This window comes from Pteronotus mesoamericanus, unplaced genomic scaffold (genome assembly GCF_021234165.1).
Source record: "Pteronotus mesoamericanus isolate MK-2021 breed Mesoamerican mustached bat unplaced genomic scaffold, CSHL_Meso_final contig_20, whole genome shotgun sequence".
NCBI classification, from domain to species: domain Eukaryota; kingdom Metazoa; phylum Chordata; class Mammalia; order Chiroptera; family Mormoopidae; genus Pteronotus; species Pteronotus mesoamericanus.
In genome coordinates, this window is record NW_026555085.1 from 89883975 (window position 1) to 89944922 (window position 60948).

Consider the following 60948-nt stretch of genomic DNA (forward strand, 5'->3'; position numbering starts at 1 on the left):
ATATTTTATTATTTTTGTAACTACTCACCATCTCATTAAAATTTTTCTAGAAAGAAAATAAAAGCAAATGGGACATGAAGAAAACCTTGAATAATCTTGGATGGGATGAAGCGAGAATACAGTAGTTAAAAGGGGACCAGGGTCAAGAGAAGGTTTGGCTTTATTCTTTTTCAGAATAGGAAATGGTTCAGCAAATATGTGGGCTAAGGGGTGAAAAACAATAGAGATTTAGAGATTGTAGGTTACAGTAGTAGTAATAACAGTAGAAACTAACAGTCCTTGAGAGCTTGTGCTAGACATTGTCCCAAGCCCTTCACTTGCCTTAACACATGGCAGGCTCAGAACACTCTAAGGGAAGCTCTATTAACTAGTCCCACTTTTTTTTTTTCAAATGGAAAAACTGAAGCACAAAGAGGTTGAACAACATGCCTATAGTTATACATTTAGAAAGTAGGAACCATATTCCAACCTGACAGGCTCTGCTGCATAGTCAGGATTTTTATCCTCTGTGCAGTCAGCCTCCAGTTATGAGTGGGAGAATGTAACTGAAGCAGCCAGGTCCTGAAGGAGAAAAGACAGGTCTAAGAGACATACCTCTGGGGCTGGAGAAGAGGCAGATACCAGGCAGGGGCGGGGAAGGGTGAATGGGAAGGAAGCAGCTCACCATTTACAGCCGCCATGTTGTTTTTGAATGAGGTGGGAAGTCAGGTTGTTTGCCGAGAGTAAATGGGGTGAGGACTGGGTTGGACTAAAACTATATATGTATCTGGTGAGAGTTGACTGGACTTGAGACCAGCTAAAGGAAGAAGAGATTCACATTCTTCATGGCATACTCTTTCAGAACATACGCCAATTGCATGAAATGCTAGTTACCTCTAGAACTGATAATTAGTTTTTTCTTCTCTTTCTCTTGACCCTGACTGTTTGAACTCAAGTAAATTTAATGTGCTGGTAATGCAATTGCATTGTAAGGACTTTGATACTAGCAACCAGAGCTCGCTCAGCTTTTCTGCCCAGAGCCCTTCTCCAGGAAATTTTATCTTTTGTATGTTTTATCCTCCGTCTGTTCAGTAGAGAAAAATATCTCTACATTCTTTCAAGCCTAGCCTTTCTTCTACATTTCTGCCTTCACAATTAGATTATAAACTTACTCCAGGGAGTAAGTTCTTACCTTGCAAAGAATAAACAAAATACTTAAATACATCTCCATCCTGGCCATCTCAATAATTGAGATTCTACATATATTTCTGGAATAAATTACAACATACAAAAATAGATTTTTATGTGCTTCTAAAAATGTATTTTACACGGATTTAAGACACTTAAAATCTATTTGTAGTTTATTTTTTAACAGCAAGTTCTCATCTTTCCAAAGAATAATCCAACTTGTCCAAATGATCACAAACTCCAAATTTAATGATGTTTTCCTACAGTCTATGAAAAAACACAACTTAGAAAACTATATCTGTTATTCTTTGATTACAAATTGTATCTTCAGGCAAAATCCACCAACATTAGAAATTAGATGAAAAATAATATAGTCAATCAGTTTTTAAATAAGTTAGCATACAATATTTAACAACTTATATTAAAGTCTAATTGGCAGTCGACTTTGTCATACATAATCAAATAATGTATAGGATATTGCCTCAAGTAGGTACTTTATTTCCCCCAAATTCTCTATATACCATGCAATAAATTACAAAATAAATATATTTCAAAAAATAACGATATGACTCAATACAGGAAACCACACTACGCAAAAGTATAGGACACAGGGAAACCAATAACTGTACCATGTGTGTTTAATGAAAAAAAAAATCTGTTCAGGCGTATATTCAGATACAAATAACTTGTAGAACTTTCATCATACAAATTCTACTTTATTGCTATGAACCCTTTAGGTAAACAACACACACACTCAAATGATAGCTAAAGATAATTTTATACCCCTATTTTTTGTCACAAACAATATCTTCCCTGATGCTCTTTAAATCAGTATGTTTCAGCACTGGTTGGTGTGGCTCAGCGGATTGAGTACTGGCCTGTGAACCGAAGGGTGACCAGTTCGATTCTTCGTTGGGGCTTGTTGCCTGGGTTGTGGGCCAGGTCCCCAGCAGGGAGTGTGTGAGAGGCAACCACACATTCATCTTTCTCTCCCTCTCCTTCTCCCTCCCTCCCTCCCCAACTCTCTAAAAATAAATAAGTAAACCTTTTTAAAAAAGAAAAACCAACATGTTTCAAAAGTTTTTGACCACAACCAACAGTAAGGGAAATATTCATGTTGCAACCTAATACAAAGATATATTCATGTAATAAAAGTTTTACATAATATTGACCTTACTACTTCTGGTGCACTCTAACATTTCTTTATCCTTTTTTAAATATTGGTTTCATTCTACCAAATTAAAACTCAAGAATTTAGAGAAATACTGCTTTACTCACATATTAGTTTTAGTAAACTGATCCTAGATCGCTTTTCAGAAATTGGATATGATTTGCCCTAAGACCACATACGATGGAAAAGAGTAGACCACCGTCAAAGTGAAGAGCAAGGAAAGGCAGACAGGGCCGCCCTACTGACAGCTGCCAGGGGCCTCCAAAATTACATGGTGTAGAGGACATAATTCTGAACTTAGAATCGAGTCCGAATTCTACCACGTTGGTCAAGATACTTTGTAGAGATTTAATGTTCTCATCTGTAATGAATAACAGGGGGTGGGGCCTCCATCTCTTGTCCACGACTCCGATCCCCCTGGGTCTGGAACAGTGCTTGGGGAGACCGGATGAATAAACATCTTGTCCATATGGCTGCAAGCAGGATGTCATCCAAATGCATGACTTTGTTTTAAAATTCAGCCTGTTTAATTGAAGACCCAATATGCTGGCGGCTTCATATTACCCCATGATTGAGTGCTTCTTTTTCTTTTTTTTTTTTCCCCCAAGAAAAAAAGCAAGGAGGAGAACTCTGTATTTTTCCTGTCCTACAGTGAGCTCTTATGAAAATAAAGAATATGGGTACTCTTCTCTCTATGTCCAGGATATGTGCAACACTGCCCTTTTAAACCACGAATATGAAATTTCAGCTACTCCTTCTTCATGCATGTAAGCCATTTTACTCTTTCTTGCTTTCATAAACTGAGAGGATTAAAGAGGGCCACAGAAAGAAATTACAAATTGTAATACTCAACTGTTTAGTTTATCATCAATACTGGTAGATCTTTTGATCAATAAGGATGAATTTATTTTTGTTGATGCTCTATTGTACTGGTTTATCCTTGTTATTTATAACTTCACATTGCCAAAATACAGGGGCCAGTACAAGTAAGGCCTGCCTGAGTGTGGTTGGTAGGGTAATAACATGGGCGTAATGATTTATAGTTTTAATGTGAACATTTCACCTAAAATGTCAAATGGTATGCTTGAGTGTGATTGTGATATTGTTGTGTTACAGAATTACATGCTTATAATTTTGTAATAAAAGAGTTTGTAATAAAAAAAGGGTGTTATTTGTACCGGACCCTGGGTATTAGTCAGTCATGTGTTTGTTTGTCATTGACTCTGGAGTGGTTCTTTCAGGTGTTGCATCACGCCAGCTTCTAGGAGGAATTCAAAATGTGCCAGGCCTTGAAATCTCAACTTGATTTATCACAAAGCTGTCTAGTAACTATGCAAAATATTATCTGATTAAGTATAATAAAGAGTACAGTCTTTAAGGGATTTGGACAAAAAGAAAAAGAAACGTATCGCTTAAAATTCTAGACTTCAAGCACAGCAAATATTACAAGACAAATGATCAGCCATTTTCCTCACCCTTAACAGCCTTGTCAGGCCAGTTGCTGATGTTGGTATTCTTGCCGAGGGACCACAGACATGGCCTCGGGATCCTTCACACACCCTCCTCTGGGAAGCCACAGTCCAATATGATGAAACTTGTTTTTCCTCTCTGGGCTTAAGCCTCTTAGGGGATTGGAGAAAAATCTTTGTGTACATTAACTATCACATAAGTCCTGTCCAAGAGCACCCCAAAAGTACACCTTCAACTCTAAAACCCATCAAGGAAGGGGTACTCATTTCTCTATGTGGTGGGTCCAATGGTGATTGTATCTATGAATCCCATAAAGTAAGATACTCTATAATAATGAAGGCTCAATCTGTAACAAATCATGTACATGAAATTATGGAAATTAATATATGTCCATTGTAACAATATAAAAGTTGGAAGTTTACCAGCTCTTCTGAAGTAGCCATGATTAAGTTACACAAATATCCTTCCAAATTTTCTTTACATTTATACAATAAAAAAGAAATATGTGTGCATGTGTTTATGTGTGAACTGCATTCTTTACTGAAGTGTCTCTAGCAAAGTTTAAATTTGTATATGAAATATAGTACTTACATAACAGATGGATGATAATGCAAAATTTAATGCTATTTTCCTTTGTTTTAATGCCATTTTATTTTTCATCTAACACAGCTTAGTGTCAAAATAAAACAAGAGGAAGATGCATTATCCCAGCATTTTTTAATCATGAGTTGTTATCATGAAAGATTCACCCCAGATGTTGTTGAAGCCCAAGAAATAAACCTTTCTACTGAAAATAATCCTAAACATATGGTGGTACTACATATATTGAAAAAGAAATATCTAATTTCTTATTTAATGAGAAATACGAGAAATGAGCTCTGAGAGGTACATCCATAGATATTCATATCCATAGATATTCATGAAAACACACCTGCCCTGAAACAGGTTGTTTAGCAGAGAAGGAAGCTTGCAAATGCTTAGTATAATAGGGCTTTCATTTTACATATAAGGAAGCAGATTCAAAGGTCACAAAGCCAAGAACAGAGGCAGTACCGTAGCCACAACCCACTGTCTCTTGCTTTGCTTGCTATGCAAAACCACACTGCCTTGGCATTCTTCAGCACGAGGAATTGTGTTATACAGATGAGGTTCTATACGGTTTAAAAACAACTGCCTTTGTCCCCCAATCCCACCTCTCAGCACCCTGGTGCCTGTATCCCAGGACCCCCAGCTACCTTCACACTTGCGATTCTTTCTCCCTGGTCCAGGCTAGATTCTGCACAGCCTCTTCCATGGGTGACCCTCCTGCGGGCCCATCTGTTCTCTTCCCGGAACCCTGCTCTTCATATTCATCTTTAGCAAAATCCTGAGGCTTAAAACAGTGAAATTTGAACATACTCATCTCCAGATTGGGAGCCACGGTTGTCAGAGAGATAAATCGTAAGCACAGGTGCGTTGAGGAAAAGCAAAGGTACGTTTCCATTATTCATGGTGATGAGGCCTGGGACAAAGAATCCGATCCCCACAGAGGATTATGTAGGCGATGTCTTGATTTGAGTACTATATTCACAGAGATAGGTTCATGTTCCCAATAAATACATGGCAGCCCTATAATTTGGGCTACAATTTTACCTTTGAAAGCTTGTATAACAGTGGTGCTCTTACTTCTGAAAGCAGGTACACTCTTTTTCACAGTGATATCCTACCAGAAGCCCAAATATAAAACAGATAAAAGTACAATAGGTGAGTTGAAAAAACTACATTTATTTTACTTTTCCTTCATCCCTTCTCCCAGCTTTGGGTGCCCCTGAAGAACCCTAAACTCCACTGAACCAGTTTGAACTATCAATACTTTACGTATTTTGTACATCCATCTTTATTAAATGAATCAACATCTGTACAAAGACAGGGTGACATTTTTACACATTGCCAATTGGTAATAACAGGGCCGTGTTCTGTGTATCGCTTGCTTGCTAAATACTTCACAGGCTTATTTTTCTCAAGCAGTAACAATGTATACATATTGTGGACAGAAAACAAGGGGGTTCTGTGAAAAGTAACGTCACAGGGTGATATGATCATAAATGCCTAATAGGGCAGGTCATGGTGAGTAGTCACACCCCAGGCGCATAACTTCTTCAGTAAAAGGTTACTTCGCTATAAGTAAGCCTTGTCCATTCTTTCTGTGCCTCCAGGTTAAAACGCTTTGAAATAAACCATAACCACCCTCAAGACAGCACTTAACTCTTGTTAAATGTCCTGCAATCTAACCTCTGCCTTGCTTCCTCTCACCTTCAAGTAATCTTCCTTAAATCCCCTCAGTTCCAAATGCACACAAGAAACTGCAGGACTGTAATTCTCCAGAGCATTGGAGTATCTCGCTCCCTGGCATATATTGACATGTTGGCTCAAATAAACTCTTATAAAAATTCTCTACAGGCTTGGACATTTCTTATATCGGCAGTTTCCTGTATGGGATAATATATATGTTAAAAATAATTTTTCTCCTGATCACAGACACCGCCCCCGCCCACCGTGTCCCCGGCCGCAGGCTGTTCTGTCAGTGGTTGGAGGAGCGCAGGCCCCAGCCACAGTTTCATCAGACATGCAGCTCACAAGGTCCCGCAGAACCGTCCCCTTCCCTGCCCTGGCGCTACCTCCCAAGGTACCCTCAGGTCCAACCTTCCAGCTGCTAAACGACACTCTATTCCCTTTGATCCTCCCACAAAAATGCCGCAAAAATTAGCTTCATCAGCTCACGATTTTAGCACCTCCTCCCAAAACCCAGACTAGGTAACTAGGCCCTTGGGGTAAGGGCTGTTGTATGTGTGTGGGTGGGGGGGAGAGTTTGGGGGTTGCAGGGGTGGGGGATAAATGCTCTCCCTTTTCGTACTGACCACACCACTCCCCTCCATTTATATTACTTCTAGGTGCTTCTTTTTTATTCCTTCAGTTCAATGTCTTCAGATTTGTGAACTCCTACAAATGAATGCCCGAAGGAACCTATTATTATTACAGTTGTATCTTTAGCCAGATGTCACCCAAGTTTAGGCTGAGCCAATACTTGATTGTTTCTAGTAAGAGTGATTCCAAATAGCCCTGGTCCCTGTGGCTCAGCTGGTTGCAGTGCCCTCCCTTAGACTGAAAGGTCTCGGGTTCGATTCTAGTTCAGGCACATATCTAGGTTGTAGGTTTGATCCCCTTTCTGGGAGTGTATAAGAAGGCAACCAACTGATGTTTCTCTCTCTTTCTCTCTCTCTCTCTCTCTCTCTCTCTCTCGCTCTCTCTCTCTCCCTCTCTTTCTAAATGCAATGAAAAAATGTACCTGGGTGAGGATTAAAAACAAAAACAAAGTGACTCCAAGTTCACACATCTACACTGAAGCTAAAATTTGTGTTGTTGCCAAAATAGTACTCAAGAGTAAATTGAGTACTTACAATTTCTCCTAAGAGAAAGGACCTCCAATTTGGGAGAGATTATCCCAACTAAATAAATCAAAATCATGAACATCTGACATGTGGTTGAAAAACAATCAAAGGCCGGTGGTGATCTGGGAGTCTGGGACAGGGAAACTTGAAGAGGAGCAATTTATCAGTTAATGTGTCTCTACTGCTGTACAAGAGAGAGCCTGGACTGTCTGCCAGCAAGGACGTCTGTGTTCATTGACAGGTGAAGGGCATATCACAGGCTGGCTTCCCGGGCCTCACGGGACTTTCGCTGACAATCAGTCAACTCTTTTGCTCTGTTTTCTCAAGAAGCAGCCCTCCACCCTTTAGCACGGTAAGTTCCCTTACCGTGATGAAAATGCCTAAACCTACTATCTGAAAACATAAGCGGGCCAACTAGGCCCTTTCATCTTCCAGATGTAAATTAATAATCTGAAAATGGGATGTGCCAGATAGAGTCTGATGAGTTTACTTAGTGTGACTCAGACCCACAGGCCCTTCTAGGGTTCACTCAGCATCTGGGCAGGACTCAGGGACCTTTGTGTCTGCCTAACAAGAGTCCCAATCAAAGTTATTGTCAGAGGCTTCTGCTTCAGTTCCATTTCCTGGGGACCTTGTGTCTTCTTGGTCTCTAATCCCCTTTCCTGATAATAGAAAAAAAAATCATTTATGTTTTCGTTAGGTAGGATAGATAGCAAACCAAGGCAGGGAGGAGGAGGAAGACATTGTCTCCCTCATTAACCCAGCCACCCTGAGCCCAAAGTCCCCAAAGATTTGGGTTCCTATGACTTGAGGGGGGAATGTTACCATAGAATGAGCAGCCAGAGGAGAAACAAAGGCAGGGAGGAGGAGGGATACATGTCCCTCCCACTGACTCAGCACTCCTTGAAATTCTATGTATCTTTTCCACTATCTGGGAAAGAAAGCCTTTGAAACTGTGCTTTCATCTCAAGGCCTGAAAAGGCTCATAGTGCCTAAAGAAACAAGCCCACTAATGTCTTTGGGTATTCACACCCCTTTCCTGGATAGCCAGTACCACCTTTACCTGTCAATCAATATGTAACTTCTTACCCCTCACCCTTCACCCTTCAGCCAACTATATAAGTCCTCAAGACAAAGGACTTGGGGTTTGGCCCTCTTGGCTCTTTGGCCACCCTGCCAGGCTGCCCTGCCAGGCCACCCAGCCTCAGGCCACCTGGTCTCTGGCCAAGCGTGCTGGCCACCCCAGCCTTTGGCTGCCCTTACCCTATGCCTTTCAGCCCTGCACCCACCTCCTTAACTAGGCCCATTCTCTCCTCTGAGAACGGATCACCAATAAATCCTCCTTGCATGCACATAGACTAGCTGATCTGTAATTCTTTACTGCGTTGGCAAGATGAACCAAGCTTCTGGGAGTTTTTCCCATAGCATTTTGACAAGTGCTATTTACACCCTTAATCCTAACTCTAAACCTAACTTTCCCAGATATTTTTTGATATGAGGGTGGAGAAAAAGTAGGTATACAGACATGCTCTCTCTCTCTCTCTCTCTCTCTCAGGAGCATGCCCATACCTTTCCCTTCCTCCTTTTCTTTCCCCCAGGCCATTACCTCTTTTTTCTCTTTCCTAAGCTGCAAGGACTGCTCTACTACATGTAACTTTCCAAATAAACTTTCTCTTGCAATTTGAAAAAAAAGTATGTTTACAGCTGTGAGTATGACAAATAACAAGTTTATTCTTGTATAATTTATTAATTATTACATTATTTTCCATGTGAATGACCACAAGACTACTTTTGCCAAACCTTGTATTTAGCAAAAGTGTTCAACAAGGAGATACTGCCTAGTATCGCCACTCACTAAATCTTGTATGATGCCTGTGAATTTCAAGGAGCCTGACAGAGGCCTCATCCTAGAGGTCTGCCCAGCAAGGGAACCTGATTTAGTCTTTTGGGATACATTGGGGCAATTCCAGGGGATCGGCTTCAAGGTCCCAGATTTTTGTACCTTTCCTCTTTCATCTCTGTCTTTGAGGCCACCCAGGGTTCCTGCATCCCCATATGAACAAGATTTGAAAGGCCATTCTTACCCCAGCAGCAATGGAGTATCCCCTCCCCTCCTCCTGGAAGCTTTCTCAAATCTTTTGAGAGCCTTCTGATTTCTTCCTTCCAGGAAGATGTATTGTACCACACCCATCGAGCATTGAAACCCACTGTCCTTGGCTCAATGTTGATGTTCTACCTTCCAGTACCACTTATAGCACCCAGCACTGTTCTGAGCACATACATTTTTTGAGTGCTTGATAGTGAAGGTTAAAAATACTGAACTGAAAGATATGAAATTGAGGCCGTCTGCCATCCTTAGGGCAAGAGTGACTCAGTAAGGATGTGAAAGGAGAAGGGTGATCTATGAAGGCTAAGGATGATCCAACATAAGAAAAAAAACAAACCAATGTTTGGGATCTCCTTTCAAAAACATTCTTCCTTTACACTTTTTTGTGTCGTTTTATAGTGAAGAGATTCTTGGTCAGACTTTTCCATTGCAAATTTCCAAATGACATTCTAATTAAAATCTGACCCACATCCATGAGCTCTCCGTAAAGCCATGGTCCCCTCCCCTACCTTTCCAGGGACCACACATACATGAAAGGGGGTACGCTAGAAAATACTAATTCTGCACCGGAACCATCAGCTGCAGGTAAAAGCAGTTAAGTTGCTGAGCAATAAAGCTGATTATTTTTCTAATAATATTACAACATATTACTGTTCGTTGGACAGAGGGGTTTCCCCCCTTTAAAGCTCTTCCATGTATGACTTCCTTATGGCTTTCCCACTGTCTCCCCACCCCACCTCCCAAGCAGGAATTGAATCTCATCATGAGCCTCCGAAATAAAAATGTAATTTTCATAGAAATCAATGAGAAGCAGAGAGTCTCTGGGCAGTGCTGAAACAGGGTACAGAGCTTGTTCCCTGACATCTACTGGCTGGGGGAAGGGGCGAAGTGGATAATAAGGCTTGAGATAACTTGCCTTTCATAACAGTGGCAAGGTGATGGTTGTGTCTTCCCTGAAGGAAAACTGTGCTACTGCCCCAGGCAAAGGGGGTCCAAAGGTGTGTATGTTAACCTTCAGAATGTATGGTGACTCATGAGAAGCTGGGGGTTTGTACAGCTCCTGTTTGAGAGACAGGGAGGCGGTCACCCCCACATCACTGAGTCACTCTTGCCCTAAGGATGGCAGCCCAGAGAAAGTAGAATATGGGGAAAGTGGCAAACATAGCTCATCATGGGAGAAGTTGCCTAGTAGGTCACATAGGAAGCCCCAGGGCATTTAAAACTAAGGGCGGACAGCCAGGAGCGGAGCTGCCTAGAGGTTTGGAAAGAGTGGAGTAAGCGGGGAGCTAAGAGGAAGGAGAGCAATGAGGCAGCGCCCTGAGAAGGGAGGAGCAAGCAAGCAAGCAGCTCTGCAGTTTGTAGTCAGCATCCCGCCGTGCGGCCTGGTGTAGTAAGGAAGGGGACATACTGCCATTCTGATCATGCTCTAGCTGACTCCAAAGCCATCAAGGACCTTGCCTTGCAGGACGCTAAGCTGTTGCCTTGCAGATCCAGACTCTATCTGGACTTTTGGAACTTGTGCCTTTCCTGGACTTCACTATGATCCAGTATAACATGGCACATACTTTGCTGGACTATTACATGGAGGCTGATGACAGCATAGCCCAGATCCTGGGGGAGGGCTGCTGTGAGACTGTTTGCACAGCCAGTTTAAGCCCAGATAAAGATATGGGGAACTTTGGGGCTTTTGGCCTATAGACTTTTTGAGGAGGAAGGGAAGTGGTGGGTCTCACGGGAGAACAGGGCTCTGAGCTGAAGCGCTCCCAGCCTCCCCAAGGTTGGAATATTGTAAAACTAAAAACCAACCTCTGTTTCTTCCAGTACCAATTGTTGGGTCATACACCGAGGTGCCATGTGAATGGGCTCCTGTCTGCCCAGTTACAATGCTGTGAGTGGAACAGTTGTTAACAGACTCCCATGAATAGAGTTAAACTCCAGGAGAGTTCACCTCATCCATAACAGAAGAGCAGGTGTGTGCGTGGAACAGGAGAAACGCACAGGACTGAACTGCAGAAGTCCCAGCTCCTCACTTCAGCCTCTCCCAATTCCTAGGGCACCGTGTTAGCTGACAGTCCACCACTGCTCCCACTAGGTCAAGTCAGATAAGAACAGGACCAGAGGCCACTCCTGATTTAGGGTTTATCTGACCAGGCGCTTCCTAAGCTTTTATCTCCCAGGCCCCCTGGAGATAACATCCCCATTTCACAAAGGAGCAGACACAGCTGGTCAAGACGCTTGCCCAAAGTCACCAGGTAGAACGAATTCCAGTTCAGGGCTGTTGAGCCCATACTGTACCTACCACATTATACTGCCTCGCTTTAAATATGTTTGCAATAACTTAGAGAAGAGTCTATATGCAAGCTTAATCAAAATGTGTAAAAGATAATAGGTCCCTGAAGGAGTGGACAGCCATGTTTGATCTCCCCATTTCTGGTTTCCTCTCCTTTCCCAGTGTAAACAATAACGTAAATGGAGCCACCTTAAAGTGGAGCTGGAGTTGCCATGCCAGAAGAACTGTCTTGTGTGTCTTATGTCTCCAACTTTGGAATGTTAAGATGGGGCACAATGACCTTTGGATTGGGCCTAAATAACCTTGTTTCCTGAAGAACTGGTTGCAAAGATAACAAGAAAGCAGTTATTTTGACTACCGAACTGAAGACGACTGGACTGAAAGTTTTTTAAAAAATTGTTTAGAATGAACATCACTGTATTATGTTATTTGCACCATTAAAAATGCCTGCCTTCTAGTGACTTAATTGTTGCCATTCCCTTTCTCATACTCATTGCCTTTGTCTCCTGTTTGGAACATTATTTGGGCTTCTGCCTGAATTAATGATTCCCAAATAGCTGTTCTAATTAATTTCAATACATGGTTGTTGCCTCTCACATTGAAAAGCCTTTTATTTTTAGGTTAGCACCAAATAGTGCTTACTCCTGCCCCTTTCCATCACTGCTCTCATCAAACTCCTTTCTCCTCCCTTTCTCTCTCTTCTGGTTATTCCTTCTTTATTCCTCTTGTGCCCCTCTCCGCTATTAAATAATTTTAAGTTTTCACAAGAAACATGATGAGACCCACCAAAAACAGCACCACTTTCAAAAGTGCATGTAATTAAAAGACTTTATGTACCTGAATATTGTATTTTAAATGGAATTAAATATTTAGTAAGACGGCAGAACATGTAAAATTTTTCTTTTGTTTTTTTCTTGCCAACCCCTTTCTTGAGTTAACTTTAGACATTTTACAAAGATAAGGTGACAGAAAACCTAGTAAATTTTTAAGAGTCATCATGAAACCAAAAGTCATTTCTACTTTAGATTGTCAGCATATGATTACACCAGAATTTTATCAGATTTAAAAATAGGAACATAGATTTGACTTCACATAGAATCCTAAATTCTAAATCCTCAAAGCTTTTACAGAAGGGCGCTGTTTACCCAGCCCCTACGTCACTTTCACCGATGCCCTTTCCCTGAGGCTGATGGAGCTGCTCCTTCCTCTGGGCCACATGGCGCTTCGTTCATTCTATACCCTTATTATCATCATAACTGGGTCATATTGTGGCCTGTGTTCACATCAGTCCCCTCACTAGACAGAGATGGCTAGTGCAAACCCAGCATTTTATTCATCTTTGTATTTCAAGGATGCCTAGTACATCAAGATCCTCAAGGCAGATCTGTTGAACAATGAAACAAAAATTCACATTTAGCCTTGAAATGGCTGGGGTTACGACAATACAGGACACATTGGTGATGACTGGCTCTTGATTTGCGTAAATAAAAATAATCTAAAGCCTTCAGTACTTGAGAAGAGGAAATGTACATGGTGCCTTTTTCAAGCCATCTACAGAGGAGCCGGCGGCAGCCTGCCGCCTTTTCATCCAGACGGTGTTGATCTTCTGAGCTACAATTTACTCCAACGCTGGTATAGATAGGGTTGCGTGAAAACAAATCCTCCTTTCCTTTTCCCTGCCAAGGCTCTTCTTCCACTCCCCTCTCACTCAAACCAAACGTCACCTGCAGAACCAAAGCATGCCGTCTTTTCGCAGCCGTGGAACCAATTTCTGCCTTTTCAACACAAATCCTATACTAGCTGGTCTTTATAAAAAGTTTGTAGGGGTCAGTGTGTACAGGAGAGGAAACTGTGCTTAACACCTGTGTACCAGTCACACTGAGTAGAACCCAGTTCTCCCACCTCCTGATTCTCAAGCAGAAGCGCCCAGCAAAACCCCCAGAGGAAGCTTTTACAAAAATGCAAAGGCCAGGGCTTCGGCCCATCGTCTCTGATTCAGGACCTTTGTGAGGTGGGGGGGTGGGGGGGGCGCCCAGCAGGTGGACTTCGGAAAACTCTGATGTTTCTGGGAGGCACCTCTGGTTAGGCAGCCAAATTAGACAACATAAATCTTGTAACATCGTACGTATTCCCTGAACCCGTTGGAGCTATTTCTTCTTTCATTCAGTGGCCAGTGGGCCTGTTCACACTCAGTGAAGCACCTCCCCTCTCAACACACGTTGAAGCAGCCGCGCTGTCGTTGATACCAAAACAACACAGCTGCGCACCTGCAAAAGCTATCCCGACCACAGCCTGGGGCAGCGTGTCCCGCCGCCACCCAACAAGGGCACCCTGCCCCCATAATCACTCCCTATGCGTCCCCTAGGGTCCTGGGGGAGCCACAGGCCCCGGTCCTTTTCTCCCTTTAGTCTGCGGGGACTTCCCCTGCTGCCACTCGGTCATTTTCTTCCCATCAACTCAGTCTCAGGGGACGGACTACGCTTGAACTTGAGGTTCTCACGTTTGGGGTGGTTCCGAAATTACTTTGCGGTAGACGCAGACATCCCCGCGCCTTCCGCTCCCCAACCTCTGTGCACACAGAACCTGGATCCGGCGAGACACGCCCCCTGGCCGGGGAGCGCGGGGCGGGCGGGCGGCGGCAGCCCCTCCATCCATTGGTCGCCGCGGCCCGCTCCGCTCGGCTCCGCGCAGGAGCGAGGAGCCGCGCAGAAGGGCGAAGCGCACCGGGACGTCATCAAGGCGGCCGCCCGAGGCCCGTGCGCGTGTAGCACGTGGGGCGGCCTCGGCTGGTGGGTGTTCAGCCCCGCGACGGCCCCGCGACGGCCCCTCCCCGTCCCGCGCACCTGCCACCCAGCGACCGCCCGGCCTCGCGCGCTCCGGGCCCCCGCGGCGGCTGCGTCCCACCACGCGCCTCACCTTCTGCGCCTTGGAAAGTTCTCGAGCTGGACCCCGTGGCCGGCAGCGGGGGGGAAGCGGGTCACTCTGGGCGGCCGCCGGGCTGGCACCACGGAAAAGGAGAAGGGGAAGCGGAGGAAGGGGCGGGGAGCCTCGGCAGGGCGATCAGCTGAGACCCCAGCTTGCTCACGGTAGCCGCTCCGAGGGACCCCGGCGCTGACTTTACCCCCGGGAGTTGGCGACTCTGTCTCCAGACGACACCATTGCGGTCACTTGTAGTAGCTGAGTTTGGAACCGTCAGACCACTTGGGTTAAAATCTTGCTCCACTAACTAGAGTGTAATCTTAGGCAACTTGTTTTACCCATGTCTGCAAATTGAGGAAAGAATAGTACCCATCCAGGGCACGTCCAGATTTTGTGAGGTCTGAAACTTAAAATGGGGAGGAGGCGGCCCTCTTGAAAAAACAAAAATTACAAAATTAGATTCAGGGGGAAGGGACTTGCACGAGTGAAGAGGCCTGAGGCTAAAACTCTAGCTCCACAACTCAAGAGCCTCTGTCAACTCTTCTACCCAAGGGTCCGCGAGAGTTAAATGAGGCGAACCTCGTGGAATGCCTAGAGTGGGGCCTGGCAAACCCAACAGGTGTTCTCCATGGGGGTGATGTCCTTGCCACAGGTCAGGTGGACACAGGGCGGGGGGTGGGGGTGGCAATAACACTGATTGTCAGTTACGAGCCAGGTGTTTGAAATACGTGTTGAACTTAATTCATGCACAAACATATGCAAGTTTTACAGCTCAAAAACCAAACGGAGGCGCGGAGAAGTCATGTCACTCGCTCATGGTCACACAGAACCTAATTCATTGCAAGTACCCGGTTTTTCCACAATTCTACCTCACAAATATTATTATGTAAATATATTACTATGACTGGTTGTTTAAGCAAGAAAAGGAAAAAATTCCCCCAAGAGAGATCAAAGTGCATCAGAAATACCTGTATTTCTGAATTTTCACTGCAAAATTTCCCCAGCTCAGTACAACAGCAAGTGGATTGCCCTGGAAACTACACCAGCTGCATGTGAATTACCAGGTTGCAAAATCAATAAATGGCTTTCCTTTACATGTGTTCAGGTTACACGTTTGCTGGCTCTGCCAGCCCTATGTGTTTACTTTTTCTATAGATTATTAATACTACTGCAATTTAGATTAATGGGCTTATAATTTGTCCTCAACAGGCTGATAAACTAAGACAAACATAATGAAAGGAGAGCTCCTTGTGTAAGGTACTGCACATACTTTTCTGATTGAATCGCCGCATCTCTGCTGTAGTTAACTGATGAAAACTCAGAAAGTATATGTATAATATGCCTTTTTCTTTTTTTTTTTTTACAACTTACACATATTTTAGTTACTTGATTGAAAGCCTTATGGTACATACAGTGCTTTACATAGTTGATCTCAACTTTGTTCACACTGACTTCAGTAGGTTGTATTTGGGTTTCGAACCTCAGCACTCTGCTCAAGTGTTGCTATGGCCATTGGTTTGCCATTTGCTATTGCCATTTCTTTCAGGATTAAGGTGGGTACCTTCATTTAAAATCTTATTTTAATTCCTCCTCTTGCAATTCTTTCTTAGGTTTTTTTTTTTAGCTTTGCATAATTATACATACAATAGAACCAACATCCTAAAGTCACCAAGGTAAATCCTTCTATTCCACAACATTACGTGATCTTCTAATTCTACCTCCCTCTTCCCAGCCTCGCCAGGCTCCAGGGCCACCCTCAAAACTATGTTAAGATATTTAAATTCACACATATGACAAGGATTTAAACCCAGTTTTGCTTGGACCCTAAACCTTGACACTCTTCTACACCTTGGAGAGAAGAGAAGAAACTAGCAAAATTACGCAGTCATTCATGGCTTGCAAAGTGGGGGAAAAGAGGATACCAAATTCTAGTTGTATTTTTCTGTAGCAGGAGAACTAAACATGAAGCTCAGACCCACAGCTTGGTTCTCTAGAGTAAGGAGTGTGCCTAGCATAATGCCAGGCACACAACGGTGTATTTGTTGAATGAATGAATTAATTCGTAAAAGAATTAGTTAAATGTTACCTGGTAGTATGTATTAAGTCACAAATTTCAATAGATGTAATCCTTGTAAAATGACAACATAGCAAAGAGGGTTTTTCCCCCTTTATTTTTTCTCACTGTATCCACTTGGGTCACTATTGGCCATTAACATGGGCAAATCAAATGTTAAAAGGGAGCAAAAGGAAGAAGGAAAGAACATAGAATAACAAAAGGTCCATAGGCCAGACAGGGAGGGGAGGGGAGAATGAGAAGGAACATCCTTTCCCTTGCCTGGTTCTCAGAAAGAAAATATTTTATATATTAAAAAAAGAAAGTCTAAAGCACGTTAAATCCTCTAACTAAAGTGTGAAATTGAGCCATGGTTTTATTCTTATTGTATTTGTGTGAAAACAACAATATTTCATTAAGACAGAAAATAAAACCTGCATCTAAGCACTGTGTGCCCCCCTCCCTGGGGCTTTGGATGGGGTAGTGGGTGGGAGGGGCTCGCGTTTAGATAAAGAGGTAAGTTCACTCCCTCTGCCTCAGGCAGAGAAGCATTCATGCAGGAAGTGAACTTTCAAAGACTCTCACAAACAAATTCAATAAAGGAAGTGAGGTGGGGCAGCATACATGCAATTGTCAAGGAATAGGTGATTTTTCAGATATTCCAAGTCGGGGGATGAAATGGTGGCTCTGACAAAGGGAACCGTTGCTAGCATTGCAAGGTTTACCCAGGCAAGTGGCCTCCAGCCCCCGTGCCCTGGAGCACTTCTAAGCAGAGGGACTGAGACCATTTGGTCTAGCTATTGCAGGCTGGACAAAACAAAGGAACAGGAAAAAGGAACTCCAGGGCCTTTATTAAATGACCTGCAGAAGATGTGGGGCTCTTGAGCCTCGAGTTTAAAGCAAAATTTAAGGAAATGGGTGAAGGGGGTGGAGAGGTAAAAACAAACAAACGCATATATCTGTTATGTGAATAAATACGGTGGCTGAACTGCAATTAGAATCATCTCTTATACAAAAATACAGAATTGACTTTACTCATTTAATTTTATTCAATAAATATTTAGTATTTGCAACCCAGCATTTTTATCATAATGTATACACTAGAGCATGAATGAATAAAATTAAATGTATTGAGACAAAATAATAACTTCTGTTTTGCATTTTTTCCCATTGCGCATGAGGTCAGCTTTGATGCCTCACAATGGAAATATCATAATATTTTCAATTATTTTTCTTGTGTTTTCAATAGGTTAGTAACAAATCACTTGCTTATTGTATAATTCTCTAACAATGCCAAAAACTAAATGTATTACTGAAAGTGAAAGAAAGAAAATAGATTACAAAGGATCCTTGTCTCTACTTACCAATTTCAAGAGAGAGAGTCATAGCACAATAAACCTTGAAGTATCATAACTTTTTTATTATGCCAGAATTATCAAAAAACTCTTAAAGTTATATCAAAATATAAATCACAAAAAAATGATGGAAATTTAAGGGAAAGTTGAGAAATCCTCTACTTATTGGAGGAGGTCAACGAGAGGATGTGACTGCTTGCTGGTTGATTCGTGAGCTGGGCTGGGGCAATTCCAGGCTCTTCCAGCCGCCTCTGTCCTTAGAATATATACTCTGACCACTGTTCCCATAGTGGGAGCTGTTTTCCAAAACATAGCCTTGAGAAAGGTGTTGTAGAGACCATCTGGACTGTGTACATGATTGAACCCAGTGAAGGAGTCTATGTAAACTTTGAAGATTCTGGTGGACAGGTGCCCAAAAGAAGGCTCTTGCTACCTTTAAAGCTACCACCTACCAATCTAGAGAGATCTGCCTCCTTCTTCAATATCTCCCTGATCTCTGTGAGCATGAGGGCCAGTTTTGGATCACACAGGCCAGCTCCTGAGGTTGCGAGGGAACAATTAGCAAGCCAGCCAGGAGACTGGAGAAATGGGCCTTGGGAAAGATTGATCCCCGCATGGGGAGATCCTGAATTGACCATCTACCTCTACGTGGGAAGTGGCCTATATGTCAGATGACACATGAGTACCAGGATCCTCTGAAAACGCTGGCTGCTTTAATGAATTTGCTTGAGAAACTATGCATAATGCACTGTGGCAAAGAAGAGAAAGAAATGGCTGCTGCAGTGGGCTGGTCTACTGTAGGCAGTTCTAGCCACTGAGGCCCAACCAGAGGTTGAAGCTCAGGTGAGAATGTTGGAAGAAGAGCTATGGTTAGAGATGGACATCCAGTTGTCCCCTACTCTGCCAGCTTCAGGTAGCCAAGGTAGAAGAGAAGAATAGTATGTTGGAGACTTTAGCATGTCTTTTTGCAAAAGTAGGAGGGCTCACGCTGCCACAGATTGTGGTTCAAGTCTTTTGGCAAAGCCTGGCTCAGACGCAAAGAGGTAAAATTCTGGGAAAGTGAGGAGAGTGGAGGGGAGGACGTTGTGGTAATGGACATTGAAATGGGCAGAGTGCCCCATGTCCTCTGACTCCAAATATGAAAGAAAATGTTAAATAGTAATTACCCTAGACTTCTGATAATAGAGAAATACACCCCAGCATTCCTAGGAGAAAAACTTACATTCGTTTCTGTTCCTTGAAATTGTAGACCTCACCATGTCTTCAAAATGTAAACAATGCCCATGATTGCCCGAGACTGAAAAGTGAAGTGTGGGGGGCACTTCTAAAAATACAGAGTGAAGTAGAACTCCCTTGCCCAAAACCTAGTGAACAGCCTCAGTGAGATTTCTGGTGAAGGGCAAATACAAACTTAAATTTTTTCCACAAGTTAGTAAAAAGCTTTATCCATGAAAGCGGATAACCTTAACTTGTTCTGTCTGCCAGTGACACATTTGGACTGAACTGTTTTTAAATGGGTGAGTTTCATATTGTACGTGATTCATGGCTAAAGTTTTGGAATGAAAGCTATGGTACCTGTCTATCTCTGTGTTTCTGTGTGTCTATGGATACAGGGTATGTATATGTGTTTTTCTAGTTCTGGAGGGTATTGCCAGAAGCAGTTTGTAAAAGAGCTCTATCTATTTAATTGGCTTAAAGAAAAATAAGCTCTAATATGAATAATGTACTTACGTGAAACTGAAAGTTAATTTTCTTTCATCTGCCAAATGGAAAAAATTTTCTTGAACTATGTCTGTTTTTGATGGGATTGTGAAAAGTTTTTCTTTTTCTTTTAAGTAATCTGCCTAGAAGACAAGGATTCTGTGTTTTATCAAAGTGATTTCCTGGGCTTCATGTTGTCTTTATCAGGTCTTTGATGACTTAAGAAATTGAGTCCTCTTTATTAAAAGAGCTAAGTTTTACCCACAAATATGTAACATTCTGTGTTTTTCTTTGAAGTCTTTAACTGTCACTTTGTTTAACTGGATAAATATTGTTTTACAATAACCTATGCTCTTACTCAATCGAATGTTTTAATTCTGGGTATTTTAGACCAACTTAACCAAAAATCAAATCCTGAATATTCTTTGTGACTTTGGACTAACAGGGATTTTCCAGAGGGACCCTGAAACATCTCAAAAGATGTGTTCTCTCTTCTTATGAAAGGGAGATATTAAACTAATTTAACTAGGTTTATTTGATATGTTAAATTATGTGGGAAGCATTGTCAAGTAAGGAGTGATGCTAATTATTTTAGGGCATATTTATATGAAATTCTTAAAAATTTGGTATGTTCTGGTATAATGTTATAAGTTGCAATTTTAAAATGTATGCCAATAAACTTTTTTGTCAATTTTATGACAATGAACTCTCATTAGATCTCTAGTTATGGTCATTTTTAAGTCTACTGTCATTTACAGTTATTGTTTTACTCTGATGTCTTTGCAAAAGTGTGCCTGCAAAAGTGCTTCATCATCAAGATAGTTCATGGAAAAGACTCTGACAAGTATACGTTTCTGACACCTAAGATCAATTTGCCTTCTTGTGGCAGGGACAACAATAATCCTTTAAGTGCTCCCTGAAGGCTACCTGCGCAGTGCCATAGTATGTCACAGGATGGCAGCCCAAGATTTCTCCCTGTTCTCCTTACATTGGTGATAAAATGTTAACATGTGAAGACTTGCTTCCGTTGCAGGATGCTCTGTGTTTTTGCTGGGACATCTTTATGAGAGAGGATGGGTGATGAACCCCTAGGAAATTCAAGGTCCAGGCACCACTATAAGGTTTTGGGGGGTCAGTTGGTCAGAACACCATTATTCATCATGGAGTGATGTGCCCTGGGGCCACAAGCCCCCAGAGCCACTCACAGTGCAGACCCTTTGGTAAGCAGCTGACAGCACCAGCCATCACTCAGCAGCTGATGCTATCTCTTAGCAGATGATAATGCAGAATGGAATTTGGTGTATGAAAGGTAGGTGGTGTAGGGGGGTATCAGTGTTGAGTGTACAACTACGCAGACTGTTCATCACTAAGATACCATATTTGCAAGTGGTGGACAGCTGGATGTGCTGGTCAAAGTTGGTTTTAAGGGTTGTCCTACCTAAGTATGTAACTAATGAGAGCTGTTTTCTCAATCTGGGATTGGAGGATGGATTTGCTTTATTTTATTTTATGTATGTCTGATAGATCAAGCTTGTCATTTATGTTTTACAAACCTCCTTACTATTTTTTAAATTTTATGTTGAGGGGAAGGGAGGGAGAAAGAGAGGGAGAGAAACATCAATGTGAGAAACATCGATTGATTGCCTCTCACATGCACCCCAACCAGGCAGGCAACCCAAGCACATGCCCTGACAAGGAATCAAACAGGTGACCTTTCATTTTGCAGAACAATGCCCAACCAACTGAGCCACACTGGTCAGGGCAAACCTCCTTACTATTTTCATCTGCTTAACCCAGGAGTAATTTAAAGAGATTCTGTTGACATGTCCTACTGTGGTAGTGTCAGTTTGTAAACTGACCTCTACACACAAAGGACAAAGAGAGACTAAAGAAAGATGCAGACCTCTCCAGACTGGTAGGCAGCAGCTTTAATAAGCAAGAGAACTTATCTGTGAGACTTGTCTTGGGTGACTAGGATGTAAATAGATCTTCACACCTGCCATCAGAATCTTAAAAGTTTACAAAGAGTCCTTTACTGGGTTCCATCATGCACACAGTCCAGGTGGTCTCTATAACACCTTACTCTCTCAAGGCTATGTCCCTTAAAAATGGCTTCCAGTATAGGGTTGGTGGGGAGGGTGTACAGTCCACAGATGAGGAAGGGTGAGAAGCTTCTTATTGTCTGCATCCAGCTTGGGGTCAACCAGCGGTCATGTCTAAATGACCTCTGCCAACACTCCACCCTCTGTGTCTGGCTCTTAACAATCTTACACAACTCCCTTTGTCCCGGTGTGCCCTGAGTGATCAGCAAGGGGTTTCACTAGCATGGAAGTGTCTCATTTGGCAGCTACGTGGCTGCATTGGAGGTAGGTACTACAACATACAGGCACATGCATGAAAAAAAAGATTAAGATAATGATTCCCCAAACAATTTTTCCACCAAAAGCCCCATGAGCTGAATCACTGGTTTATTAAGTCCCCCAGGCAGGGGGTGAGATCACCCAGAGTGTTCACTTGTGCCCTCGTGTGATTTAGAAAATGACACATTGGCAGACCCGTTAGGTATGAACACACAACGGTCTGTTTGGGTAATGGCACAGGTCCCTCCTTGCAGGGCAGTAACAATGTCCAAGGTCATCCTACTTTGGAAGACAGCTTTTCTCTTCAGAGACATTTCAGTGTTCAGTGAAGACAGGCTTTGGTGGCCATCATCTAAGCCTTGTTGAGGGAAATTAGTAAGGGCTTCTATCTGTGCTATAATGTTCTCCTGGCCAATGGAGAGGACAAAGATAATGGCAAATGATTGTACTAGCAAAAAAAAACAGAAACTGCCCACCTGGTCTTGGCCTTGAGGAAAGGGAGATCAGTAGCGTTAGGATCTTGACCCGGTTGTACATCACACACATGCTTGCTGCGGGAGGCTGCACTGTCAGGCACGAGGAGATGGACTGAGGACGTGATATGCCAGACCAGGACCCCCACCTTTTCCCTCCTTCAGTGGTGCATGTTTCATTCCAGGCATAGTTCCAGCAGGTCTGGCTTGCAGCAGGACAATGGGATCCCATTAGAGATTGTGTAGTTCTCTGTCACCCAGGGGTGCAAAGTAACTGACCTGTTGTAGTGGGACATTCCGCTGCAAATTCCACTAAATAACTTGTTTCCCAGGCTTGATGGGGATTGGTGTTCTCAGCAGCATAGCATGAGATGATCCATGGTAAGAGTTGGGGCAATGGCTGTTTCCATGCCTTGATGGTGCTCAGTGTCTCCGCAGGGGTCCCTAGTCTGGCATGTGGGGCAACAGACTCCTCTGGGTGATCATTCAAATGTATTAATGCCTGGGGTAGTACTTTAGTCTCTCCAGCTAAGGTGGTTTCACCTGTTAGTAAACTGCTGCTTTAATATTTCATTTTTTCTTTCTACCAACCCTGTCCATCAGTGAATGAACAGATAGATGAAGAAGATGTGGTATATATTACAATGGGCTCAGCCATAAAATCATGCCATTTTCAACTACATGGATGGACCTCGAAGGTATTATGCTAAGTGAAATAAATCAGGTGGAAAAAGACAAACACTGTATGATTTCACTTGTATGTGAAATATGAAAAGAAACATAACAAATGAACAAACAAAATGAAAACTAGCTCATAGATGCAAACAACAAATTGGCAGTTACCAGAGGGGAAACAGGGAGAGGGTGAAATGGGCAAAGGGGGTCAATTATATGGTGATGATGAAAACTAGAATTTGGGTGGTGAGCACACTATAGTGTATACAGATGTCAAATTGTAATGTTGCACACCTGAAAATAAAATAAAATAAAAATTACAAAATTCAAACCCATTAAATGTCGTTGAATTTTACACTTTAAAATGGTTAATTGCATGTTGTGTGAATTTCATGGACACAAGAAAAATAGAAAAAAATTCAAAGCATAAAAAAACCCCACCCATTTTAAAAGAAACAAATACAGCCACACATCATTTGTGTATATATTTCTTGAGAATAAGGGCTGGGCTTTGAAGTTTGTAGATGTATAGAAGCAATTATTTTTAAATAACAGGAGGGATTTAGTTTATGTATGTGCAGATATGCTATTCATAATAGTGTATGTAGAGAATCTTGTGTTTCATAGATTCATAACCAGAACTTAGTGAGAAGAAATGTCTTTGCCAAGTATATATAGATATTATTGTGTTTCACAGATATGGCATTTTTTACAAATCAAAGGTAAGACTCTTCACCAACACAAAGATTGTGACTCATTGAAGGCTCAGGTGATGACTAGCATTTATTAGCAATATTTTTAAATTAAGGCATTTACATTGTTTTTTAAAACATAATGCTACTGCACACTAAATACAGTACAGTATATACATAACTTTTAGACATATTGGGAAACCAAAAAATTTGTGTGACTTGGTTTATCGCAATATTCACGTTACTGTGTTCATCTGAAACTAAACCCACAGTATCTCTGAGATATGCCTGTATATTTTGTGAAATACATATCAAGTCTCTAGACTTGATAATTTGTTAATATCATGAAAATTTCATAAAGGATATGACACAGTTAAAATTACTGACATTTATTGGATACCTACAATGTGCTATCGATTTGTACTCTCTGTGTAATAAATCATTTAAACTTTGTAGCAACCTTATAAATAGGTTCTAAAATTATTCCCTCTCAGTGAATGAGGGATCAGAGGCAGAAGAAACCAATTAGGTTACTTTTCCAAGGTTTTTCTTCCAGCCAATAAGTGAGAGAGACAAGATTTAAATCTAGGCAGCTTAACCCCCTGATCCCTTAGAGGCCTGATGCTGAGCCTTAGATCCTTGGTCTCCATTGCCCGGCAAAGCCTGTATTAACGTGGTCTAAGCCGGGGGTGAGGCGGAAGTCACTAATTAGTTCTCAGCGCGTACAGGCCGGTATGCACTTCCCTCATGGCTCCCGGGGACTTCTCCAGTTTCAGAGGGGCTTCGGGGAACCCCCATCCAAGTAAAGCAGTGTGGGATGGATCTGAGAATACTGCTGAAGAGCAGTGGAAAGCCCCAGCCATTGAGAGATTTAAGGCTCTAGCAATTTCCCTTCGTCAGCGGTGGAAAAATGGCACCGGGTGTTAACCTCGGTTCAGCAACCTCAGTTCTTGAGCTCAGGCTAAGAGAAGAATTCAGAGCCAAGACTCAAATTATATAAGAGAAAGTTTATTTAGAAAGTCGCAGAGGTAGAAGAAATGGGCTCAGAAAACAAGTTATAGCAAAAGAAGGGCGCTTGGGGTTTAGGAGAGAGAGATACATGCTCATGCTGGGGGCAAGGCGGTGAGTGGGTAAGGGAGGAAGAGAGACAGAGAGAGACAGAGACAGAGAGAGACAGAGAGACAGAGGGAGAGACAGAGAGACAGAGACAGAGAGAGAGAGACAGAGAGAGAGAGAAATATCTCTGGGGAAGAAGGGGGCAGGGAGAGGAACGGGGATGCTCCACAGAGCGAGCAGCGCTGGGTCCTTCATCCTAAGGGCTTCTATCTGAGGTCTCAGGAGAGAATTCAACAGAATGCTCATCAGCGCTCCTGGTGAGTCTCCTCAGGGTCGCAGTCTCCACTGCTTGGTTGGCAGCTGATCCTGAGGTCAGGCATGGCTTTGCTGCACCTGGTTTTGCAGTTTTCCAGGGCCTGGAGTTGGAACACAGCTGAGGCCTAGATGTCATCGCCGGAGGTTAATGCTGAAGGAAGTGGTTGTGCAGGGGCCTGTCGTTTTGCCGGGCGCTGGACACCCGGGACTCTCCGCCCTGGGGACCCTCTGCACCTGGCCTGTCGTTTCTACTCTGCTCATGCCTATCTCACTACCTACTACACCTTCCCGTCTCTTCTGACAGAACTAGCCACGGTTTGTTTACAGAGACTGCAGCAGATCAAGACAGAAGTGGCGGCATGGGCCTTTGCAGCACAGCAGGCCTGGCCTGTTTAGGCCACAGCGCCCACGTCCACCGTGCCTTCCTAGAACACTCAGGGGTGTGGACTTCGCACGCTGAAGATCAGTTCTGAGGGAACAGACTTTCATGAGAAGTTGCTTGTCATACATGCCTTTCTAGAATCCAAAGGCGTATTATAGTTGCAGTTGGTTTGGTTGGGCTTTGTTTTGTTTTATTGCAAAAACCCGTTTATGTATCTGACAGTCTGCTGCACAGGCTAAAAAACTGCTGTTAAAACTATTTGTATTAGTTTCCCAGGGCTGCTGTCATAGTACCACAAACTGGGTGACTTACACAATAAAAATTTATTTTTAATTTTTGGAGGAAACTCCATAATGTTTTCATAGTGGCTGCACCAATTTTTATTCCCACCAACAGCGTGCAAGCGTTCCCTTTTCTCCACATCCATGGCCAACGCTTGTTATTTCTTGTCATTTCTTGCCCGTTCAATCTTCTAATAACTATCTCCTCCTTCTCTCAATGGGTCCAGTGCCTTGCCTACTGTGGGGATAGGTACCTCTGGGGACACTGAACCCACTTGGAATCCAGGGGGGAACACATGCCTAAAGCTAAATTAGTCAATTTATTATTAGCCCTGGCCAGAATGATGGATTCAGGAAAAGTCTGGAATTTGAAGCTGAAAGTGTTTAGCCCCTAGAACTCTTGGTAAACTTCAGAAAATGGAGGCAACACTGAGGAATTAGATATAAAAAAAATCAAGAAGGAGAAAAACAAAGTTGTGGTCCGCTGTTTTGAGTCCTGGATCATCAAGCACTGAGACAGAAGTACTTGGACTGGTCAGTGACATGAACCAGACAGAGCAGATCTCAATATCCCCACCCTGTTTTTTTCTAGTTGAAATAATCCAGGCTTAGGGCAGGGAAGACAACCCGCCCTGGGCGTAAAGACACATTCAACAAGTATTTGTGGCATGCCTACATGTGCCAGCACTGTGCTAAAAAAAAAAAAAAAAAAAAAAAAAAAAAAAAAAAAGTAGAATAGTCTCTCTCTCTAAGTTTCTCTCAAGTAGGAAGGGAAAATTCCCCCCGGCCTTGCCCAAGTCAGTATGGCATTCTACCTGGACACTTTGTCCCCCCTGAGCAGGATAAATGCAGATTTCATGTAAGTGTCGGTGTCAGGAGGAATTTCTGTAAGTACACTATATAACAGGTACAGTTCGGACGTTTATTAACCACATATTCATGGTAAACTCTATCCTTTCGAAAACCATAATTTCTCATTATGAAAAATTAAGCTGTGACACCAATTCAGAGCATAAATTCAACATTATCTCTTGACACAGCAGTGCTGTTTCAAGGAAGCTGTTTCTAAAGATACCCACATGGAAATTAGAGGGTAGTTTGAATTAAATCCTTTTAAGGTTTATGTGCCATGCACTACTGATATTCAAGGTTCAGTGGAAATCTGAAACAGAAAATATTCAGCAGATTAGGCTGAAGAACAAAGAAAAATGTGCCATTCTGGGTACAGCACTTGGTGTACAAATAAATGCCATATTCACTTCAGTGCTTAACATGGCAGAGATAAGCCAACTGGTGTTGATTATTAACGTGCTGGGCATATAAAATTGCATTTTAGCATTCTCACAAATGGTCTAACACCAAAAGATTTGAGCAGTTCGGAGCTGTTCAGAAGAAATTATACTACTGAAAGCTCATAAAAATCAGTAGTATTCTGTGCATACTTGGAAAAAAATGAGCTAGTTACTATTAATGCTAATTGGAATTTTAAAAATCAAAGGCTAAGTGGAAACGCAATTTCAGTAGAAATGTATACATGTATTATATTATTCTGTGAAACTTAAAAATGGACATGCACACAGAGTGAGAGTCAATTTTTACCTTGGTAATTGCCTATTCTTGTGTCTGAGGCAAAAGTACGCTTTTATATAAATTAGAAATAATACATTAGAATGGAAAGGGACGTTAAATATCTATAAAAGTCCTCAGATGTAGGGCAAACTCCTCATTTATAGAGCTGAATACCTACAAATATAACTTCCATGAAGACATGGGGCAACCCTATTAGGTCAAAGAACAAGTTTGAGATAATGTTACAGGCTATTAATGTCAAAGAGACTTTCTGTATGGCGATACCTATATCTATACCTATTTTTGAATTTGCAATTGACCCTTGAACAACACAGTTTTGAACTGAGTGGGTCCCTTTTTACATGGGTTTTTTTTTCAATAAATACTGTAAAGGTATTTCCTCTTGTTTTCTTAATAACATTTTATTTTTACTAGCTTAATTTATTGTTAAGAATAAAGTATATAATATACATGTAACATACAAAATGTGTATAAATTGATTATGTTGTCAGTAAGGCTTCCAGTCAACATAGGCTATTAGTACTTAAGTTTTGGGGGAGTCCAAAGTTATAGTTGGATTTTCCACTGTATGGGGTTCAGTGCCCCTAACCCCTATGTTGTTCAAGGGACAACTGTTTATCTATTATCTATCTAGAAATAAATATATTCTAAAAAGTAAAACAATCCTTTCAGAAATGCAGAAACAACCACCACTACCCTCAAACTTTGGCTATCAAGAGTGACTTTAGGTACAATACTGCCCTTTCATGCTGTGTATGATGCTGTTGGAAAGGCACTCCCTTTTGATGGCTTTCAGGTAACAGCATCCAGACACCTGTCTTCCCACCAGAAACATTTTTAAGAGTCCTGGCCTGGGTAGGGTTGCAGTTTGCACCTCATTATAGAATTTGAGCCAAGTTACTGGCTAAAGTAGTGAATAAGCTCATAACTATGGTCTCATTTAAAAGAAACTTTTGCCCAATAAATGAATCACCCTTACACTTTTTTTCAGAGATTTGATACAGAAGCATGAATAGCCAGCTCAAATATAATTAGTACACCTAACATACTCAAGTGCTCCTAATGCAAATAAATAATCCCTACTACTTTCTTCTAATGTACCTGCCCATAAGAATATAGAAATATTATTTAGTATTTGATTCCATTAATAACACATTTTATAGGAATAAATGTCAAACTATGTAATCCTTCATACAAATATGTCTTATATTCTACCTTAAGAATTTGTGTCTCTATGACACAAACTTTGGATTATGCAAAGTTTAATTAGCACTACATGTCTTAATATGTGAATTCTAAAGTTGTTGTATGGGCTTCACCACACTGTTAAGTTTCTTATCACAGAAGAGCAAACGTCAAAAGGAGATAAATAGGAAGGGAGAAAAAATAAAAGCCAGAGAAAATACAGGATAGAGAAAAAAATTGAATACTAAATCAGCTTACAACCAGGAGTATAAATATATTGACTTTTACAATTCAGAACCCATTATAGAACCAATTATAGGACTGTTAAAATTAATGGAAAACAAGGTGCACATTTTGTCCTGTGCTACCGCATTGTATTCATCATCCCCAAATTAGGTCCTTACTGAGATGTATTTATCTCAGGTTTCATCTTCTATATTGATAATTATTTTCTTCTTCATATGGGAGATAACCTTGTTTTTAGTTAATCTTGTTCTTCCTCAAGAAATGAAACAATCCCATGTGACCCTATAAAAATGAAATTGTGAAATTGCTTATTCAATCACAAATATGTTCTGACTTACCTAGCTTGAAACTTGTATTTTTGGGGAACTTGTCAAGTTATTTAGGTATCTGATATTTTTCACATTGCTTATTAATAGGACAAGGGATAGGAACAAGTGTGCATTTCTTGGAGGTTAAAAAATCTATTGTGCATATTGCACTTGATAGATTAAAATCACTTCACAGTGAGGTTTTTAACACATCACAAAACGTCAGAGTTCTATTTTGATCCTAAGGGTGGAGAGATCCATAATCAATCTAGGTCCAACATTTGCTATGCCCATGTCAACTTTACTCAATCCTCATTGCTTCTTGTGTATTTGTTTGTTCATTTGTTCATTCATTCACCTACTCATCATTCAACAAATACAGTTATTGGGTGTCCACTATTATGAAATCTGGATCTCCCTTGGTATATATATTTTCCTTATTAATTGTGATCTTAGTTTTTTAATAATTTTAATATTTCTTTAGTGCTTTACATGATTCAATAATAAGGTTGTTGGACAACAAATATTTTTAAACCATCTATAGTGTATTGAATACTAAGCTACATGATGGACAACATCAGCTTAAATCATTGTCCCTGCTTAATAACACTTTATCATCTAAAGTTGGAGTTAACCTAGCACAAAGACACAAGTAATGAGATGTTCAAGCCCTAAATTTCATGGGAAAATATACATTTTGCTTTCTTTTAAATTAATTTTTAGAAAAATTGCTTCTAGTCATGTAATTTTTTAAAGATGGGATGGAGTAAGTAAGGATCTTCCTAATTTGGGAAAATGATTTTAAAAATAGGAAAGGGGGAAGCAAATTTGACAAAATATAAACAGTTGTTAATTTGAAGTGGAATACCTCGTTACACTTTGTACCTTTCTAACTTTTTAATTGGACATTTTTCCCTAAAAAGGGATATTTTTATAAATAAAAACAACAGATATTTGATCCTCATAGCAAAATTGATGGAGGCAGGGCTGTAATGCCCTCATTGTAAAGGTCAGAATTCTAAACAGATAGAGCTGGACCCAATCTAGAGACAAGTCTGCTAGTTGAGAGCTTGAACAAAAGAGAGAGGCTGAGGTAGCCCCCCTAAACTCTTCTATGGTATGTACCACAACCCCCCAAAATTACTTTATTTCCACCCATTTTTAATGGTATGAGACATTTCTGATTTGAAGGCCAGTGCATTGTTAGGAGGCACGGAAGTGTAAAGGACATGATTATTTTTAAAAAGATTTTATTTATTTATTTTTAGAGAGAGGGGAAGGGAGGGAAAAAGAGGAGAGAAACTTCAATCTGTGGGAAGAAACACATTGATTGGGTGCCTTCTGCATGCACCTCTACTAGGGACCCACAACCCCAGGATGTGCCCTGACTACGAATCGAACCCAAGACATTTTAGCTTATAGGACAACACTCCAACCAACTGAGCCATACCAGCCAGGGCAAGGATGGGATTTTTTAAAGCTGCTGGATAGAGTGGTAAGAGGGAAAGCTGAGGGGCAGTATTAACAACTGAGAACACAGGATAGGAAGTGAGGGAAGTGGAGATGCAAGGCTTCTGAGGTAGCACAGACTCTTTGTGTAGTGTGAGAGATGAGATGGAGTCTTCCATTTCTTGAGTTCCCTCCAGCACCATTCGCCATTTCCCAGTTTGCACTGCTTCTGACTGAATGGGCAGGTTTGTGTGATGCGTGTATTGCAGGTAAGGAAAATGAAGGACATGAGGAGCCTGGGAAGGCTTTGGGATGTGAGGTAAGAAGTCAGTTACGTTAAGAACACGTTGTCATCTCTCTGAAGCAGGCCAGCTGTTAGCTGCCAGATCATTCACTACTATCACTCCAGACACTAATACAATTAATGAACAAAAATGTCCAAATCCCTCAATAACGTTTTATTTTTTTCAGGCCCTTGCCCTGAAAAAGAATGAACCTCAGATAACTTCATAACTAATTTGCACAATATAACTGTCTCTTTTCTTTCTATGATCTTTTAAGTTGCTAGTCTTGGAGAATTGAAAAGAATCAGAACTGAGAACAAAGAACTCTCTACTCACAAAGGTATTCATTTTCAGCGGAGAGCATTACAACCTAAGGAGGAAAGGAAAATTATCTGTGGTTATGGGTTCCACCTACACACTGCCGTCAAATTCATTTTCCTGAAGCCCAGGGTTGAATACATCATTTCTCTATTCAAATTTCTTTCGTTGCCAAAAGCAGTATCCCCACTGCCTCCCCCCCCAAAAAAAAAAATTTCTCAAAATTATCTTGGTAAGTATTTCTTGAGAAAAGGAACTCCAAGATCAAATAAGTTTAGGAAATGAGTTAAGCAAAATTTCTTGCTGCAGAACTTTAAAAAGCTAATCTGAAGCATGAATTTCCAAGGTGTGGGACATTTCTGAACCTTTTAAAATCAAGATATTCCCTTACCTTTATCCACACTGACCCCACCTCCCCCCAACCAATACCCATCTGGAACTTTTCATGGAATTGGAGTTCTGTGGGACAGTTTTGGAAACCCTGACCCACCCTGTGACGATCCCAGATGCTGGAATCAGATGTAAGTCCCTGCATTAGTAGTTGTGAGCTGACAAAACACAAACAAAAATATCCCTTAATTTTCCTATGTCTGTTTGCTAAGCAGCAGAATGAGATAATAACCTTCCCAGAATTGTGAAGACTGAGATAACAATCTTAGGCTTTAGACCTTAACTTGCATTTCCAGCTTTATGAAGAAATCGGGAGAGATAGAATGGAAGACACCATAAACAAGGAGTTATTAAAGTGATGGAAAGATTTTAAGTAGGAATGAGTGGTTTGAATTCTCCTGCCTTTGCTAGGGCAGCTGATAACATCCTCAAAGGCTCATAATGCCTTGCCCTTATCTTTACATATATAAATCCTACTTATCACTCTTGGCCCTACTCAAAAGACTGTTTCTCAACAACATCCTCACCCACACCCTCACTGGCAGTTCGCAGTAATCTCTTGGTAAAACCTCTATAGCCTTTTTTCTTTAGCACTTACCACTCCCTGCTGCAGACCAGTTATTTACAGGCTGCTGTCTTCATTTCCTTAACTAGCACCCTTTTAGGGTACGGTCCACATCTTAACCTATGCTCATCACGTTATAGTTCACAAAGTGGCTTTCTAATTACAACATCACCATAAGTAAATATAGAGTTGATTTTCTCCCAAGTTAGCAGAAATCTACAAGTTTCAAGCTCTTTCCAAAAGTAATTTCTATCAGAGTATCATCTGCTGCCCTCCTGTGTTTGATACAAATATAATTTTAACCAGAACAAAAGAGAGTAACTGGCTCCATTAAATTTATTTGGACTACACTTTATTTTCAGATCCTTGAATAGATTTTTTTCCTTACAAATTATTACTCTTCCCATTAAAATTATCTTTATTCAAAATATTTCAAGTTACATTTTTACTTAGTTATATAAGAACTTTTCATGTTGCTCTCTCTCATAGTTCTTCAGTTTAATTTACTACATTTTTAACATTTCTTTTTTTTATCTAAAACAGTAACAGATTTCAAATTATTCTAATACAGTTTTTAGATATTAGACCTGTTTGGGGAACAGTATATTTAAGACTTTGTACTTTCAGTGTGTTTAAGACTTTGTACTTTGGAACAAAGAAGACCTGATTCAAACCCTCGCTTAGTCATATAGTAATTGTGACCTTGACCAAATTACTTTTCTGAACCTTTATCATCAGTAAAACAAAGATAATACCTCCCAAATATCACATGAAACAGTACACCATAAACGCTATCAATATTGGCTAGTATTACTATTTAGGAAGCATGTTTTGAAATATACCTTTTTTTTGGTATTACTGATTTTGGTGAAGTTGAAGACTGCAAGATAATTAATTAGCATAGGATATTATGATACCTTTCGATGTTCAATACTCAACAATTACTAAACACTTGCAATGTGTCAGGCACCAGTCTAAATACTTGAAACACATCAGGTAACCAAACAGACCCAAATCCTTGCCCTTGTGAAACCTAGCAATGTAAATCCTAGCCAGTTCATGAAGATCTCTCTAAATTACTAACTTCCTTTTAAATTCTTACCATTCTTATTGTCCATGTTACTCTTTTGATCCTTTCTATAAGCTAACCCATACCCTATATCGAGTTCCTTCCTCTCTCTCTCCAGTGAAGGTGGTCATCTCTCTTGGTCTCCTGCTACAGCCTCTAACTCAGGACAGGGGCTCCCTCTCGTGCCACGTTGTATACCTTTAACACGTTTTATAAGGATGGGGTTTTACAGTTTGACTCTCTCCTACTCTTTAAAGGGGGGAGCATTAGTGTTGATAATTTTATTTAATCACTGACAATTACAATCTATTCTCTTTTATATTACCTCTCTATTCTCAGCATAGCAATCAGAGGGATCCTCTGAAATAGTTCAGCTGTTTCTCTTGAAATGGTGTCCCATTTCATTCATGTTTTTGAGAAAATGTCTGTCAAATACTCAAGTGTGAATAACCATACAGGGGTGGGAAAAATTAGGTTTACAGTTGTTCATATATAAAAAGACTTGCAGGCTATGACTATTACAATAGGTTTATTAACTCTAAAGAATGTCAGAATGTCACAAGGTAAACCTACTTTTGCATACCCCTGCTTACCCCTGTAGTCTATTTACTATTAGTCTATCCTATATATTTTTTCCCCCAAGTAAAAATGGGGGAAAGAAATTTCAGGAAATTCATGAAGTCAATGCTATTTTCATAATTCTAAGATTTTGCCAGTTTCACTGCATTAAAATTTGTACAGATGGCACTAAAGCAACTGCAAGTAAAACTACTAGCATGAATCAAGGCAGCAGCAATAAACTACTAGTATTCATTGTATTCTCTACTGCCACAAACGTCTTAATAAAACAAAGAAAACCCAAGTATCAACTGTTTCACTTAAAAATGTTCTTGATGAAGCAGTAATAGTATTGATTTTATGACATCTTTTTCAGGTTTTCATGGGAAAAAATTGGTAGTACGTATAAAGCGTTTTTGCTGCCACTGAAGTACAGCAATTTTCTCAAAGGAAAGCACTATTTGAGTTGCAAACTTAACTGGCTTTTTCTCAAGAATACCATTTTCACTTTTAAGAATGACAAACTATAATTATTCAGAATTATTTAACAGACATTTTCTTAAAAACAAACTAAGAGGGCCTGTCACTTCAAGGAAAACGACAGATAGTATTTGCTACCAGTGATCAAATTTAGGCTATCACGCAAAAACTTAAAATTGTGAAAAATTTACACTCTCACTCGGAGTTTTTCAGCTTTCCAATACTATTGGGTTGGCCAAAAAGTCTGTATGTTTTTTTCCGTAAAATAAAAGACACATTTTTCATTTTCATCAGTAACTTTATTGATTTGGATGTTTTGAGTATGTCAGCTATCTCCTGCATGGTGGAACACTGTTCCTGATTTGATTGCTATCAACTTCAACTGGCCTCCCTGACCATGGACCATTGTCCAGCGAGAAATCTCCAGTACAAAAGTTCACAAACCACTTCTGACATTCGATCAGTCACAGCACCTCCTCTATACACTGCACAAGTCTTTTTTGTATTTCAGTTGCCTTTTTACCTTTCTTGAAATAAAAAGCATAATACGCCAAAAATATTGCATATTTTCTTTCATCTTCAATATTAAAATGGCTCACAAAAATTCGTCAATTTTGGTAAGTTTTTAAAAAATGCACTGATGCCAGCTGTCACAATACAATCTAACAAAATTGTTTCCTATGAAGTTAAAGACAACAAAATGCAACTAGAGCCATCTTACGGAAAAACCAAACGAACTTTTTGACCAACCCTGTATTAGACTATTCTGATGAGCTCAATAATGATATTAATAAATGTGACTTGACTGTATAATGACGCATGTCAACATTTGGAAAGCCCATATAACTCAGTGAGCCAATACTTTCCAAAGGACTGACGCGTGATGTTGCAAAATCACATATGGGGAAAAGATTCATTCAGAGTTTAAGATGGATAATAAACTTTAATGAAATAAACAATGAAAAGTTCAAATTCCATGTTGTAATAAACTTTTAAGAAAATAGTACTTGTTGGGTTTTGCTGGAGTATCAAAGAATATCTACAATTATTTGAAAAAAGGTTATTAAAATATTTCTCCCTTACTACGTATTCATGTGAAGATTTTTTCATACCTCAACAATACTTCATATCCCAATAGTTTGAAGGCAGCAGCAGACAGGAGAATCCTACTGTCTTCTACTAAGGTAGACGTTGAAGATATCTACAAAATTTTTTTTTTAAACAAAAAGTTATTTTAAATAGAAACTTTTGTTAGCATGTGATGGCTTTATTACTGTTAAATTACTAATTTTTAAAAAAATTATTTATTTTCGAGAGAGGGGAAGGGAAGGGAGAGAGGGAGGGAAACATCAATGTGTGATTGCCTCTCATGCACTCCCTACTGGGGCACCTGGCCTGCAACTCAGGCATGTGCCCAGATTGGGAATAGAACCAGTGACCTTTTGGTTTGCAGGATGGCACTCAATCCACTGAGCCACACCACCTGGGAGCAAACGACTAAATATTTTTAAATTTTTTGTTTTACCTTCTAATTTGAATACCAACAGCTATAAACCTCATAAACAAAGGCTCCGTGAAATCTGCAAGAATTTGTAAGATTGTAATGGAATCCCAAGGCCTAAGTGAGAACCACTGATCTAAAGCTTGACAGATCTTTTCACTTAATCATCTTCCAGTGGCTCTCAATCTCCCTCAGGGTGACAAGCCAGAGCTGACCCATTACTTGTCCCTCTACTCTTTCCCTTGCTTACTCCCTCCTGCCATACTAGCCTTTTTGCTGTTGCTCCACCAAACCAGACACAATCCCAGCATTAGGACCATTGTACTGGCAGTTCCCTTTGGTAAGCAATTTCCCCAGTTTTCAGTATGGCTGTCTCCCTCACTTCCTGTCATTGCTCAAACCTCACCAACTCATTAGCCTAAGAGCACCCTGTTTAAAATTGCAATCCCACCTACTCCCATTCTCTACATACCATCTAACATTTGCTATGTCTAGCAGAGGTGTCCAATCCACGGCCCACAGGCCACACGTGGCCCGGAATGGCTATGAACGCAACCCAACACAAAATTGTAAATTTACTTAAAAAGTGTGGTTTTTTTTTTTGCTCATCAGTTATCGATAGTGTGTGTGTATTTAATGTGTGGCTCAGACACCAAAAGGTTGGACAACCCTGGTACAGTTTGTGGGGCCCCCCTCTTCCCCCACCAGTAGAAGACGCCCCCACCAAATGTGAAAATATATCCACTACAGTTGGGTTCAATAAATACTTGTTGAATGTGGAATTAATGAAAAAATTCTTTTGATACCTTGTCATCTCTCATGACGTACCCACAAAGTCCAGAGAAAAAAAGGATTCAATTTCTGAGAGGGGAGGGCAATGACTGAAAAGATTTTTTTTTTTTTTAATGGGAGAAAAAGAAGGTGGGATATAATTACCTCAAACCTCAATACTGATGGCATTATGGACCTGAAATTGGCTCTCGGGAGAAGTTAGGGTTCGAGAATTTTTTAAAGTGCAGGGTGGCCTTAAGTGTCTGGAAAAGAATGCTGCCCACCCCCCACCCCGGTTTCCTGCTCCGACTCCCAAAGAAACCGCAGTCCCCAGAACCTTCCCTGGACCCCTCCGCGTGAACACAAGTAGCCCACACAAAGAGACTGAATGTTGTCTAAACTTTATGGAAAAAAAATCAACGACAATCAGCCAAAATGAGCCTCCACATCGCGTCTCACTCCAGTGCAGTCTCTCCTAACGCTCGCTGGCTCTAGTATGTCCATGGTCACGGTTCTCAGGCGTCCTGACTGTCTCCCCAACGCTGTGTTCCGAAGGGTCCACATGAAGGCGGGTCAGGAGAGATGGCCGGAGTAAGCAAGCACCTTCTGTACAGGGAAAGGAGGAGAAGAAACCGTGGAGAATCGGTCCACCTGGGGCAGGGACACGCGCCCTTCCGTACAGCGCAGACAAGGCGGGACCTCAGTTCTCCTCAGGCTTGTCGGCTGGCGGTCCGCAAGGCTGCAACATCTTCTCCATCAGGTTGAAGCGGACTCGAGCTTTGCTCTCATTCTCCGCAATGGCGAAGTAGTTGAGAAGGTCGAAATGGCCCATGTAGGAGCAGTAGGAGTCGCGGTGCTGGTTCACCAGCCATTCCCACTTGGTGGTGTCGGCGTGGCCGGTGCCGATGTATTTGGACTGCAGGTGCTCCAGCTGGCTGTGGATGGTGTAGCGGTCCGTCATCTCGCCGCTTTCTTTGTAGCTCTCGGGTCACAGGCCGCGGACGAGAAAGAGCTCCTCTAGAATTTCACGCCGGAGAAGCACCGGTACACAGAAGCTCCGGACCGGTGCAGTCGCTGGCGAATGGCGTCACCGCGACGAAGCTGCGTGTCCTCGCGGTTCTAGGACTCAGAGACGGAAGCCGGATGTGTTTTCTGTCACGTAATTGGAGTTGCCTAGACGACGCCATAATTTGGCCGCCCCCTAACAAGAGCCCCGCCCTCTTTTGGAGAGCGTTGCATGATGGTCCATTTAATGGCCCCTTTTCTAACACGGAGCGTTGCATGCTGGGACTTGTGGTATGCAAAGTCTCCTGCAGGAGGCCCTTTCAGACCTGCCGCTTTTTAAGACGCCTTAAGCGCCTAATGGAGGGGCGTTCAGGAGGGAGGTAGTGTCCGTAAGCGGTTTGGGGCTGACAGGATATGGGAAACTCAAGTAGAACAAAAGGCAACTTGGGAAATGAACTGGGTATAATTTTGATTTCGGGGCTAATGTGGTTGCACGGTAGCCTTCACAACTAGAGGTACATCATCCTAAGTTAGGAGACGCGAGTTCTGGTCCTTACTAGTCGTGTGCAGTGAAAGTTAATGTCAGAGTTTGCAGGGCCACCGTTTCCTGCCCTTTGACCGTAACATAGTACCAGTTCCAGCACGTTCCGGCTTCCACTTCAAGCCCCTCCTTACTCTCGAGCTTGTAATAGTGATATCCTCCCTCCAACCCGTCACCCCACCGCAGCATCCCACCCGCCCCAGCCTATACTCCTCAACGTTCCGTGCTGCTCGCTTCTCCAGTTCTCTGTACAAGCTGTTCCCTCCGCTTGGAACGCTTTTGTACCCTTGGCAGACTTCTTCTCCCTTTGAGTCAGCTCAAAAGCATCTCCTTGAAATTGGCTTTGGCTGTTCCAAACAGATGTAAATTCTTCTTCCGCTTTGCAACTTGTATGTTGTTTCGTCTCTTCGTTATTACAATTTTCTTTACCCCCCCCTTTTTTTTTTGGTTTAACAACTTCGTCATGCTAATACAAACTTCTTGAGAAAGTATACTTTTTTTGTTATCTTTTATCGTATGCTTCTTTTGTGATATCCTCATAGCCTGGCACAGATTGTATGCTCAAAAAACATTTGATGAATGGATAAACAACTGTATGACCGCCAAACAGAAAGAACTCTTTACTGGGAGAAAGATAACTTTAAAAGAGTTTTATTCTGATGCATAGTTGTAGGTTGTAGATTATACTGCATTGAATAGTGGAAATGTTCTAAGTGTAGATTTCAGGTGCTCTCACCACACTTGGAGATGTTAATTACCTTGACTGTAGTAGTCATTTCATTATGTCGCACACCTTGAATATAAAGTTTTTATTTTTAAAAGGTTAAAAAAACAAATATTCCTTATGAGATTAAATACTTGTATCAAATATTTTTTAAAAAGTTTTATTCTTCGGATTAAACCTTGTTCTAACAAATGATTTCATTCCTAAAATCTAGAGACTATCATAAAGCATACGTGTGGATTCACCATCCAGATATATCAACCTTGCCATCTTGCCATTTTTTCCCCAAATCTGTTATTTTTTTTATTTAAAGAAATAAAATTATGGAGATAAACTTGAAGTTCTCTGTGTTCCTCTCCTTTATCTATTCACTTCAGGATACTATCTTGAATTTAAGGTTAATCATTCCTGAGCCTATTTTATTGATTGCTGATAGTTTGTGCATCCATAAATAATAGTGTTAGTGTTATGCATGTTTTAAAGCTTTATATAAATGACACCCCGTATACATTGTAATGAAAATTGCTTCCTTCCCCATTGTATCCATGCTGATGTATGTAATTTTAGTTCATTTTTACCACTGTGTAGTATGCTACTGAATTAACATACATACCATCACATGCTCATTTTCTCAATAATGGACATTTTATTTCATACTTTTATTGTAAGAAACAATGCTGCAAGAAATGTTCTGGTATATATATTCTTATACATTGAAGAAATTTCTTGGAAAATATGTAAAGGAATGAAGTTGAGGTAGAGGAATATCTTCAAGCTTTGCTTGATATTGCCAAATTGATCTCCAAATCAATTATAGCAATTTGGCTCTCCCACCAGCAAATGAGAATTCATTTTGATACATATCCCTCCCAAAACTTGGTGGCCTCAGACATTTAAAAATTTTCTCAAATTAGATGGGTGGAATGGAATTCCATTGTGCCTTTTATTTGCACATCTCTTTTTATTAGAGAGGCCGAGTATCTTTTTCATGTGTTTATTGGCCTATTATATTTCTCCTCTGTGAATTACATATATCTTGCCCATTTTCTTATTGGGAATTTGGGTGTTTGTTTTTTTTTTAACTAATTTTTTTAGAAGATATTTATATATTCAGGGTCCTAGTCTCATCAGTTTTATGCAATGGAAATCTTTGATATATTCATTTAATTTATTATCATTATTTTTAAATCTTATATTTCCTTAGGAAACAGCACTATTGAGTGTCTATTACATCCCATGGAGAATTTCAATCTTAGGTCACAACATTAAGAGCTCCTGTGACTTAAGTTCCCACAGGCCCTTTTTGAAATGACCTGTGTGAAAATATTTTTCCAGCCTGTGACTCAGCTTTACCCTTTTTTATGTAATCATTTCTTGTACAGAAGTTAAATTTGAAGTAGTCAAATGCATCATACTTCCTTTATGTTTTGTGCTTCTTGCATTTAGTTTAAAAAATGAAGTCAAGCAAAACTTTTCTACGCTTGGGCCATAAAAGATTTTTTTCATTATCATCTAAAAGTTTTAGAATTTTGATTTTTTATATTTATTGTTTCAATCCACTGGACGTTTTTGATTTGTTTTGCTCTAGAGCAGTGATTTTCAACTGGTATGTCTCAAGAATTTTTAAAACATGTAGTACCTGACTATTCAGTCAGGGGCACTGACCTCTTTTCCCTTAGATTGTCAAATAAAAAAATGAAAATAGCCAATACAACAACCATGCGGTGTGACTGAATCAAAATTATACCTATTTTTTTCGTCAGATCAGCAATAAAATGTTTTTCGGTGTGCCTTAGAATTTTGGTAATTAGTTTTTGTGTGCCAGAAGATGAAAAGGGATGAAAATCACTGCTCTAGGGATCTAATTTTTTAATACTTTCCTATATGGTTAACTAGATCCCAGTGATAACCAATCATTCATTAAACAGTCCATCCTTTTTGTACTCATCTTTAGTGCTTCCACCGTATGTGGATAAGCCTGTTTCTGGGTATTCTGTTCCATTAGTTCCTTAGTCTGTGCCCAGAGTAGTAGCACAAGACATCTTGATATCTGACAGAGTAAAAGCCTACACAATTTCCTTCTTTCATAAATATTTTAACATTTTTGAACCTTTGTTCTTCTACATGAATTTAGAATTGTCAGTAAAATCCTTATGGAAGTTGTGATTGACTCGTTAAACAAACCCATGGAAATTAATATTATTTCTGTATCATTAACAATGATTCTAAGGATATGTGAGAGTTCCTCAAATTCAAAGACCTGTAGAGATAGTTGGAAAATACATTCACATGTATTAATTAAGACCCAAGGTATACTAGTTTGCTAGGGCTCCCAAACAAACCACCGCAGACTGGGTGAATTCAACAAAAGAATTACCTTTCTCCCAATTAGGGGGGCTAAAAGTCCAAAGTCAAGGTGATGACAGGGTTGAGCGCATTTTGAGATCTCTCCTAGGCTTGCTAATGGCCACTTCCTCTCGTGTCATCACTTGGTTTTCCCTCTGTGTGTGTCTGTGTCCTAATCTCTTCCTATAAAGACACCGTCACATTGGGTTAGGGTTCGCCCATATGACCTTGTTTTGCCTTAATTACCTCTCTATAGGTTCTAGCCCCAAATGTAGTCACATTCTGAGTTACTAGGGGTTGGGACTTCAACACATGAATTTTGAGGTGACACAATTTAGCTGTGGAATATATAAAAGAGCTTGTTTTTTAAAATAAATTTTAAATTTAATTGATTAGCTGAGTGAAAATAGGTATGTGAACAGATTTTGTTGAAACAGGCAATTTCAATATTTACAAGGAAAAATGAAATATATTACATTAATAAGTGTGATTTAAAATGTTTAAGAGTTAAAATCTGGAGTGGAATTAAATTGTATTTAAAGGCCCCTTGAAAGTGATTGTCAAAATTTCCTAGATTTATCGTTAAGGATTTTTAGCTGAATTTAAAAGTTTAAGGAGAAATGCAGTTTTTAAAAATTTTATAACTTTAATAAATTGAACATTAATTTTTAAAACCTAAGTAAATCTTTGACAGTAGCTTCTGCATTGCCCCAAATGATCCTCAAAGGTGCGCATGTGCACACACATAAATCCTGCTTCAATTTAAATTATAATTACATTGAATTTAAAGACTTATTTGGGGAGAACTGTCATTTTAACTATATTGAGTTTTCTTACCTATGTACATAGTACATATTTCCATTTACTTATGTCTATTTTTTTTACTTTAAATAAAGCTTGTATAATTTTCATATAGGTCTTTCACACCTTCTGTTAGATTTATTCCTGGATATCTATATATACAGGGTAGGGCAAAAGTAGGTTTACAGTTGTGAGTATGTAAAACAGTTTATTCTTGTATTATTATTTATTAATTATTGTATTATTTTCCATATAAACAACTGTAAACCTACTTTTGCCCCACCCTGTATACTTAAAGATAGTCCTTATGAGTTTTAAATTATGACCTAGTAAGAAATACCACAATTTCTTTACACTTATTGTCAATACAGAAACTTGGTCTGGAACCAGTGAACTTGTTGCCGAGACATGCCAGGACAGCTGTTACTATTTCATGCTCCAAGATATAACCTCAAGTTAATCCTGTCTATTAGGTTCCCTCTATGTAACTATCAAATGTTGTCGTACAATTTGGCATTTGAGTAATAAAAAATATGCAAGAAAAGTTTCCATGGGAAAAAAGATATAGAACTTAAGATTTATAATAAAAAGTATGTTTTAGACAGAAAATTATATATTGGCTAGTCTATTTTTTTAATAGGCTAGAAATGCAAGGCAACATTTTCTCTTTTTTATCTTTCTTGTTCTTGTGCCGATGGCTTCAACTTTTTTAAAAAGTCACTTAATATTTGAACAGTAAAGGCATTATTCAAAACATAAAAGTATATAAAGGAATGCAGTTTCCAACATCTGCTCATTTCCCACGCCATTGCTATGTGTCTCTTGTGTATCCTAACAGAGATTTTTTTTAATGGATGAATAAGCAATTACAAATATATATGATATTTTAGCCCTTCTAAAATTCAGATTGAAGCAAAATGCTCAGTATAATTATGTACTTGGTTTTTTGTTTTTTATTCTTTGACATATAATGGAGGTTATCCCATATGAGTACATAAAGAGCTTCCTCATTTTTTTGTCCTCTTTTACAGCTGTATAATATTCCATTGCATGGGTGTAGCATTCTCTAAATATAACCACTCTTCTATTAATTTTGAAATGCCTACAGTAGTTATGTTTAAATTATATTATAATTGCATAAAAGTATGAACTTCAAATTGAAATGAACTAATGTTACATTTCCTCTGATGAAATATTATCTTAGATGACACTTTTGTCTGTAAGCAAACTTTAAAATATTAGAAGGATTTTTCATAGTAGAGGTACTGACTGATACCATGTTTCACACTAGAGGTCGCCAAAACAGTATTTAACACCAATAAATAAACAAGTGGTTGAAACTATTTTATAATTAGGTACCTTGAGTTTCTTATTAATCATAAGCAGGAAGGGTACCTTGTAACTGAAATGCTGAAGAAATAGTTTGGTTTGCTGTAGTTTGAAAGCAAGTAAGACATCGATAATTTAAGAGAAAAGCAAACAATCTTTCCCTTTCCATTACAAAGTTTATATTTTGGGGTTTTATATTTAGTTGAATTAATCAGTAATGTGGCATTTAAGTGATATTAAATTTGGGAAATTTTATAAAAAGAAGTTTGCTAGGCATGCCTTATTTTTCTATAGTTAAAAATATCTCAGCTTAGCTTCTCTCTTTCCATCTATTATCGGTTTCATATGTCTGAGAAGATCCAGAATGCTCAGTTTTTGGGTTTTGCCCCTAATTTGGCATATACTTCAAAAGAACGAAGGGTTCTGTACCTTTTATAATCTCTTCTGAGGCAAATATGAATGCCATGGGCATGGTATCTATAACTCCTCATTTGAGATTGTATAGGCTGGTCCCTCTCTGTTCCTTCAAGATAACATCAAACCACGAACTGGTGCAATTTTTTAAATAAGTATTTCTCAGGAGAAAATTCACAAAGGAACTTTGAAGTATTATATACATGTTCCATTTGTTACAGTGATATGAAATCTTGCAGCACTAAGAGATTAATGATTGCCATATAATAGGAACTAAATATTTATTGAATAAATAAATCCATGCACATTCATAATAGCATCTTGGGTGATAGCAAAGGATTGAAAACAACTTTAGTGCTCACAATAAAAGAATAATTACATAAACTGTGGTGTAATCTGGATATATATGGCATATCTCATCTGAATGTACGTAAGTTCCATTGAAATATGTCACTTTTTGTTCATTATATTAGCATACTGACTTACCCATCAATAGCCTCAATAAATACTTGTTGAATTAGAATATCGTTCTCACATTGGATTAGGCAGGGAGATATTCAAAATCTTAAAGCACCCCCCAGTAGCTAAAGCTAGCCACTTCAAAGTCACGACCATCTTTTACCCTAAGCCTAAGAAATGTGGCTCACCTCAGCAATCACAAATTAGAAATGAAATTTAAAAACAAGAAGAGAAATGGATGGGAAAGGCCTTCTATGCAGAATTTCAGGGATCCGATTAGCCACGTGGCTTATTATAGCCTACCGGGAGTAGACAATAATAAGGCAAGCCTGCAGGAAAGCATCTGACTTACGGCTTTCCTTTGATTTGAATTTATAAATTCAAGTGTAAGATTTGTCTAGTACCTAGGGGACATTTAACGCCTCTCGGTTTTAAATCCACCCAGGTGAGTCGTTTTGTCTTTACTTTTTAGAACCATGATGTGTATAGGAGACAGGTGAGGACAGTCTTTATCAGAGTATGGTTTCTTTCACTTTTCACAAGTTACACTTTCATAAAACAGAACTATGTTTCAAATGCGATGTGTTTTGGGGATTTTTATTCATTCGTATTAGATCTCCTTCATATGTCACCTATGAGTATTTCCTAACTTAAAGGTCCCCGAAGGATCTGTTTTGATACGCTGTGTACAGTGGCCTCAAAAGCAAATGACACAGAAGCGAACCTAGTATTTTTAATGCTGTTATTTGTTTATGGTAGTTTCAGGCCAGAGAGGAATTTGGAGGCGGAACAGACTGGCACACATGGCTGTGGCAAAGGACCAATGGTGCCATGTCCCACCTGCTCTTTTCACATTTTCTTCAGCCTGCGTAAACCACGGTGCAAATGCAGTTTCAAGTCTCCCCACTTCCATGGGATCACCTGCCTCTGAGTCTCTCTTATAAAGAAATTCTAGCATGACAGCTACTGAGGACTGCTTAATAATAAGTTAACTGCTTTAGATGTTTGCGGAACTGGTATGTTCTGTAGAACTGTGAAAATATTTCTAGTTCGAGTCTCATCCAGGGGGCCCTCAAGATAGCAAAATGCTGTTGACATACCCTTTCATCTCTACTTTTGTGTCCCTTAATCTCCTAGGATTATCTTTCTATTTGGCTTAATAGCTTTAGTTACAGCAGTCAGAAGAGCACTTTTTCTGTCCCGGTTTTCGTGCAGTTTTTCCCTGAGTCCAAGATGAGAGTGAGCCGTGCCCTGGGCCCCATTTAGAGGGTCCAGCTATGTCTCCCCACTGGCTGTGCATTCCTAGGAGCTGAAAAGGTCGTGGGTCAAGTGGACATACCCACCCATGCTCCTGCTCCTCGGCTCAAACACAGACGGACTAAGCTTTGCAAACAAGCCCACTTCCAGGGCCTGTGCGGGCTGTGTCCTAGGGTCTGTCCTCCCAAAGGCTGACCTTGCAGTTAATTGCACACCCCTGGGCCTGTGGTGTGCCCAAGGAATGGCTATTGGCTGTTGTTGACCTTGTGAACTCAGACAGGCAGGCTGAGAAATTCCATTGGAAGGATTTGGGCTTGGAGGACACTCTTAACTTAGAAATGAAATTTTTAGAAGGGCTCAGGTGTCTACCTGCAATTCAGAAAAGGTTACCCTGTTCTTAAACGTCCCCTCCTCCCAGGTCCCCTTCTAGTCTCAAATTTCTTACTGGTAAATAATCTTAAAGTAATAGGCTATATATACTTAGTAACAATAACTTGTTCTGGGTAGTAATCTCAGTTTTCCAGAAATGGAACTTCTGATCACCTTTGAGGTTAAAGCTGCTTTATTTAAAGGGCGAGTGCCTTTTCAATCAGAGGAAGATTTTAAACTAAATATGAAGATGATACATTAAATCATACCATTAGTATTAATACTCTTATTTGAGGTTTAGGAATAATCTATTTATGTATGTAATTTAAAGTGTTTGTAATACTTAAAGACTTTGGCATTTTAGACTATCTGACAGATTAATGTTGTGATTCTATTTATTTAAAATGTGTAATTGACTTATAATTTTAAATTAAGAGAATGTGAGCAAGTGTGTAAGTGGTATTATAATATTTAAAAGAAATGGACTTACCAAATTTGTAAGTTAAAGTTAGATTTACAAGAGCCTTTGAAATGCGTTGGAAGATTTGTCTTACCAGGAGCATGTGCTTGCTTGGTCAGGCATTTAAAATGCTTAAAGTTGAACATATTAAAGCCACTGATGCAGTTTAAAATACGTAAGGGAGGTTGCTGGATACAAAATCAATATAAAGAAAAAGGAATGGTGTTCCTATACTCCAGCAACAAGAAAATAAAATGGCCCCCACACAGGCAGACACTTGATACGTGTCAGAGGCACGCTGTCGGGAGGGGCAAGAAAGACCACCTTTTCAACAAGCGGAGCCAGGACAGCTGTGTGAAAAAAATGAAGTTGGATTTCTCATTCACACTGTACACAACAGTGAGTTCCAGATGGCTATGACATCTAATATGGGACAAATTATGAAGTTACTCAGGAATAAACATAGGAGAATATCTTGTGATTTTGCGATAGAGAAGGGTTTCTTAAATGAGACACAAAATGCACTAACCAAAAAGTAAAGATGAGGAGGGCTGAGGAAGCCTCCCACCAGCAGGTGACACTCTGAGGGCTGGGGAGGGCGGCTGGCCAGTTCCAGGGTCATTTTGAGTCCAGGAGAAGCTATTCTTCAAATAGGCCCAATTGGATGGCATCGGCTATTTTTGCACCCACTGAAGTTCTTTAAACATACCTGAAAGGATCACCTCCCCAGGGGGCGAGGAAGTGGTTTCTCTAACAAATCAATGGCATCTGCACCCACCTGGTGGGAACACCAGTGATGTTTTTGCGTCCCCAGTCACCGCCATTTCACCCTCGGGGCACCCTAGCAAATGCAAGGGTCCTGCAGGAGATGACCCAAACGCGGGCCGAGCGCTGCGTGGGGCGGAGGAAACCTGCCTGGGCCCAGGAGCCGGCGCGCTTCCAAGACTACAGCTTTGAGCTCTCACAGCGACGTCCCCAACCTGCGGGGAGCCAAGTCCCACATCTACTTACACGCAGAATGGCTACTGCTTCCCTGGGTCCAGGCAAGACACTTTAGAGGCAGCGTGTTGAACACGGGGCGGGGAGAGGGGTTGTCGCACTCCTGAAGCTGGCTGTGCGGAGGCTGCGCTGCCCAGAGGACCTCAAGGGGGCAACTACTGTGGGGCTCCTAGTGGCATCTTCCATGTCCTTGTTGCATCAGTGACCTTTTGCTAATTGGGTATCTAGAAATAACTAAAATGGTAGCAGAGTTTAAAGCCACTGAGAGAAAAGAAACAACGCGATAGGGGAATGGGGGTACAGCACAGGAGGTCTCTGGATACCCACCCACTTCGGATCCTAATGCCAGTTACTATTCATGAGTTTTGCTCTCTTTACAGTCTGGTTTTGCTTGCAGATTGTTCCTTTTCTTTTGTCTCATCAACCTTAAGTCTCACCAATGATGTGGACAGTTGGCTTTACAAGCTGCAGTTCTTACCATTAGTCCACTGACTTCTGCAAGACTACAATTTATCCAGATCTACCCAGGTAATGGGGTTTTTAAGACACTCCACATGTCTTACTTTGTCCCTGTTAATGGTGGGAAGAAGACATGCTCCAGAACCATGGGATCATGGTTTAAATTCTTTAATGATATCTTAAAAACTATGTTAAAAAGCCAATTTCATAGAGATGACTATTGACTCTGGTTTGTTTCTGACACCTTTACAGAAAAAAGTCAATCACTTAAACACACCAAAGACGGAAAAAAAAATTAGTTTGCTCAGGCCACTTTTTCTAGAGCTTCAAAGAACCTCGGAACCATATTCAGAAACAATTTGCAGAAGGAACATGGAGATCTTATACCAGAAGATTAAGAAGCTTGGCAGCTAAGTCTCAACTGGCCAATTCCATGATATACGCCGGCAAAGACAATGGGCTGGCAAGAGTCGCATTGCTTTACCCTGTCAGGCAAGGGTTTCTCCCCTTCTATAAAGCACCCCCGCCTCAGTTCCCATGCCTCACTCATGTTGGACCCACTGTTAGCAGAGGAGAGGGTTTGGGTGGTGCAGCGACTGCCTTGAGTGCCTACGGGCGTTATGCCAGGTGCTGGGAATCTCTTCTGCATCATGAACATTTAGAAAAGAAACAAATCGTGTTTAGACAGTCGCCCATTGCCTAGCTGCTTAAGAGCCTACAGGTCCCACCTGCCAATCTGCACTCCTTACCCAGCACAGAGAGACCTGCCAAAGTCGGATTTCCCCCTGTCAATTGCCCTGATGACTTCAAACACTCATTCCATGTAACTCTATCAAGGACTTCTTGTCTACATCCTTTAAATGGTTTGCAGTTCAAAAGTCCTCGTAAGAAAATTGTTTGGAATTCAGAGCATTTTTCCCCCTTTAAAAAAATGTCATAAATCCTGGTTAGCTTTTTAAGCCTAAACACACTAACTTGTTTAACTTATAATGAAACGTTCTAATGGTAGAAATGAGCTGTCATTTATAACTATGGTTTGTTTTTGTTTTTTTCTGAATACATAAGGAAATGATTGTGAATCCCAAACTGGATTGCCAAGAAGAACCCCAACATTGCGGTGCTGGCCCTTGTGGCGTCTCTCCCTCCCCCATGGCCTCAGTCAGCCAGATGAACCGAAAACCCTCTAGTTCTACTTTCTGGGGAGAAAAAGGGGAAATGGGGAAGGGGAATGCAGAGATGGGATCAGAGGCCTTATGGAATGAGGGACGCGTGAACTATAGAAAGAGTCCTGAGCAACAGTGACAGAGCTTCCTGGCTTACTTTCTCCCATCCTTTTCCTTCCCATCCATGAGGCTGTAGGCATGGTTTGCTGTCAGCCTGGTCACGGGGAGAAGTTTCTGCACATGTGAGCCCCATGGGGGCGGATATCTGCTTGGAAAATGTCTATTTAGAAGATTCAAAAACTCTTCCTTTTTTCAACCTCTAAGATGCATTGAGAAGTTTCCCCCTGTCGATTGCCCTGCTGACTTGAAACACTCATTCCATGTAACTCTATCAAGTACCTCTTGTCTACATCCTTTAAATGGTTTGCAGTTCAAAAGCTTAGGTATACTTTACCTAAGCTTTAAATTTTTAAAAAAGTATATTTGGTGCCAAGTTTTTTCTAGCGTTGTATCAAAAACAAAATAACAAACCTGTATGGACATCACAATGTTATTTTGATAGGACTTAAGACTTTTTTTTTTACAAGGCAGAGTTGGATATAACATCTGAATTAAGCTTAGCAATCAGGTACTGAAAAAGTAAAGGTTGCTACATTAATTACCTTAAACACTTCTGTTCATCAAAAAATACCATTCAAAGAGCCACAGACTGGGAGAAGATATTTGCAGCCCATGTGATGAAATCATAATAACAACAAACTTGTTTCCAAATATATAAAAGCTGTTTAAATTTGATAAGAAAACAGGCAGAAAACCCAATAGAAAAATACATAAATGGTTTGATTCTGCATTTCACAATAGAGGAAATCCAGATGGCTAGTAAACATTGAAAATATTATTGACATAATTAGTAAACAGAGAAATGCTAATTAAAATAATGAGATGCCACTGCATGTGCACCATATTAGCAAAGTTAAGAGTTTTATGCTCCATGTTGGTGAGGAGTTCTACTATTTGGTAGGCATGTATTATAAATTGTACAGCCACTGTGGAAGACAGTGGGGATTCTCTAAGTTGAAGAGAGTCAGGCCCTGTGTCCAAGCAGTTCCACGTGTGGGTACATCCTTTTGAGAAGTGGTTCTCAAAGCAGGGTCCCTGGATCAACAGTGTTGGCATCACCTGAGAACATTTTCAAAATGCAAATGTGATGCCTGTTACTGAAATTACACCCATGTTGATTTGGGTGGTAAAGTTCTATCGCATGGCTTCTGCTGTTCTGAGACCTTATCATCTCCGCGGTCATTAGGAACCCTAGTTCTGTAACAGCATCTCTTATCATCAGCTCTGGCCTATGGAGGAGAACCACCACTGAGCTTCTTAGTGAAACTGGTGCCCCTCCACATCCCCCACCAGTAATTTTCTTATTTCTTGATGCATAGAGTCCTCTCTGCTCTTCCATGATCACAGTTAGCTGAAAAGTTTTCCAGTCTTATACAGTAGACCCTCATCAGCATACCCGCTTGTCTTGGCCTTTCAATCCCTTCCTTCACAGTCTGTCTGACAGCTCTGGCATCTCTACTTGATTTCATATGGACCACCGTTTTCCGAATCTTCAAAAGATAATCCCATTATGTATTAGAACCATCTCTGGGGGCCCATGTGAGGGTATTGAATCCTGTGTCTGGGGAGAGTGCCTCCATGTTGCTTAATTTTCCCTTAATGAGTGTTACATTCTGCCCCCACCTTGACCCAGCACCCCCTGATTCACTTCAAGACCTCCTCCTCTGGCTCCCGGCAGCACACATTAGTAAGATTCTGCAGTCGCTTTGGTGTGTAAGCCCTCCCCTTCTGTAGCAGCTCCGATGCGGTCATAATGCAATCTGGCCCCAGTTACCAGTGTGGTGAACAGGAAGGCAGATGGGTACAGATCCTCAGGGAGTGCAAGCATTGTCTTGTTAGGTGCCCGTCTCGCTTGAGGCATTTGCAAAATCTTCAAGAGGTGACTTCCATCTTCCAGCAAAGCACAGAGGCTCACTTCTATAGATCCAGAGAGTTCAGGAGAGTCTGGGGACTCAAGGCACTCAGTGTCTCCCTTCGGGAATCTCCATCCAGAGTCTTAGGGTCCTATTTCTTTCTGATGAGGTCCCTGAGTCTGGGACAGGGGACTTGCCCAGGTTATGCATTCAGCCTTCTCTGAGCTTTTGCTCCTCTGACAGTTAAATGCTATGCTCTATCTCCTGGCTGCAGGGGATGAAGATCTTTCTAAATGCTGCCAAAGAGGGTCCTCTGGCTCTCACACTTGGCTCTAAATTGCTGATTAATATCTTAGACCCTGTTATTTTCTCTCTTCAGTGTGTCAGTGGCACCTAGCCACAGGCTCCCAATTCCAGAGTTTGCAGTTACTGTTTCTGTTTCCTCCAGGATTCTCGAACTGCAGAGACAGTGCACTAGCTAGTGCATCTCTTTCCTTTTATAGGCCACCACATTCACTACAGGTGAAAGTCAGCAATTTCATCTGAATAGCACGCCAGGGGCGACCAGTACTCAACCTACAACTAGTGATGGGGTTCTTGTTGCTCTCTGATCAGCAAGTGAATCAACTTGAGAACCTCATTCTGGAGTTTTCTTAGGATTAATCCCAGGGCCTGTCTCAGGTTGAGATTCCTACTAGCAGAGCTTGAGACCAGGACTCTTGTGCAAGTGACTTATTGAAAGAGTGCTCTCAGGAGAAGGGCAGTGAGGAAAGAGGGACAGGGCAGGGGAAAGGGCTAAGCAAGGACGTGGCCTCGGCTGGGGATGCACTTCGGCCTGATCCTGTGGGAGCTCTGGAGCACCAATGGTACCTGACTGATTCCATGAGTCACTGCCCCAGTGTGTTTTTTTTTTTTGTCTTTTCTTTTGTTTTCTCCTGCCCTAGAAAGTTAGCTGATGTTCCTTGTATTAAGAAATGACTCGGTATTGGATACAGAGTTAGAACTAAAAATATTAGCCGTATAGTTTACTTGCAATCCACCCATGCCTGCCCTAAGCCTTCTTTTGGCTGCGGTGATGTGTGATCCTGAGCTCTGATTGATGTCCTAATTCTTCCCATGCAGCCAGGGTTAATACAAAGTGCATGCAATAGTTTTAATCAGATCAGAAGCAAGAACTGTGGACACAAAAAGAGGTCAGAGAGGACACAGAAGAGAGATAGACAGAGGGACAAGTAAAATTACAAACAGGTTAATCTGAAAGCCTAGTTTTTAGAAAGAGGTGTCCTTTGAAGTCCAATGTGGGATTGATTTTAAACAACTTATTAATCTTAACTGAGAATTTATTGTTTCTTTCAAACTCTGTAGCCATATTTTTCCTGGCTGACCCTTACAAAGAGCTAATAAAATTGGCCAACATCGACAAAAGATTATTTTAACACACAGTTTGACCTGAAACTATTTTCATTTCTACCTTCAGTCACAAGAAAATTAGCAGCAAGTGAATTTTCTTTTATTATTTCTTTTTAAAAATGTTTCCCAAAATGTTTTTAAAAAGAGAGAGGAAGGAAGAGAGAAACATCAGTTTGCTGTTCCACTTCTTTGTACATTCATTGGTTGCTTCTTGTAGGTGTCCCGACCTGGCGCTCCAAGCTGCACCGTTGGTGGATCAGGACCATGCTCACCCAACTGAGCTGCCCGGCCAGGGCCTCTTTTGTTAGTTATTTCTGAGGCATGAGAGCTAAAAAAGAAAGTAACACAAGTGACACATGAAGTGACCTAGCAAGTGTTTGACTGAGATAAGTTACAATACTTCTGCTAAAAAATTTAAAACTGTCACTTCCTTGTTAGAGCTGAACCTAGTTCTTACAAGTTGTTCTTCCTGATGCAAATCCATAGTAAGCTTTGAATATTAACACAACTCACTCAAAACAATTCCAAATGAATACATATAGAATTGGAGAATATTAAGTAATGAATAATATGAGATTGTTGATAAAGCATTTAACCCAATTTAAATGAGTGCCTTATCCAAAGAGAGCTGACTTGAAGTTTTTCTCTTTCCTTTGGTAAATTCAGTGCTTACATACCAATTCTATTTAATAAATATGTCTTAGCAGTTGTTAGGTAAAAGTTCAAGACTAGGGGCTCCCAGGACTATAAAGATGAATAGTATGTAGTGAATATCGTGTAATTTGCAGTATAATCATGGTCATAAAGAAAATCTACAATTTATTAAAATGTAGGGCAATATTAAAAAATGACTATTCAAAGAATGGGTAGGTTATTTTTAATAGAAGTGATGACGCTTCCTAAAAGGCATGTCACTGGGGATAGACTTGGAAGTCTGTGCCGTGTTTCAGAAGTTGGTCGTGGCCCTTTAGGAAGGTCATCCGGGTGGAAGGTGTGTTTCGAGAGAAGTCAGGGAGAACTGAAAGCGCATGGTGGACTCAGCAAATGGCCAGCTGAGAGGAATAAGGAAGGAGAGGAAAGAAGAGGGCGACCAAGGTGAAATGGTGTTATGGAGAAAATTCATCTCATGGTAAGTAAAAGGGTGTGAACTTAATCTGTATGTAATACTGACTCACTGATGATTATGGGACAAGGGAATAATTTAATTAAAACTGTGCTTTGAATTGATGACTAGTGACAGCGACCTAGGAGAATTTGAAAGTGGAGACAGACTAGTTAGGCTGTGAAGATAATCGAGGTGAAAGATGAGGTGAAATTTTGGCGAGGCTTCGGATGTTAAGCCCTCGGGAGAAGGACAGCTTGTTGTCTTCCAGTGCCCATTTCCCCTTCTTCCTTTGAGTAAAGACTAATCCCCCGCTTCCTTGCAGCTGGATGGAGCCATGTTAAGGTTTGGCCAACAGATGTAAGTGGGAACAGCCTGTGCAACTTCTGTGAATGGTATTATAAAAAGAGGTTTCTCCTGTCTGTGGTTGGGATGTGGTGCTATAGACTGAAAGTTTCCCCTGTCCCCAAATTCACATATTAAATCCTAATTCTTCTTTTTGGTGAAATATTTGTTCATGTCTTTTTCTTGTTTTATAACTGGATTGTTTACAATTGAGCTTGAGAGCTCTTTTTATGTTTGAAATATAAGGCCTTTTGCAGATACGTGGCTTGCAGATCTTGCATTCTTTTTGCAAGGAAAAATGTTTTTAATTTTGGTAACTTATTCATTTCTTCTTTTTTTAAGTCATGATTTTGGTGCCGTATCTAAGAACCTCTTGCCCAGCCTTGTTCCACAGAACACAGAAAGGAAAAATAAACAAGAAGAAGGCACATCATACTCCACCCATTGAAAGCTAATGATAGAGAGAAAAATCTTAAAAGGAGTTAAGGAAAAAAAAAATATTAAACACAGACTTTAAAGTACTGAAAAGGAAGTTACAAAAGGAATGATTAACATTTTAATTTTCATATACCTACCTACGCATGCACACGCACGCACACACTCAAGACTTGACCTTACACAGTTGGATTGTTAGTTCAGTAAACTCTGTAGGGCTGATGCTGGAGCTGGAAGTCAGAGGACAGGCTGGCAGGAGAGGAAGATGGAGAGTGAGAACAGGCTGGGGCTCACAAGGGCAGGCTGGGTCCCTTCAGATCTTGAAAACATGAGTGTCCTGCAGAATCTGAGGCCTCTCTTGAAGGAGCTAGTGGTTCAAGATCCAGGAAAAGGGGACTCTGGGGCACAGGGGGCACTTGGAGGTGTGACTGTGTGCCACACCAACAAGGTCATCCCGCGGATCAACAACAATATGCGTGGATGACAGAAGTTTTCTCCAAACCTCACACAAGACTATCTCCTGTGGAGTATCCCTAATTAGAGAAGTTCTGGGAAAGAGAATTGAGCCTCGCCACCACATATGGCATTTCAATTTATTTTAGCAAAATTTTAACAAAGTGGACATGGTGATGAAGATGCCTGAAAATCATCTGGAAGAAACAGCTTGCGTAATTGGTAGATTGAGATCTAATTTCTCGTGGGGTCCACACTGCAGAGGAGTTTCATAAACTTTGCTTAATGGAGGGAGAATACATCCGAGTGGGCCCAAGCAGAAAATAAGTCCCTTTTGGCTAGGGTTTTGATGAGGATCTATTAAAGTAACATGGCAAGGGCAGGGTGAAGAGGACGAGGAGGGAGACTGAGGCATCCAGGAGGGGCAGCGGCAGGAAGCCTTTCCTGCCCACACCCACGGGAGCTGCGGTGGTGAGGGGGCGTCAGCTGCGGGAGCTCTGCCTCACCTGCAGGGACTCTGGAAGGAATATCCTGACCCAGCCTCATCCTGCCAAAGCCTCCTGGGGCTCAGAGAAGCAGAAAGAATGGCTACAAACGGATCTGGGAGGACACATGATGAATAACTAATGATATCTCATTCAGCCACACTTCCTAACATTTTACCAAAGAGCCTGAAATAGTTAAGATGATAAATAATCTGGCATAGGGTTTACATTTTTGTGAAGTTTGCTCTTTTCCACTGGTGTTGAAACCTATCACTGTCTTGACAAATGCCATTAATTGTCATTCTTCCTCAAATGGAACACTGCCCTATAAATTACTTTCAAATAAAAAGTGATGTCAGCTCTCAATAAAAGTGACTTATGGAAATTTGCCATGTTCTCACTCTGATACTCATAATGTTTCTGCACGTAGTCAGCTTCCTGAAGGTTCTGAGCCACAGTGACTCATGGTCAGGCACTGAGATGCAGCCCAACTATTCCAAAGGTGAAAGTGTTTAATGGGCTAATGTGCCAGCCAAGAAAGCCAGCAGCTCAGCAGAGTCAAGGCGCCCAATGCGCTTAGTTCCAAAAACTGGTGGAGTTAAACTCATAAAGTCAATGCCATAACAAAATACCCACATTTTGCCGCGTGTAATGCTCACTTTTTTGCCCAAATTTTTGAGGGGAAAATAAGGGTACACATTATACATGGGTAGTACTAATTCCGTATCTATAGAAATGTTTTAAATTATTTTATTTACGCATGCTTATGCATTAAAAGTGTAACTCTAGAAAGCAATAATGAGATCCATATACAAAATAACACCCTGGTATACGATAATTAGTTTTGTTTCTAAATATAAATAAATAAATGAATTAAAAATTAAAATGAAAGATTTTTTTTCCTGAAAGTTTGGACCAAAAACATGGGTGTGTGTTACACACGGCAAAACACAGTACCTCTCAAGTGCAGTCTTACCTTAAGTGTAAGTTTAAAAAGTCAAGCATAAATCTATGGCTATTTCTTTGGACTATATTTGGGAGTCACCCTCCCTCACTCCCTTCCTTCCTTCTTTCTTTTTACTTTCAAGCACTTTCATGTACAATGTCTTATTTAATCCTGAATAGAGGTGTTATCCCCATAACACAGAGAATGAAACTGGGGCCTTATAATGCAGATGATGAAAATGAGGAATTTCAAATAGCTTGCCCACTCTCTCCAGCTAGAAAAGGTACAATCCATACATTAAAAGCAGATAACCTACTTCCAAACACTTCCCACTTTAATACAATACTTTGTAATATTTAAAAAAAATATTTACCAGCTTGCTGACTCTATAACCTATACTTTTTGTGACCCATCATCCTAAAAAATAAGTCTTCCGACTTCACGCCTCTGAATGCCCTGCCTTGCTAGAGGGATGTAATGTGTTCACATAGCCTCATAGAAAAGCCTTTTTTATTTTTAAAACTTCTTTGTAAACTCATCAGCTCCATTGTGATTAAAAATGCAAATGAGAGTAGTGACCTTTAAAAGCCACTCTTTAAGTCAAGAGATAATAAATTGGTTATAGGGACAGAAGTCACCAAAAGCACCTGAAACATACGTAACCAGCTCCTGCAGGAACTTGAAAGAGGAACCCTGCCAAAAGTCTGCTTGTGTATTTAATCTTCTTTAACTAGCTGTGGAGAATGCAGGGTGGAGTATAAGTTTTTCTCAGACACATATTTTCAAGAAATCCCACTCTCACCGGGCACTTCCCATCCATTCACAATGATAATAATAGTAATAGTACTAATTGAGTTCTGACTCCTTGCTAAGCAATGCTTCTCAGATCTTTACATAATAAGCTCACTTAATCCTCATATGGACCCTATGTGGTAGGGGCAGATAAGAATGACATATTTTACAGATAATGAAGTAAGCAAAGGAAGGAGAAGTGACTTGGCCCAGGTCACCCAGCCAGGACCGCCAGAGCCAGGTTCTGAGCCCGGCAGTCTGACTCGTAACCCTTGCTTCTTACTGCCCCTTGGCCAGGGTCTTCATCGGTTCCCACTTAGAGGTACTCCGTTCACCTGTTGCCTGCTTCCAGAGCAGGAACCATCAGTACCAGTAGGGCGCCCAGTACTATCAACCCTCAGCCAGCCTTTGACTGATGGATAGAATTGAATGATTGTTAGAACGAATAAAGGAAGGAAGGATGACTTTGCTGATGTTTTAGTGGCAGGCTGAAGGAATGAACAAATGGCTGCTTAAAGAACTGGGGACCACTAGCGTGGGCTGAAGTGGAGGCGAGAGGATGACAATCTCAGGACTGTGCTTTAGGGAAATTAAAATGGCAGTAATGCAGGAAATTTGGAGCAGGGGCCGCTGGCCTAGAGTCCCTGGAGGAGTGTTGGGAGCCCGTGAATCCCCGAAATGAACAGATTTTTGTCTATATTTGTGTATGTGCATGCCACATATACAACTCTCCATTCCAGTGTGACTATCCACAACTCTCAACGATTCTCAAAAATTGTGACACCTTCCCCCCAGACAAGACTGCTTCAAGGAAAGAGTCCCAATAGAGGCCACCATTCCATATGTTGAAATATTTTAAAATTATAAATGAAGTTAAACTGTTTAATAAAATGCCCTCCATTCTATCTGGCAAATATAGCCTAACAATAACAAAACTAAAAAATATGTGACTAAAGGTTGGCAAAATAATAAAAAATGACGAAATTTAATTTTATTGAGCATGTTTTGGGTATTGATGAATCATCAATGTTTTGATGAATAAGAAACTGTAGACATTATAGCACTTTTGTTCCATGTAATTTGTTTTTCTTGCCTTCATTTCAACAAAATATCATGTTATAAGATTTCATATAATTTTGTTCTGTTGGCAGCAATTGTCTAAATGATTTTACAAATGAATAGTAATGATATTCAAATTTCACTTTGAATTTATTTTTTTAAAAATGTAAATTAATGTAACTGTAAAAGACCTCAAAATAGTAAGCAATATGTTAAAATTATCTACTAAAATGGAAAAGTAATTAAAATAACAATGAGATACCACTATGCACCTTCTGGAATGGCTAAAATCTGAAACATGACACCTCCAGATGCTGGTGAGGATGTGGAGCAAAGGAGCTCTGGTTCATTGCTGGTGGGAACACAAATTAGTGAAGCCACTTTGGAAAACAGCTCGGCATTTTCTTACAAAACGAAACATATTCTTATCACATGATACTGCAATCATACCTTTCAACAGGTGAATAGATAAACTGAGTATATCCATCTGATGGAATATTATTCAACAACAAAATAATGAACTGTCAAGCCATAAGAACGTATGAAGGAGCTTTAAACGCATACTACTAAGGGAGAGAAGCCAATCTGAAAAGTCTACATAGTATACAATTTTAACTGTATGACATTTTGGAAAAAGCAAAACTATAGAGACAATAAAAGGATCGCCCGTGCTCTAAGGGAGAAAGTGGGATAAATGGGCGAGCACATGAATTTTTTAAAGCAGTGAAACTTATTCAGTTTGATACTGTATTAGTGGATACATTGGTCAAAACACACTTGAGAATGTACAACAGAGAGTTAATCCTAATATAAATCTATTAGGTGCATAAATTTTAAGAATGTTTTCTCTCCTTCCCCAATCTATCCCTTTATCATTATGAAGTGACTTTATTCCTACTAATATTTCTGCTCTGAAATGTGTTTGTCTGACATTAACAGAGCTAGCCTTGTTTTCTTTTAATTTGTGTTAGCATGCTGTATCTTTCCATCTTTTTCCTTTTACCTATTTGTGTCTTTATATTCAACAAGTGACTTTTTTTAAGGCAGCATTTAGCTGTGTTTTGCTTTTTTATCTTGTCAGCCCATTTCTGGTTTTCATTGGGGGTGATTAGACCACTTATATTTAATATGATTATTTCGTGTGAGGTAGAAATCTAACATCTTCCCATTTGTTTTGTTTCATTGGTTCTTTGTTTTCTTTTTCTTCTTTCTTTGGGATCACTTGAGTATTTTAATTCATTTTTTTCCTCCTGGCATGTTACAATATAATTCTTTGTTGTGTCATTTTATTTGCTTTTGGGTTTATAGTATGTCTCCTTAACTTATCACAGTTTACTTTCAAGGGATATTATATCCTTCATTTGTAAGTATAAGAAACTTATAATAATATACTTCTATTTCTGTCCTCCCAGACATTGTGCTATTATTGTCATATGTCTTACACTGACATATTTTATAAACCCCTCACTGTATCGTTATTATTTTTGTTTAAACAGGTAAGTAGCATTTAAAGGCATTTAATTAAACACTCTTGTGTATATTCATGTAGTTACCATTTCCATTCTTAATTTTTTTGTGTAGGGATTTCCATGTTTCTTTCTAGTATCTTCCCCTTTTTCCTGAGGACTTCCTTTTACATGTCTCATAGCGTGAGTCTGTTGATAATGAATTCTTTCAGTTTCTGTACGTCTGAGAAAGTATAGGTTGATAGCTATATATAGGTTGATAGTGTTTTTCCTTCAATATTTTTTCTTTTAGTCCTCCACCATTTCTCTGGTGCATTATTTCTTACGTGAAGTTTGCTGCCATCCCTATCTCTTTAAAATCACTTAATACTCAAATAATATATCTTTTTTCCTCTAGCTTCTTTTAAGATGTTCTCTTTATCACTGGTGTTGAGTAACTGTCTATAACGTGGTTTGGTGTACTTCCTGTTTCTCATGATTGAGTTCCTTAAGCTTCTTGGACCTATGGGGTATATATATTAAATATCAGAAAACAGTCATTTGAACTGATATTGAATTTCATTAATGCATTGGTAATTACTTTTTAAAATTTCTTTCTGTACTTTATTCTGGGTAGTTTTATTGCTCTGTCTTCAGCCTCAATAATCTTTCCTTCTGCAATGTGTGATTTGCCATTAATTTCAGTAGTTTATTTTTAATCTCAGACATTGCATCTTTTATCTACAAAAGTTTGTTTAGGCCTTTTAAATATTTTTGTCTCAACTTCTGGACCATATGTAATACAGTTATAATAACTGTTTTAATATTCTTGCCTGCTAATCCTAACACTTTCCTATCCATTCTGATTGATTGATTTTCTCCACATTATAAATTGAATTTTCCTACTCTTTTACATACCTGGTAATTCTTGAGTGGATGTCATAGATTCTATCTTGTTGGGTGCTGGATAATTTTGATTTCCCATAAACATTCTCGAACTTTGTGCTGCTAAATTACTTGGAAACAGCTTTTATCTTACTGAGACACAATTTTTCTGACCGCATTACTAGGGGAATTATGAAGTTTTCCAGCCTGGCCAATGGGAATAAACACTATTTATGGCCCCCTGTGAGGAACTGTTACTTCTGTTCTTTTTATGTGGTTTTTCCCACAGCCTCAGCTAGTTTCCTTACACACATGCACTGATAAATTCTCTATTAAATACTGGAGGGGACCCTATACCAACCTTCTGGGGTATCTTTCTATTCATCCCTCTTTCTCTCCAGTACTCTGTCCTATGAATTTTAGTCACCTTGCTCTCCCTGGACTTTAGCTTCATGTCCTCAACTCAAGGAATCTTCCTGGTTTCTCCTTCTTTGTGCCATGTGCTGGAAACTCTCTCAAAGCAGTGATCTGGGGTAGGCAGTGCTCCCCTTGTATGTTTTCCACCTGTGCCTCCATAGTTATGACTAAATTCATATTTGAGAGATGTATCATGATATTCCAATTCATTAGCACTAAATATGATCATAAATGTTCAAGAAAGACTTTTTTCTAAATTAAACTTA

At 40.3% G+C, this 60948-nt stretch overlaps 1 protein-coding gene and 1 non-coding gene across 2 annotated transcripts; both read right to left on the bottom strand.

Moving 5' to 3' along the window:
- Positions 1–37005: 37005 nt before the first annotated feature.
- SF3B5 (splicing factor 3b subunit 5) lies at positions 37006–37731 on the bottom strand. The gene has a single exon (XM_054568967.1). The coding sequence runs from the start codon at positions 37568–37570 to the stop codon at positions 37310–37312; it is 261 nt and encodes an 86-aa protein (XP_054424942.1). The 5' UTR covers positions 37571–37731; the 3' UTR covers positions 37006–37309.
- Positions 37732–40067: 2336 nt separating this feature from the next.
- Positions 40068–40194, bottom strand: LOC129068025 (small nucleolar RNA SNORA25). The gene has a single exon (XR_008528844.1). It is a non-coding gene; the product is annotated as a small nucleolar RNA SNORA25 (small nucleolar RNA).
- Between the last annotated feature and the right edge of the window lie 20754 nt (positions 40195–60948).

Coding starts and splice junctions, on each gene's coding strand:
- SF3B5 (XM_054568967.1), bottom strand. CDS start 37,570: ATGACGGACCGCTACACCATCCACAGCCAGCTGGAGCACCTGCAGTCC.